General features: G+C 43.7%; 1 protein-coding gene and 1 long non-coding RNA gene across 2 annotated transcripts; one reads left to right on the forward strand and one right to left on the reverse strand.

The window, feature by feature from the left end:
- Window positions 1–12,376: 12,376 nt before the first annotated feature.
- LOC132393566 (E3 ubiquitin/ISG15 ligase TRIM25-like) lies at window positions 12,377–42,328 on the reverse strand. The gene is made up of 8 exons (XM_059968994.1): window positions 41,756–42,328; window positions 37,856–37,951; window positions 33,366–33,596; window positions 27,669–27,691; window positions 22,369–22,476; window positions 20,154–20,249; window positions 17,473–17,654; window positions 12,377–16,460 (listed from the first exon to the last, which is right to left on the reverse strand). Exons 1-7 carry the CDS (start codon window positions 42,326–42,328, stop codon window positions 17,504–17,506), a joined length of 1,278 nt encoding a protein of 425 aa, XP_059824977.1. The 3' UTR covers window positions 12,377–16,460; window positions 17,473–17,503.
- On the forward strand, window positions 42,271–57,409 carry LOC132393567 (uncharacterized). The gene is made up of 3 exons (XR_009511982.1): window positions 42,271–42,405; window positions 48,547–48,700; window positions 57,172–57,409. It is a non-coding gene; the product is annotated as an uncharacterized LOC132393567 (long non-coding RNA).
- Window positions 57,410–60,948: the final 3,539 nt, after the last annotated feature.

Raw genomic sequence — 60,948 nt, forward strand, 5'->3', positions numbered from 1 at the left:
TATGTTGCTGTAGGATTTCTATGTTGACAAACCTCTCTTCCCCCTCTCTGTACGCCAACTCATCATTGTTGCTGATAAGGCCAACCACATCATCAGCAAACTTGATGATACAGTTTGAGCTGGATCTGGCAGCATTTAACAACTCGGTAACAGGCAGCTTTAATGGAACCTCCAAGCGGTCACACAAAAATGTCAAATTGTTCTAGTATTTTAGTATTTACACGGCAGATATTAGCTTTTCATTGTTCACAATTACTGCAAAGTTAATGAAAAGCTCAAAAGTTGTGAACTCAGTCATCTCCATCATGGGCCTGAGCCTCCAGGACACCTTCAAGGAGAAATGCCTCAAAAAGTTGGCATCCATCATTAAGGACCCACATCACCCAGGGCATGCCCTCTTCTCATTGCTGCTATCAGGGAGGAGGGACAGAAGCCTGAAGGCACACACTCAAGGATTCAGGAACAGCTTCTTCCACTCTGCCATCAGATGTCCGAATGGACATTGGACCGATGAGCGCTACCTCACTACTCACAAAATGCTGGAGTAACTCAGCAGGCCTGACACCACCTATGGGAAAAAAGTACAGTCGACGTCTGTGGACCTACCTCACTACTTCTGTTTTTATTTTTGTACTACTCGTTTAACTTTGTAAAGATATACTTTGCAGTTGTTATTATATATTGCAATGTATTGCTGCAACAAAACAACAAAGTTCATGACATATGCCAGTGAATATGCTGATTCTGATCACCTGTCTACAATTCTCACTACGTTGGTAAAATATAGCCAAAGGCCCTACTCTCCCCGGTCATTCTCATTTCTCCCACTGCCCTCATCAAAAGATACAAAAACCTGAAAGCACATACCACCAGGCTGAAGGACAGCTTCCACTCGACTGTTGTCAGACAATTGACAGTCCCCTAGTCTGGTAAGGTGGAATCTAGACCTCACACAACCTGCACAAGAGATTCTGCAGATGCTGGAAATCTTGAGCCACAAACTCTAGTAACTACAGGATCTCAACAGGTCAGCCAGCATCTACAGATGGGAATAAACAGTCCTTCAACATTTAACTTCTCCTCATCTGCCCAGTACCCCTCTCCCTTCCCTTTCTTCCATGGTCCACTCCCCTCTCCAATCAGATTACTTCTTCCTCAGCCCTTTACGTCTTCCACCTGTCATCTCCCAGCTTCTCACTTCATTCCCCTCTCCCACACCCACCTTCCCCCTCACCTGGTCTCACCTATCACCTGCCAGCTTGTACTCCTTCCCCTCCCCTCCCTTTCCTCTTCTGTCTCCTGCCCCAATCCTTTCCAGTCCTGATGAAGGGTGTTTGCACTGCCCAAAATGTCAACTGTTTATGCTCCTCCATAGATGTTGCCCGACTTGCTGAGTTCCTCCAGCATTTTGTGTGTGACCTCACAATCTTCCTCACTGGGGTCCTTGCACTTTATTGTCTGTTTCTAACTGTAACAACTTTTCTCTGTTATTGCTTTTCCCTTGTACTACCTCCATGTACTGACGTGATTATTCACTGCCCCTTGGTACATGTCAGAATAAGAATTAACTAATACATTTGAATAAGAGGATTGGGTGGTTCTGGGTCTGTTCTCGCTGCAGTTTAGAAAAATGGTGGAGGGGGTGATCTTATTGAAACCTATCGAATATTGGAAGGCCTAGATAGAGGAAACACGGAGAGGATGTTTTCTAGCAGCCTGGAGTCCAGAGTCAGAGGGCACAAACTTAGAATAGGAGGACATCCCCTTAGAACAGAGATGAGGAGGAAATTCTTTAGCCAGAGGGTGATGAATCTGTTGAATTTATTGCCACAGACGGCTGTGGAAGCCAAGTCACTGGGTGTATTTAAAGCGGAGGTTGATAGGTTCTTGATTAGTAAGGTCATCAAAGGTTACGGGGAGAAGGCAGGAGTATGGGGTTGAAGGGGTTAATAAATCAGCCATAATGGAATGGAGGAGCAGACTTGATGGGCTGAATGGTTTAATCATCCTCCTAAGTGTTGTGTATTTAATATCCCAAAGGTTTTTTTTATCAATGTATACAACTCTGAAATTCTTCTTCTCCAGATAGCCAAGAAACCAAGAAAGAATGGGAGCATAATCATCAAACCCCAAATCCCTCCTCCCCGCACAAACAAACAGATTTGTAATATTGTAAATGTATTGTTTAATCACTTAATTAACTCATTACCATTTACATGTGTAAGTATGTGATTGGCATACAGTACATCGTCACACCACCAGGTCATAAGTGTGTGTCTCACCAAAAAGCAGAAATGAAACTAGTCATATTATCTCTGGGCTCCTGTCTTTTTCTTTCATTTCTGAAGTTACAAACCATATCAATGGTGACAAATAAGTTTTAAATGAACCCATGATAAATACCTAGCTGCTGAGGTGCAGCAAGACGTTCAAGTAAAACCAAAGCAGTGCAACGTGTGTGTCTTTGGGAAGAAACAGAAACTACTGAGTTCTTTTTAAAAAACAGGCAGAAAGTGGACTAAATTCAGAGGTTCAACACCAGCAAACACAGGGTAATAATAATCATCAGTTTTAAAAAGTCCAAAATGGCTGGCTAACTCAGAAAGATAGACACGTTCAATTGCATAACAGATAACTAGGGGATGTATTCTGAGAGAATTGAGCAGTGTTTTGAAACGAGTAAAATAGCCAATGAGAAGGGAGTGCCAGATCTGCTGAATGCATTTGGTGGAGGAGAATGAACTTTGCTTAGAAGTTTGACTGCTTCAACTAAACCAGCCAAATGAGTTTTACTGATATTGTGAAAAAAATGTTAGAACATTTAGAGTCGAAACTATTGCTGACTGCAGAATGCTTTAGGGTTTGTAAGAAGAATCAAAAGAAAGGGGAGTCCATTTTCATGTATGTGGCTGAATTGAAGAGATTGTCTGAGTATTGCCATTCAGTGATTAGCTTAGTGATGCAGTAAGAGATCGTTCAGTTTGTTGAATCTTACAAGAAAGCAGCCAAACATGGCTCCTAACAAAAGCACAACTTACAATGAAAAGAGCAGTTGAAATACTGTATATCAAAGGAAACAGCAGCCAGTAATACAAACAAGAAGAAATCTGCAGATGCTGGAAATTCAAGCAAGACACACAAAATGCTGGTAGAACACAGCAGGCCAGGCAGCATCAATAGGGAGAAGCACTGTCGACGTTTCCGGCCAAGACCTTTGTCAGGACTAACTGAAAGGCGAGATAGTAAGAGATTTGAAAGTAGGAGGGGGAGGGGAAAACGCAAAATGATAGGAGAGGACCAGAGGGGGTGGGGTGAAGCTGAGAGCCAGACAGGTGATTTGCAAAAGAGATACAGAGCTAGAGAAGGGAAAGGATCATGGGACAGGAGGCCTAGGGAGAAAGAAAGGGTGAGGGGGGGAGCACCAGAGGGAGTTGGAGAACAGGTGATGGGCAGGGAGAGAAAGAAAAAAAAAGGGAGGGGGAATAAAAACTAAGTATATCAGGGATGGGGTAAGAAGGAGAGGAGGGGCATTAACGGAAGTTAGAGAAGTCAATGTTCATGCCATCAGGTTGGAGGCTACCCAGCCAGTATATAAGGTGCTGTTCCTCCAACCTGAGTGTGGCTTCATCTTGACAGTAGGGGAGGCCATGGATAGACATATCAGAATGGGAATGGGACGTGGAATTAAAATGTGTGGCCACTGGGAGATCCTGCTTTCTCTGGCAGACAGAGCGTAGGTGTTCAGCGGAATGGTCTCCCAGTCTGCTTCGGGTCTCACCAATGTATAAAAGGCCACACCGGGAGCACCGGACACATAATACCACACCAGCCGACTCACAGGTGAAGTGTCGCCTCACCTGGAAGGACAATCTGGGGCCCTGAATGTTGGTGAGGGAGGAAGTGTAAAGGCAGGTGTAGCACTTGTTCCGCTTGCAAGGATAAGTGCCAGGAGAGAGATCGGTGAGGAGGATGAATGGACAAGGGAGTTGCGTAGGGAGCGATCCCTGAGGAAAGCAGAAAGAGGAGGGGAGGGAAAAATGTGTTTGGTGGTGGGATCCTGTAGGAGGTGGTGGAAGTTATGGAGAATTATACATTGGATCCAGAGGCTGGTGGGGTGGTAGGTGAGGATAAGGGGAATCCTATCCCGAGTGAGGTGGTGGGCGGATGGGGTGAGGGCAGATGTGTGGGAAATGGGAGAGATACGTTTGAGAGCAGAGTTGATAGTGGACGAAGGGAAGCCCCTTTGTTTAAAAAAGGAAGACATCTCCTTCCTCCTGGAATGAAAAGCCTCATCCTGAGAGCAGATGTAGCGAAGACAGAGGAATTGTGAGAAGGGGATAGCATTTTTGCAAGAGACAGGGTGGGAAGAGGAATAGTCCAGGTAGCTGTGAGAGTCTGTAGGCTTATAGTAGATATCAGTAGATAAGCCGTCTCCAGAGATGGAGACAGAAAGATCAAGAAAGGGGAGGGAGGTGTCAGAAATAGACCAGCTAAATTTGAGGGCAGGGTGAAAGTTGGAGGCAAAGTTAATGAAGTCAACGAGCTCAGCATGTGTGCAGGAGGCAGCGCCAATGCAGTCGTTGATGTAGTAAAGGAAAAGAGGGGTACGGATACCCGTATAGACTTGGAACATGGACTGTTCCACAAAGCCAACAAAAAGGCAGGCATAACTGGGACCCATGCAGGTGCCCATGGCTACACCATTGGTTTGGAGGAAGTGGGAGGAGCCAAAGGAGAAATTATTGAGTGTAAGAACTAACTCTGCTAGATGGAGGAGAGTGGTGGTAGAGGGGAATTGGTTAGTCTTGAATCCAAAAAGAAATGGAGAGCTTTGAGACCTTCCTAGTGGGGGATGGAGGTGTATAGGAACTGGACATCCATAGTGAAAATAAGGCGGTGGGGGCCAGGGAACTTAAAATCATTGAAAAAATTCAAAGTGTGAAAAACTCATTTATATTGTAACTATTGTTTATGTTTTTTTTCATATGTAATGGAATTTGTATGTTTGTAATTTCTTTATCAATATATCATTTGTATTCTGTCCATATTACTAATAATAATAAAAAGATTTAGAAAGTAAGAAAGAGAAATGTCATGAACATAGGTGGGAAGGGATTTAACAAGGGGGGATAAGACAGTGTCAAGGTATGTAGAAGTGAGTTCAGTGGGGCAGGAGCAAGCTGAGACAATGGGTCTACCTGGACAGGCAGGTTTGTGGATCTTGGGTAGGAGGTAGAAACGGGAAGTGCGGGGTGTGGGAACTATGAGGTTGGTCGCAGTGGATGAGAGATCCCCAGAGCTGATAAGGTTGGTGATGGTATAGGAGACAGTGGCCTGGTGCTCCTTAGTGGGAGTAATACAATTGAGTAATAGCCAGTAATACAATTGAGTTGCAGTCAGAAATATAAGTGAGCGTGAAGAGAATTGCAAAATCGACCTGGCTGAACAAGCTATGTTACCATTATAATAGGTGCTCACATACACCAGACCAATGCAAGTTTAAAGGCAAAACTTGCAGAAAATGCAACAAAGTAGGACATGTACAAAGATCATGATGGAAAAAACAATAAGAAGCTGCAGTTTCAAAAAGAACACAAATCTGCATGCTGTTGATAAAAAAATCTTAAAATGATGAGAGTGATACAGGACTGAGTAGCCTTAAGATTTAAAATGTGAAAACTAACAAGAGACCAGCAATATAGCTTACAGAAGTGAACAGCAAATTAATTAAAATGGAATTGGACACTGGCTCAGCTGTTTCAGTCATTCCACAAAATTTTAAAAGCATTTCAAAGATAATGAATTGAAGTCTACAGATATCCATGTAAGATTTATACGTTCTGGAGAATAGATAACTCCTGTGGGAATAACATTGGTAACTGTGAAATACAACAACCAAAAAGTTAACATTGAACTTGTGGGTAGTAAAAGCAGGAGGGTCAGCATTGTGGGGCCATGAGTGGCTGAGACAACTGCAACTTGATCAGAGATCCATCCACTATTTGCATGCCACATCTCCTGCAATAGAATCAGCTGAAAACAAATTAAGAAATGTACTGGATGATGCCACAGCAGTGTTCAAGATTGGCATTAGAAAACTCAAACATATCAAGGGTAATGTGGTGTGAAATGAAAATGCCACACCCAATTTTTCTACATCCCATTCCCATTCGGATATGTCAATCCATGGCCTCCTCTACTGTCAAGATGATGCCACATTCAGGTTGGAGGAACAACACCTTATATTCCGTCTGGGTAGCCTCCAACCTGATGGCATGAACATTGATTTCTCTAACTTCCGTTAATGCCCCTCCTCCCCTTCTTACCCCATACCTTATTTATTATTCCCTTTTTTTTTGCTTCTCTCTCTGCCCCTCTCACAATCACTCCTTGCCTGTTCTCCATCTCCCTCTGGTGCTCCCCTCCCCCTTTCTTTCTCCCTAGGCCTCCTGTCCTATGATCCTCTCCCTTCTCCAGCTCTGTGTGCCTTTTGCCAATGAACTTTCCAGCTCTTAGCTTCATCCCTATCCCGTCTTCTCCTATGATTTCGGATCTCTCCCTCCCCCTCGCACTTTCAAATCTCTTACTATCTCTTCTTTCAGTTGGTCCTGACGAAGGGTCTCGGCCCGAAACGTCGACTGTGCTTCTTCCTGTAGATGCCGCCTGGCCTGCTGCGTTCCACCAGCACTTTGTGTGAGTTGTTTCCAAAAGCCAGTCCGGTTCCATATACCATCTGTGATAAAGTATCCAGTGAGCTGGATTGCATGGAGGCTGAAGGAAGTCTTTCCATGGACAATGCCTGTGGTCCCAGTCGCCAAGCAGAATGGGTCCGTCAGGATCTGCGGGGATTTTTGGTCAACATCAACCCAGTACTGAAAGTAGATCAACACCCTCTGCCCAGAATAGAGGACATCTTTGCAAACCTTTCTGGAGGGAAATGCTTTAGCAAGGTGGACTTAGCTGAGGCCTACCTGCAGATAGAGATGGACCATAAACACTCACCGAGGGCTTTATCACTATAATAGGCTTATTTCTGGAAAAGCATCTGCACCTGCACTCTGGAGCAGGTGCTGCAAGGCTGTCCGGGAACTCTATTATCTGGATGACATCATTGTTACCAGTAAGGATGACAAGGATCATCTCCAAAATGTTAAGACAGTATTAAAAAGATGAGAAGATTATGGGCTCAGAGCATGACACAAGTAAAACGTACTGCGCCACACCATTGGCACACAAGCATTACACTAGTGTGCTGAGGAAATTCAAGCAATGGTGGATCCCCCGAGGCCAAAGGGCGTGGCACAGTTGTGGTCCTTTTCACATTTATCAATTACTACAACAGGTTCCTGCCAAACCTGGTTACTGTGCTCCACCCCTTGAACTCATTACTATAGATCAGGAGGAAATGATAAAGAACAAAGCAGTGTGAGGTGGCTTTCCAAAAGGCAAAGGAAGTGGTGATGTCAGACACTGTCATATTATGATCCACATAGTCCAGTGAAGCTTGCCTGTGACACCTGGCCTTATGGTAGAGGTGCAGTCATGTCACATGTTGTGAGTGACGGAAGTGAACACCCTACAGTCTCTGCACAGAAAAATTCTACACAGACTGACAGAAAGACCTTGAATCTGCAGCTTAATGTGAAAAAGACTAAGGAGCTGGTGGTGGACCTGAGGAGGGCTAAGGAAACGGTGACCCCTGTTTCCATCCAAGGGGTCAGTGTGGACATGGTGGAGGATTACAAATACCTGGGGATATGAATTGACAATAAACTGGACTGGTCAAAGAACACTGAGGCTGCCTACAAGAAGGGTCAGAGCTGTCTCTATTTCCTGAGGAGACTGAGGTCCTTTAACATCTGCTGGACGATGCTGAGGATGTTCTACGAGTCTGTGGTGGCCAGTGCTATCATGTTTGCTGTTGTGTGCTGGGGCAGCAGGCTGAGGGTAGCAGACACCAAAAAAATCAACAAACTCATTTGTAAGGCCAGTGATGTTGTGGGGGTGGAACTGCACTCTCTGACGCTGGTGTCTGAAAAGAGGATGCTGTCCAAGTTGCATGCCATCTTGGACAATGTCTCCCATCCACTCCGTAATGTACTGGTTAGGCACAGGAGTACATTCACCCAGAGACTCATTCCACTGAGATGTAACACTGAGCGTCATAGGAAGTCATTCCTGCCTGTGGCCATCAAACTTTACAACTCCTCCCTCGGAGTGTCAGACACCCTGAGCCAATAGGCTGATCCTGGATTAATTTCCACTTGGCATTATTTACTTTTTATTATTTAATTATTTGTGGTTTTATATTCGATATATTGCTATATTTCTACACTATTCTTGGTTAGTGCGACTGTAACGAAACCCAATTTCCATCGGGATCAATAAAGTATGTCTGTCTGTCTGGTTTGGAGGGCAAACACTTCAACCAGTACCAGTATAGGAGAGAGTTTACCCTCTTTACGGATCATCAACCACTAGTGCCCATTCTCAATGCACAGGTGTGTTCTGCTAACAGCAACAGCACGTGCAGAGGTGGGCTCTGTTTCTGGAGGGCACAATTACAAGATTGAATTCAAGAGTTCGACTAATCATGGAAATGCTGATGGATTGTTCTGTTTACCATTGGAAAAGGAAATTCTTGAAAAATTGACAAAAGAAGGCACTCCCCTTGACGTATTCTCCCTAATGCAAATTGAAAGCCTGCCTATTACGGCAGAGATAATCTAAAGGGAAACTCCACACTGTCTCAGGTCTCAATGGCAATCCAAAGTGGCTGGCATCTGCAGCAGAAACCCCATTTCCCCTATTTTTACCAACGCTGGGATGAACTTGCCCTTGACAAGGGTTGTTTTATTTGGGGATTGAGAGTTGATGTTCTCTCCAAGCTGACAGCTAACGTGTTGGAGGAGCTACATACCAGTCATCGAGGCATGGTCAAAGTGGAAGCACTGGCTCGAAGCTTTTTCTGGTGGCCTGAGATCGATCAGTAGATTGAGCAGCTTGCCATGCAGTGTTCAGGATGCCAACACACCCAGAAGAAACAAGAAAAAATCTCAGATGCTGGAAATCCAAGCAACAGACACAAAATGCTGGAAGCAGGTTAGGCAGCCTATGGAAAAGAGTACAGCTGATATTTTGGACAAAGATCCTTCAGCAGGACATGGGAGAAAAAGATAAGGAGTAGATTTAGAAGGTGGGGGTGGGGGACTGTGGAGAAACATAAGATGACACACAGAAGAAGGGAGCCCAGAGCTGTCAGAAGCACTTCCTGCAGTCCCAGAGTCAGCTCCTACAACCACCACGGAGGAGGCCCCAGAACCTGAGATTGTTTCACAGCCACAAGGCACACAGCCAAGCTGAGTAAGGCCCTTTGTCAGGAAAGATGTTATCCCACAGTGTAAGAAATCCAACACAGCAATTAAGTCTTCAGGCCCGAATGGGACAATTTAAAATTGAATAATCTGTGGCTGTCTATGTAGCAGGATGTATTATATTGCATATTGTATGTGTGTAAGATGCATTCCATATTGAGATGGAATTTATAGCAGAGCAGGGAGGTGTGTTGAGTATTTAATATTTCAGTAATATTTTAAATATATTGTTTGACGAAGCATTCTTGTTCATTTAAATAATTATGGTTTTATGTAAAAGTATATCATTGGCATATGGCATCATGCCACCACACCGTAAGACTGTGTCTCGCTAAAAAGTAAAACCATCTTTTCATGTAGATGTGCTCAGTGGTGGGGAGGGCTTTACCTGTGATGGACTGGGCCAAATGCACTACCTTTTGAAAGATTTTATGTTCGGGGGCTCTGATGCAGCCAGTTGATAATCTCTCCACCACACATCTATAGCAGTTTGTCTAAGTTCCAGATGTCATGCTGAATTTCTGCAAAGACCTAAGGAAGTAGAGATGCTGCTATGCTTTCTTTGTAATTGTACTTATGTTCTAGGCCCAGGAAAGGTCTTCTGAAAGAAAACACCTAGGAATTTAAAGTTCCTAACCTTCACCATCTCTGATCTTCCAGTGACAACTGGCTGATGGACCTCTGGTTTTCTTCTCAAGACTCCTAAGTGGAGGGTGCATTAATAGGAAAAACTCATGGAGGGATACCATCCAGATACAAACAAATGAGACTAGCTCATATGATTCAGCTGTGACTGAATGAAGAAGCAGACTTGATCGGTTAAATGACCTAATTCTGCTCCTATATCTTGTGGTCTTTATTCCATTGATAAATCTCTCTGCATCTTTCTCCTTTAAAATCAAACACTTCAAGCAAATTTCTGGTTGCCTGTTTAGAAACACATACCCTCCTCTGAGACACACTGGAACTTCTTGTTCTGTCCAAAAATAGCAGGAAACTGCAGGGTACAGTTTCAATCATTTGTGGGGCCACCTGGTGGATGAAGGAGGGATAATCACTGCATAACAATGGCCAATGTCACCAGAAAGAAATTGAAGCTGGTGGATTAGGTCATTTGGCCCATCAAGTCTCTCTCTCTCATTTCATCATTGCTGATCTAGTGACATCGGAAGAAAAGGGGAGGAGGTCCTGAAAAAAGAATATAGAGAGTTGGGAAGGAAGCTGAGAAGCAGGACCTCAAGGGTAGTATCTTGGGATTGCTGACTGTGCCACGTGACATTGAGGATAGAAATAGAATAAGGAGGCAGATAAATGCATGGCTGAGAATTGGAGTGGGGGCAGGGATTTAGATTTCTGGATAATTGTGACCTCTTCTGGTGCAGGTGGGACCTATACAAAAAGGACAGGTTGCACTTGAATCTGAGATGGACCAATATTCTTGCAGGCAGATTTACTAGAGCTGTTGGGAGTGGTTTAAACTAATGTGGCAAGAGGATGGAAAGTTGGGTTATAGAGCTGAGGATGAGCCAGCAGATTTACAAGTAGATTATGGGTGTAACATTAATGTAAAGAAGGACAAGACAATGATTGGGTGCAAATTCAGACAGCACAGAGTTATATTGTACCACAGAGGCAAAATTCAAACAGGCAAAGAATGCAGGGCTGAAGGTGCTGTATTTAAACACGTGTAGAATTCAGAATACAGTGGACAAACTCATGGTGCAATAAGAGATTGGTCGGTATGACATTGTGGGCATCACTGAGTCAAGGCTGAAAGGCCATCGTTGGGAGCTTAACATCAACGGATACACTTTGTATCAAAAGGACAAGCCAGAAGGCACTGGCAGTGGTGTGACTCTGTTGGTAAGAGATGGAATTACATCTTTAGAAAGAGGTGACATAAGATCAGAGAATGTTGAATCTTTGTGGTTGGAGTTAAGAAATTAGAAGGGTAAAAAATCCATTATGGGAATCCTAAATAGGCCTTCAAACAGTAGCCAAGATCTGCACAGGGAGCTGGAAAGGGCATGTAAAAAGGTTAATGGCATAATTGTAATGGGGGATGTCAAATTGCAAGAAGATGTGAAAATCAGGTTGGTGTTGGATTGCAAGAGAGGGAATTTGTTGAATGCCTACAAGATGGCTTTTTAGAGCAGCTTTTGCTTCAGCCTACTCGCAGAAAGGCCATCTTAGATTGGGTATTGTCTAGTAACCCAGATCTTGTTAGGGAACTTAATGTAAAGGAACCCTTAAGAGGTAGGATTGATTGGGAGAGGGAGATGGATCAGTATTGCAATGGAATAAAGGGAATCACAGAAGCATGAGAGATGGGCTTGCCCAGGTGGATTGGAGGATACTGTTGGGGACGACAGCAGAGCAGTGATGGCTGAAGTTTCTGGGAAAAGTTCAGAAGGGGCAGGATAGTTATGTCCCACAGAGGAAGAAGTTCTCAAATGGCAGAGGTAGGCAACTGGCTGACAAAGGAAGTTAAGGAATGCATAACAGCCAAGGAAAAGGTATGTAAGGTTGCCTTTTGTTGGATCTTAAAAGCATCCCAATCATCCAATTTACCACTCACTGTTGCTACCTTATATGCCTTGTAAAATCCAACAAAAGGCAACTAAAAGTCTACAAGAAGGAAAAGATTAAATATGACGGCAAACTAGCCAATAATATAAAGCAGGATACCAAACATTTTTTAAGTGATATAAAGAGCAAAGGGGAGGTGAGAGTAGACATTGGACCCCTGGAAAGTGAAGCTGGTGAAGTAGTAACGGTGGACAAAGAAATGGCAGATAAGCTTACTTTGTATCTGTGGAAGACACCAGCAGTGTGCCAGAGGTTCACGAGTGTCAGGAAGCAGGAGGGAGTACCATTACTAGAAAAAAAGGAAAAATTGCTGGGCAAACTCAAGGGTCTTAAGTTGGATTGGTCACTTGGACCAGATGGACGACATCCCAGAGTCCTGAGAGAGGTTGCTGAAGAGATAATGGATGCATTGGTCATGATCTTTCATTTTTAATCTTTATATAAAGACAAATACAAATCAGAGAAGTTATATCAAATACATATTCCAATAGAAGTATTAACAACAAACAAGGAGTGTACACTGTCAAAATCATATATAGTATAATACTGGCTCCTCAATATCCACAACTCCTCTTAACAATTCAAGAAAAAAATCAAAAATTGCCATTATTTAGAAAAAGAAAAAAAACACTAAACTAACCTAAAACAAAAAAAAGACTAGACATTCTATTTGAGGATATAATTACAAAAAAAAGGGGAAAAATCCTTCCGGTAAAATCTGAAAAGTCACGGAGAAGAAGAAAGAAGATTACCTAAAAAAGTGGAAAAAAAGGTAAAAAAAAAGAAAATTTAAATCATATGAAAATATTGAATGAAATGTTGCCAGATTTGCTCAAGTTCAAAAGGTGTATCAAATGTCCAACTTCTAATTTTCTCCAAGCTTAAACACCACATAATGGAGGAGAGCCAAAAAAAAAATAGTAGGTGGATGAGGATCTTTCCAATACAACAAAATAGCTCTCCTGGCCAATAAAGTTGAAAAAGCTATAATACATTGAGCAGAAGCAGAAACATTTCCTGCTTCCTTCGGTGTGATCCCAAAGATTGCCGTAAGTGAATTAGGTTGTAGGTCCAAACCTATGACTTTGGATAACGTTCTAAAAACATCTCTCCAAAAATTATTTAATTTTATACAAGACCAAAACATATGAGTTAAGGTAGCCACCTCAGCATTACATCTATCACAGGTGGGATTTATATTAGAAAAAATATGCGCTAGTTTATCTTTTGACATATGCACCCTGTGCACTACCTTGAACTGAATCAAGGAGTGATGGGTGCAAATGGATGAATGGTTGACTAAATGATAAATTTTATTCCATTGATCATCTGAAAGTGACTCCCGAAGTTCCAATTCCCAAACACGTTTAACCTTATCATTAGACATCATTTGTAAATCCATAAGCCGTTTATATATAATGGCTATCAATCCTTTTTGAGATTCTTTGTCCTGTTTATTATTTATTGTAATGCCTGCACTGTTTTTGTGCACTTTACACAGTCCTGTGTAGGTCTGTAGTCTAGTGTAGCTTTCTCTGTGTTGTTTTTTTAAACATAGTTCAGTCTAGTTTTTGTACTGTGTCATGTAACACCATGGTCCTGAAAAACGCTGTTTCATTTTAACTATGTACTGTACCAGCAGCTATGGTCAAAATGACAATAAAAGTGACTTGACTTGACTTAAGCTGAAAAATAACATCTATCATATTTGGTAAATGAGCAAATGGATAGTTCGGTAATAAATCTCATAAAAAATTCCTAACTTGTAAATATCTAAAAAATTGTGCGTTAGATATATCATATTTATCCACTAGCTTCGAAAAAGGCATTAAAGAGTTCTCTAAAAACAAATCTAAAAAAGTTTTTATTCCCTTAGTTTTCCATATTAAAAAGGCTTTATGCAGAATTGATGGCTTAAAAAAAGTTGAGATGGATATTACTAGAGAGAACAAAGTTATTCAAATCAAAAAATCTGTGAAACTGAAACCAAATTTTTAATGCATGTCTAACAATGGGACTAAAATCTTGTCTACCAATCCTAGAAAACAAAAAAGGAAGAGGAGCTGCCAGTAAGGAAGCCGAAGAAAACCCTAACCCTCACCGAGCTCTCCTCCAAGTCCAACCATGACGGACAGTCCTGATTATCTAAACCATAAATCCAAAAAGCAATATAACGAAAATTAATTACCCAGTAATAAAATCTAATGTTTGGTAATGCCAATCCTCCATCTTTTTTTGATTTTTGCAATAAAAATTTACCCAATCTGTAACTTATTATTCCAGATATATGACAGGATCATAGTATCTATTCTATCAAAGAACATTTTCGGGACAAAAGATGGAACAGCTTGAAACGTATATAGAAATTTTGGTAAAATTACCATTTTTATAGCATTTATTCGTTCAATTAATGACATCGTCATAGGCGACCACTTAGAAAGCATTTGTTTTGTAAATTCAATTAGAGGAAGAAAATTATACTTATATAAATCTTTAAAATTTTTAGTAATTTTAATACCAAGATATAGCAATATTAAAAGGTATTTGATCATAATAATCAGAATAATTATTAATAGGAAACAATTCACTTTTAAGTAAATTTATTTTATATCCAGAGAAAATACTGAATTCAGTAAATATGGATATCATAGAGGGAATAGATTTCCAAGGGTCTGAAATACAAACTAATGAATTATCTGCATATAACGAAACCTTATGTAATTTATTCCATCTCTTAATACCCTGAACAGAGTTAGAATCCCGAAGAGCAATAGCAAGCGGTTCTAAAACCAAATTAAATAATAAAGGGCTAAGAGGGCAACCCTGACAAGTTCCTCTATATAATTGTATCTATTATATAAATATATAGGATTGTCAAAGATTGCAGAGAGACATTCATAGGATGCAGAAGTGGGCTGAGAAGTGGAGTTCAACCCGGAGTAGTGTGAGGTGGTACACTTTGGAAGGAGGAACTCCAAGGCAGAGTACAAAGTAAATGGCAGGATACTTGGTAGTGTGGAGGAGCAGAGTAATCTGGGGGTACATGTCCACAGATCCCTGAAAGTTGCCTCACAGGTAGACAGGGTAGTTAAGAAATCTTATGGGGTGTTAGCTTTCATAAGTTGAGGGACAGAGTTTAAGAGACATGATGTAATGATGCAGCTCTGTAAAACTCTAGTTAGGCCACACTTGGAGTACTGTGTCCAGTTCTGGTCGCCTCACTATAGGAAGGATGTGGAAGCATTGGAAAGGGTACAGAGGAGACTTACCAGGATGCTGCCTGGGTTAGAAAGTAAGGATTATGATCAGAGTTTAAGGGAGCTAGGGCTTTACTCTTTGGAGAGAAGCAGGATGAGAGGAGACATCATATACAAGATATTAAGAGGAACACACAGAGTGGACAGCCAGTGCCTCTTCCCCAGGGCACCAGTACAAGAGGACATGGCTTTAAGGTAAGGGGAAGGAAGTTCAAGGGGGATATTAGAGGATGGTTTTTCACTCAGAGAGTGGTTGGTGCGAAGAATGCACTGCCTGGGTCAGTGGTAGAGGCAGATACACTAGTGAAGTTTAAGAGACTACTAGACAGGTATATGGAGGAATTTAAGGTGGGGGGTTATATGGGAAGCAGGGTTTGAGAGTCAGCACAACATTGTGGGCCGAAGGGCCTGTAATGTTCTGTACAATTCTATGTTCTACAATCTAAAATAAGGAGATTTTTGATTGTTCGTTATAACTGTAGCCACCGGGGCATGATAAATCAGTTTGATCCAGGAAATAAATCCCGGACCAAAGTTAAACCTCTCCAAAACCTGAAACAAATAAGGCCATTCCACCCTGTCAAAAGCTTTCTCTGCATCAAGAGAAACAACACATTCAGATTATTTGACTGAGGAATAATATTAAACAATCTTCAAATATTAAAATGTGAATACCTATTTTTAATAAATCCAGTTTGATCATTTGAGATAACAGCAGGTAAAGTACTCTCAAGTCTATTAGCTAAAATCTTAGAGAGAATTATAAAATCCACATTCAATAGGGAAATTGGTCTATAAGAGGCACATTCAGACAAATCTTTTCCTTTTTTAGGAATCAATGAAATTAATGTCTCATAAAAAGTTTTTGGAAGATTCCCAGAAGATATAGAATCAGTGAAAGTTTGACAAAGTTGTGATTTAAGCATTTCATTAAAGGTCTTATAAAATTCCAGATTCGTTCTGTATATTCAAATGTACAGTTAATGCGTGCATGCGTGTGTGTGTGCGCGCACGCGCTTTGTGTATATATATGTATGTATGTACTTGTGTCTATACTTTGTATTTTTTTTATTTTAGCAATACTGCCCATAACAGGCCTTTCCAACCCAGTGAGCCACACTGCCACTCACTTGATATTGCAACCCTGCAATCCACCCTGACAAAAGGCTTCAATAGTTCCATTTAATATCAGAGACATGTATCCAATATACATCCGGATATTCTTGTTCTTCGCAGACACCTATGAAAAAGAAGGGTGCCCCAAAGAGTGAGTGACAGTAAAACATGAGAACCCTAAAGATCCCGTACTCCCCCCCCCCCACACACACACACACACACAAGCAGCAGCAAAGCAACAGGCACCCTACCCCCCCCCCCCCTCACTTAATTCAGCCTAAAGCATCAGGACCTTCCACCCACCAAGCAAATAGCAAAGCCCCCAAGAAAGACCATGATCTGCAGTACAACATAAACTGATTGTTCACCTGGCAATTCAACATACCACAGGCTCTCTCAACTCCCAATACAGGGACAACAAGGCATCACCCTTTCACAGTGAGGGGGAAGACATAACAACACAAGTCACTAATTTGCGATGATAAAGTCTGCTGTGTCATCTTTTATGGAGTTCTCAAGAATCAGCAGCAAACTCTCCCCCATCAATGAGGGAGAGGAGGAGAGAGACAGACAGACAGAGGGGGGGGAGAAAAGAGGGGGAGGGGAAGAGGGTGGAGAAGGGGAGGGGGATGGGGAGAGAGGGTGAGGAGAAAGCAAGAGAGAGGGAGGAGAGGGAGGGAGGGATGGAGAGAGATGGGGAGTGTGGTAGAGGAAAGGGGGAAGACAGGAGAAGGGGAGAGAAGGGAGGGAGAGGATGGAGGAAGGGGAGGGAGGTGGTGTACAGGGGGAGGATGGGAGAGAGGCAGACAGGAGGAGAGGGCGGAGAGATGGTACCTGGGGCAAGGGGACGGGTGGACAGAGGGGGGCCGAGGGGGAGGGGAGAGATGGGGAGAGTGGGAGAGGAAGGGGGATAGGGCAGGGGAAGGGGAGGGGAGAGACAATGCTGAAAGGCGATAGTGAGGGATGGGAGAGGGGAGAGAGATGATTCACTGAGTACAGAAGCCCCCAACAGATGACGACTGTTCCGTGTGTTCTGTTTTCTCCTGTGATGCCCTCAGTCACCTCACACCATGCACAAAAACACAGTTCCAACACATCAAGGAGCTCCTACTCTTTAATTACATAGATATAGTTACCAAAATTCCAAGTCACAGTCATGGTGCTATTTTAGGTCCACAGAAAGCTTCTGAGCTGACCAGACACATTATATATAGCATTCACTATGATTGTCTGGAAGTTTTGATATTCATTCATTAGACTTGCGATCTCTCTAGTGAGTTCATCAAAGTTTAGAGTGATATCCTGAGATTGTGAGATCCTATAAAGATAGAGTGAACAATAGTTTTATTAATTTCCATTTGGAAACCTAAACATAACAAATAATTAACACAAGAACCTGCGTAATCTTAAGTTCTTCCCTGGGCCTCCACTTTCCTCCCACATCCCAAAGGTATGCTTGTTTCCAGGTGAATGGGCTGTTATAAATTGGCCCTAGTGTAAATGTGTGATCTTCCACAATCTGGGCCATGCCATCTTCTTACAGCTACCACCAGACAGGAGGTGAAGAAGTCAGCAGTCTCAGGCCACCAGGTTCAAGAACAACTACATTGAGCACATCTGCAAGGAGCGCTGTCATAACAACAACTATCATCAGACACATCCCCTATCACCCAAATCATGCTCTCTTCTCACTGCTGCCATCAGGAAGAAGGTACAGGAGCCTCGGGACTCACACCACCATGTTCAGGAACAGTTATTGCCCCTCAACCTTCAGGCTCTGAATTAGTGGGTCAACCACTCAACTTCGCCTACCCCATCACTGGGCTGTTCCCACAACCTATGGACTCACTTTCAAGGACTCTTCATCTCATGTTCTCAATTTTTATTGCTTATTTATTATTATCGTTCTCTTTTCTATTGGCACAGTTTGTCGTCTTGCACACTGGTTGCAAGCCTGGCGGTCTGTCATTGATTCTAATATGGTTCTTGGATTTACTGAGTATCACAAACAAGAGAAAATCTGCAGATGCAGGAAATCAAAGCAATCCCACAAAATGCTGAAGGAACTCAGCAGGCTAGGCAGCATCTACGGAAAAGAGCAAACATAGAAACATAGAAATCCAAAGCACATTACAGGCCCTTCGGCCCACAATGTTGTGCTGACCATGTAACCTACTCTAGAAACTGCCGAGAATTTCCCCACCGCATGGCTCTCTATTTTTCTGTTCTCAATGTACCAATCTGAGAGGCTCTTGAAAGACCCTATTGTATCCGCTTCCACCGCTACTGGCAGTGCACTCCACATATCCACCATTTTCTGTGTGGATAAAGTTACCCCTGACATCTCCTCGGTACCTATTTCCAAGTTGTTGGAGAACAAACTGAGAGGCAGGATTTATGAACATTTGCAGAGACATAATCAGATTAGGGATAGTCAGCATGGCTCTGTCAAGGAAAGGCCATGCCTTACAAACCTGATTGAATTCTTTGAGGATGTAACAAAATACATTGATAAAGGTAGAGCAGTGGATGTAGTGTATATGGATTTCAGTAAGGCATTTGATAATATTCCTCATGGAAGGCTCCTTCAGAAACTAAAGAGGCATTGGGTCCAAGGAGACCTTGCTTTGTGGATCCAGAATTGGCTTGCCCACAGAAGGCAAAATGTGGATCGTATTCTACATGAAATTCGGCTACCAGTGGCGTTCCACAGGGAGCTGTTCAGGGACCCACCTCTTTGTGATTTTTGTAAATGACTTGGATGAAGAAGTGGAGGGATGGGTTAGTAAGTTTGCTGATGACTCAAAGGCTGGGGGTGTTTTGGATAGTGTGGTGGGCTGTCGGAGATTACAGCAGGACATCAATAGGATGCAGAACTGGGCTGAAATGTGGCAGATGGACTTCAACTCAGATAAGTGTGAAGTGATTCATTTTGGGAGGTCAAATTTGAAGAAAGAATATTAATGGTAAGACTCTTGGCAGTGTGGAGGATCTGAGAGATCTTGGGGTCCATGTCCATAGGACACTCAAAGCTGCTGCGTAAGTTAACAGTGTTATTAAGAAAGTATATGGTGTGATGGCATCATCAACCGTGGGATCGAGTTCAAGAGCCGTGAGGTAATGTTAAAACTATACAAGAACTTAGTTAGGCCTCACTTGGAATATTGTGTTCAGTTCTAGTCATCTCAATACAGGAAGGATGTGGTTACTATAGAGAGAGTGCAGAGGAGATTTACAAGGATATTTTCTGGATTGGAGAGCATGCTTTATGAGAATAGGTTGAGTGAACTCCTCCTTTTCTCCTTGTAGTGACGGAGGATGAGAGGTGACCTGATAGAGGTGTATAAGATGATGAGAGGCACTGATCATGTGGATAGTCAGAGGCATTTTCCCAGGGCTGAAATGGCTTACATGAGGGGGCATAGTTTTAAGGTGCTTGGAAGGAGGTACAAATGGGATGTCAAAGGTCAGTTTTTCATGCAGAGAGTGGGGGGGGGGGCATGGAATGCACTGCCAGCAACTATAGTGGAGGTCAATGCAATAGGGTCTTTTAAGAGACTTTTAGATAGGTACATAGAACTTAGAAAAATAGAGGACTATGTGGTAGGGAAATTCTAGGCAGTTTCTAGAGTCGGTTACATGGTTGGCACAACATTGTGGGCCGAAGGGCCTGTAATGTGCTGTAGCTTTCCATGTTCTAACTCTCTTGACAGTGATACTTGTTGGCAGAGAAATACCTTGAGACTTTGCCATGTTTCACACAGTATCATGATCCCACGGAATCACTTGAGGCAAGACATGGGTTTCAGACTCATACCTGGGCCTCTGATTGAAGGATTGATTTGGATTCCTGTGGCTATTTTTTAAACCTCTAGTGGCATTGTATCCCATATTGTAAGCTGGCTCTTCGTACCTAAAATGAAAGCAATGATAAAACAGTTATTTAATAAGCAGTCATTTTACGCTGTTTGGTATTGCCAATGGTCGATACCAGAGGACTCACTTGAAGGTGAGTTTAGGAAGGTTTAGGGGAGATGTCAGAGGTAGGTGTTATTTATTTATTTATTTATTTATACACAGACTGTGATGGTGGCCTGTCAAGGGTGGTGGTAGAGGCCGATATGTTGGCCATGCTTAAGAGGCTCTCTGTCACTTGTATGAAAAATGGAGAGTTATGGGCTGTGTAGGAGGGAAGGGATGGAAGGTGTGAAGTAGATTTATAGAGGTTGGTACATCATCTTAGGCCAAAGGGCCCGTACTGTGCTGGACTGTACTATGTATCTCGAATTCAAGTTCAAGTTCTCGTTTATTGCTAAAAGAAACAACATTCCTCTAGACCAAGGTCCACAACACAGGGCATCATCATTTTATTTATAGAGGTACAGTATGGAACAGGCCCTCCTGGCCCTTCGAGCCAAGCCACACAGCAACCCACTGGTTTAATCCTTGCCTAATCACGGGACAATTTACAATAACTAATTAACATACTAATCGGGTACGTTTTTGGACTGTGGGAGGAAACAGGAGATGTAGTCATGGGGAGAATGTACTAACTCCTTACAGGCAGTGACGGGAATTGGACCCGAATTGCCTGCACTGCAAAGTGTTGTGCTGACCACTACACCACCACGTGCGCCGCGCACGCACGCACGCACACACACACAAAATCTAAAGTAACATTACTGCAAATAAATTTTAACAAATTAACAAGGTGCAATTATGACACAAGTTCAAAAGTGAACAGTGTATCACTGCCAGCGCTTCACATGTGATGTGACCTGGGTGTTGGCAGGTGTCTTCGGCCCATTGACTAAGCTGATTATCAAGTACCCATATACATTTATCTCATTTACCAGCATTTGATCCATCATCTCTGTGCCTTGGCATTCCAGTACTTGTCCAGATAGCTTTTAAATGCTGAGCGAGTATTGCCTCTGCTACCTGCAAATGCAGTGTGTTCCTTCAGATTCCCTTTAACCTCCATACTCCTCACCTGTTAGGGGGAGGTTTCACTGACCACCTGAACATTTCCTCTTATAATATGCCTCTCATAACATCATTCTCCCTTTCCGTCTAACAGTCAAAGTTCAAAATACATTTATTATCGAAGTATGTATAAATTATACAACCTTTGAGATTCGTCTGCTTACAGGCAGCCGCAAAGCAAGAAACCTGAAAGAACCCATTAAAAAAAAAGACCAACACCCAATGTGCAGGAGGAGGGAAAAAAACACAAATCATGCAAACGATAAAAGCAAGCAACAGCACTCAGGACAGAACAAAAGCGAGTCCGTAAATATAAAGCCCCGAGCAGCTGGAGCATGCCCACAGCCTCAGTTCATCACACAGTGGAGTAAAACGTCATGGAGTCTGAGACACAAAGCCCATAGCAGTCTCACTGCCTCAGAGAATGAGTAAATGTTGCAGACCAGTGTTATTTCATTATCTCATCCACACAATTTCTCCTGACTGCTAAACGTGTAACACTTCACCCACAGTCAGTCACAACATGGAAGTAGGCCATTCAGCCTATTTGGTCCAAACTAGCACTATGTGAAATCCAGTCATTCACCATTTGCTGATTCTCCCAAAGTTCTGCAAAGTCTGTATTATCCAAACCCCTTTGAATAGTAAATTTTAATTCTCGCCACCTCTAAGCCTGGATATGTATTCCAAATCCTAATCACTCTGTGTACAAAAATATTTATCTCCTATTCTGCCAATCAACATGAAACTCTATCTCCTTTTTGACCGCTCCACAAACATAACTGTCTATCTGCACTGTTTGAATTCTTCATGATTTTAAGTGCCTCTATCAAATCCCTTATTCAGCCTCGCGAGGAGAATAAATGGGGTTTCTCTAAATCAGGCGTTCCCACTCTGGAGTCCATAGACCCCGCGTTTAAAAGTATTGGTCCGTGCACCAAAAGGGTTGGGAACCCCTGCTCTAGATTTTCCCATCTTCCATAGTTTCAATGATTCTCAAGATCTCATGCATCATGTTAGGCAAGATGTGGGCTTCAATCTCATACCAGTAATTCCTCATGGAGGGCTGACTTGGATTCACATAGACATAGTTATTGGATCTATACTGTGTAGTTCCTCCCGAAGCTTTTACATCATTACCCAGTTGAGAACACCTGCAATGAGTCAGAATCAGACATACATGATGAAATTTGTTATCTTTGCAGTAGCAGTATAATGCAATATATAATAATAGAGAAAAAAACACAAATTACAGTAAATATATACACATATATTCCTGATGGTAGCAATAGAACAAGGCATGACCTGGGTGATGGGTGTCCTTAATGATGGATGCTGCCTTTTTGAGGCTTCACTCCTTGAAGATGTCCTGGATACTGTCAGAAACACACTGAGTCTCAGCAATTTGCAGAACGGTAAACTTTATTCCCGCACCCTTCTACTATAATAGTAGGCACTTACCCGGTGCGTCCTGGGGACTTCCAGTACCAGGTACTGTCCCCTTCTCCCCGTTTACCGCTCTGCGCTGTCCGGATATCACTCGCTCAAGCCGCGTCGGAGCAACGTGCAAGGAGTCAGGGACCGCCAAACTCGGCGGGGTGCACCGTCTCCGATGTCCTTCCTCGTGTCCACCGCGGCCGGAGTGTGGATCCCGGACGAGCCCCCACGTTGTCAGAAACACACTGAGTCTCAGCAATTTGCAGAACGGTAAACTTTATTTTTCGAGTCTGCAGAGTCGGACCCAACCAGCTCCTGCTAGATTGAGTGCCGAATTACACTTTGCACAGTTTTTTATACCCTACTTGTTTACGACTTTGTGAGTTGCACCCATGTGAGGTGCAGACATTCTTCCTTAATCTCATTACAAAATTACAAATGTGATTACCCTTTGGCCCACTTATCAGCCTCAGCGCATTTTGACCGTTATTGTTCAACCGTTAAGCATGTCTTCCCGTTACCCGTATCGCTTCTTTAATCAGCAAGCTATTGTTTCATCCTCATTTTGCAAATTGGTTTATACGTTGCCCTGCAAGTTGCTTTGCACGCTCTTTCTGTGTCAGCACATTCTAAATGGACTCCTTAAGTACAGTCTTTAATTTAATCATTTCTCTCACTATGGAGACTAGTGCCCCTGATGGAGCTAACTGTGTTTACAATGCTCTGCAGCTTATTTTGATCCCGTGCAGGAACACCCCCCCCCCATACTAAACTGTGATGCAGCCAGCCAAAATGCTCTCCACGGGATATCTGTAGAAATTTACGAGTGTCTTTGTGATATACCAAATTTCCCCAAACTCCTAATGAAATATAGCCGCTGTCATGTCTTCTTTGTAACTGCATCGACATGTTGGGTCCAGGATAGACCCTCAGAGATAGCAACACCCATGAACTTGAATTTGCTCACTCTTTCTATTTCTGATCCCTCTAGGAGGACTGGTGTGTGTTTTTGTTTTACACTTTCTGAAGTTCACAATCAGTTATTTGGTCTTACTGATGTTGAGTGCAAGGTTGTTGCTGCCACACCACTCAACTAGCTAATAAATCTCGCTCCTGTACGCTCTCTCCACACCATCTGAAATTCTGCCAACAATAGTGGTGTTGTCAGCAAATCTATAGATGGGGCTTGAAATGGCCAAAATAATGTAAACTGTTATTTAGAATAAAGAATGAAATGCCTTCCTGGCAGTGGATTCTAGAAATAATAAGCACAAGGGATTCTGCAGATTCTGGAAGTACGTAACGACACACAAAATGCAGCAGGTCAGGCAACATCTATGGAAATGAATAAACAGGCAATGTTTCACACCAAGCCACTTCATCAAGATCTGAAAGGAAGGAGGAAGATTCCAGAATAAGAAGGTGGGGGTGGGGATCTGAAAGGAAGGGGGAAGATTCCAGAATAAGAAGGTGGGGGTGGGGATCTGAAAGGAAGGGGGAAGATGCCAGAATAAGAAGGTGGGGGTAGAGATCTGAAAGGAAAAGGTGGGGGTGGGTATCTGAAAGGAAGGGGGAAGATGCCAGAATAAGAAGGTGGGGGTGGGTATCTGAAAGGAAGGGGGAAGATGCCAGAATAAGAAGGTGGGGGTGGGGATCTGAAAGGAAAAGGTGGGGATGGGGATCTGAAAGGAAAGCGGAAGATGCCAGAATAAGAAGGTGGGGGTGGGGATCTGAAAGGAAGGGGGAAGATGCCAGAATACAAAGGTGGGGGTGGGAGGGGGAGGAGTAGGAGGACAATCTAGAAGGTATTGGAGTATAAAAATATTATGGAGTATAAAAGTTGTATTATTTGCTGTGTAACCAAAACTATGTAGTCAGCTTGCTATGCATGTATCCAAAATGAAATCCTAGGAATGTAGTGTTAAAGGTAGCTAAAGAGATGTAGATTAGAACATTGGTCAGTTCTGAATTTGCTATTTGCTATGTATGTACCCAATTTAGCAGGAGAATAAAATATTAAGAATGTTAATGAAAGGTAGCTAAGAGATGTAGATTAGAACATGATTAAGTCAGGAAGTATTAAGAATGTAAACTTGCTATTTGCTAGAGAATGAAATCTTAGGAATGTAAAAGACAATGGTGTGTTAATGAGAGGTAGCTAAAGAGATGTAGATTAGAACATGATTAAATCAATGGGTAAAAACAATAGGGGCAAAAGATGTATAGATCGATTACATATGCTAATGCAACTGGACCAGGAGATTGCTATAAAAAATGCTGTGTCCAAAAGATCGGTGGGCAATCAGCGAATAGCTCAATGATTGTCTCAGCTTTGATTTGCAAATTAAAGTTTAACCCTTCTTGAAGAATCTTCTGCGTCTCTTGGTCATCTCTGGGGCACAAAAAACCACGACAAAGGTGATAGGTGGGTAACTGTCTCCAGAGTTTACAGAGAATGGTGTGAAAAACAAAAAACATCTCGTGAGTGGAAGTTCTATGGTTGAAAACACCTTGTTAGTGAGAGAGATCAGAGGAGAATGGCCTGATTACTTCAAACTGACAGGAAGGCAGAAGTAGCTCAAATAACTATGTGTTACAGCAGTGGTGTACAGAAGATCATCTCTGAATACACAACATGTTGAATCTTGAAGCCAGGTGGGTGGGGGAGTGGGGATGAAGTAAGAAGCTGAGAGGTGATATGAGGAAAAGGTAAAGGGCTTAAGAAGAAGGAACCTGATAGGAGAGGAGAGTGCACCATGGGAGAAAGGAAAAGAGGAGGGGCACCAGAGAGAGGTTATAGGCAGATGAGGAAAAAAGGTAAGAGGTCAGAGTGGGGAATAGAAGAGTGAAGGAGTGTTTTCTAACACTCCTTTTACTCTTAACTAATTAATTTCAAGATTAGCTTTATGTATCGCATATACATCAAACCATACAGTGAAATGCCTTGTTTGTGTCAACGCCCAACACAGTCTGAGGTTGTGCTGGGGGCAGCCCACAAGTGCAGCCATGCTTCTGGTGCTAACACAGCATACCCATAATTTAAAATCACAATCCCCTCATTACCAACCATTCTTCTAAAGGTAAATGGTGAAACCTATTTCACTCTTGTCAGGTAAGCTCTTAAATTTACCTACCATTACTAAATCTCTCCTGAGATTCCTTCCTTCAGAATTAGGACCAGTTTTATTATCACTGATCTGCACTCAGTGCTCTCCTGATTGGGCACACCTGCTCATTAATGCAAATATCTAATCAGGCAATCATGTGGCAGAAACTCAATGCAGAAAACCATGAAAATATGGTCAAGAGGTTCAGTTGTTCAGACCAAACATCAGAATGGGGAAAGAAATGTGATCTAAGTGACTTTGACTGTGGAATGACTGCTGATGCCAGACAGGTCGGTTTGAGTATCTCAGAAACTGCTGATCTCCTGGGATTTTCATGCATAACTGTCTCCAGAGTTTACAGAGAATGGTGTGAAAAACAAAAAACATCTCGTGAGTGGAAGTTCTATGGTTGACACCTCGTTAGTGAGAGAGATCAGAGGAGAATGGCCTGATTACTTCAAACTGACAGGAAGGCAAAAGTAGCTCAAATAACTATGTGTTACAACAGTGGTGTACAGAAGATCATCTCTGAATGCACAACATGTTGAATCTTGAAATGGATGGTTTACAGCAGAATACCAGGAACATACACTCAATTGCCACTTTGTAAAGTACAGGAGATATCTAGTAAGGTGGTCACTGAATGTATATTGTCAAATATGTTGCGTTGTGACAACAGTACAGTGCAATACATAAAAATTACTATAAATTACGACAAGAATATTCGAAGACGGTGAGTAGTTTCATGTTTCTCGGTATACACATCACTGAGGACCTCAACTGGTCTGTACATACTGGGTGAAAAAAGTACAATAGCGCCTCTTTCACCTCAGGTGGTTGAAGGAGTTCGGCATAAATCCCCAAATCCTCAGGACCTTCTCAGGGGCACCATCGACAGCATCCTGGCTGGCTGTGTCGCCGCCTGGTATGGGAACTGTACTACCCTCAATCGCAGGGCACTGCAGAGAGTGATGCAGATAGCCCAGCAAAACTGTGGACGTGAACTTTCCTCTGTTCAGGACATTTACAGCAGCAGGTGTGTAAGAAGGCCCTGAAGGATCATCAGGGACTCCAGCCACCCCAACCACAAACTGTTTTAGCTGCTTCCATCTGGCAAATGGTATGGCATCATTAAGGCTTAGACTGACAGGTTCCAAAACAGTGTCTTTCACCAGGCCATCAGATGCATCAATACACATTGATTTGATTGTATATCTGACTGTACATACAGGTACACAAAACAATTATGTAAACAATTTTGGTGTATGGGCAATATCCTCCCATGTTTCCCTTCCTCATTGCTTGTACATTGCGACAGAGATGCAACGTAAAGATTTTTACTCCCTCATGTTGTGAGATGGATGCAAGAGATAACATAAATTCTAATTCTAAAAAAAATGGATAAGTAGTGAAAAAATGAGCGAAATAGTGCGGGAGTGTTTATGGGCAATGTTTAGAAATCTGATGTAGAGGGAAAGAAGCTGTTCCTAAAACATTGAGAGTTGAGTGAGGAACACATCAGGTTGGGCAGCACCTGTGGAAGGGAATAAATAGTTGACTTTTCAGGCTCAGACCCTTCATCAGGCCAGAAGAGAAGTGGTGATGACGACATAAGGAGGAATATAAAACTCATGCCTTGTTCAGTCTAGAAGTGGTGTGGTGGGCCCTCACTGTGTGTCTCTATCCAGGAGATTAGCAATGTCACTAACTGGATTTCTTGTCCCAACCGATGTCTCCCTGAACTCCTCTCCCACGTAATGAAGTGCCCAGTTGGAAACAGAGCCTGTGTATCTGAGACTCACCTTAAAAGAAGCTGTTTCACATCCTGTTAAATAAAAGAGAAGAAATCAATCAACACAAATTCAAATAAATGGGCAGCAGGATAGAGTTCCTCCAGCATTTTGTGAGTGTTCCCTTCTGCCATTTAGTTCTTGAATGAATTGGCAAACCCTAATCACAACATCAATTTAGTAACACTATAACCACTCTCCTCCAACCTTATCATAGGGTTTAAAGGCTTGCGTGCCTCAATGATCCTGAGAGCTTGTTGGCTGCTTTCAGGACTTTATGCTTTGGCTCTTGGTAGGATCACCCATGCCAGACAGGTCAAAGGGTAGAGGCCACCCTTTGACCTCTACCTCAGCTCAAGAATAACAACCCTGATTGGTAGTAAAATAAAACTGCAATAGGAGCGGCAATGAAGAACCCTTGTATTTCTGAATGTAACTGTATTCCTGCATCTCCACCCCAAACTTGCATGACTGACAGTGGTGAAAACCAAGCTACTAACATGATGGAGGGAGCCCTGAATACTGCCACAGACAAAGGACCTTCATTGCTGCAGTAAATGCCAGAAGTGTATTGGGTAGTAGTAGCATAACAGCTCTGATCACTACACAAAAATGGATTTTGGTTTTTTTTTGTTCTATTTGTGTATTTTTCTTGTAAAAAATGTATAATTTTTGCTTAATTTATGATATTCATGTGAAAGATCCTAATGCTGTAAGTAAGTTTTTTATTGCATCTTTGCATAAAGTGACAATCAGAATCAGATTTAATATCACCAGCATAATTCACGACATTTGTTTTGCAGCAGGAGTACATTGGAATGGATACTAATGAAACATATATAAAGTACAAGATATATATCTATAGATCGATATCTAGGTAGGTCAGTCGATATCTAGGTCAATCGGTCGATAGATCGATCGAGATATATATATATATTGGCAAGCAAAAGTTTGGGCACCCTGCATGATCAGTACTTAGTAACACCCCCTTTGGCAGGTATCACAGCTTGTAAGTGCTTTCTGTAGCCAGCTGGAGTCTTTCAATTCTTGTTTGGGGGATTTTCGCCCATTCTTCCTTGCAAAAGGCTTCTAGTTCTGTGAGATTCTTGGACCGTCTTACGTGCACTACTCTTTTGAGGACTATCCACAGATTTTCGATGACATTTAGGTCAGGGGACAGTGAGGGCCATGGCAAAACCTTCAGCTTGCACCTCTTGAGGTAGTCCATTGTGGATTTTGAGGTGTGTTTAGGATCATTATCTTGTAGAAGCCATTCTCTTTTCATCTTCAACTTTTTACAGACGGTGTGATGTTTGCTTCCAGAATTCGCTGGCATTTAATTGAATTTATTCTTCCCTCTACCAGTGAAATGTTTCCCGTGCTTAACAGTTGGAGAGGTATTCTTTTTATGAAATTCTGCACCTTTTTTTCTCCAAACATACCTTTGCTTATTGTGGCCAAAAAGTTCTATTTTAACTTCATCAGTCCACAGGACTTGTTTCCAAAATGCATCAGGCTTATTTAGATGTTCCTTTGCAAACTTCTGATGTAGAATTTTGTGGTGAGGACACAGGAAAGGTTTTCCTCTGATGACTCTTCTATGAAGGTCATATTTGTGCAGGTGTCGCTGCACAGTGGAACAGTGCACCACCACTCCAGAGTCTGCTAAATCTTTCTGAAGGCCTTTTGCAGTCAAATGGGGGTTTTGATTTGCTTTTCTAGCAATGCTACAAGCGGCTCTCTTGGAAAGTTTTCTTGGTCTTCCAGACCTCAACTTGACCTCCACCATTCCTGTTAACTGCCATTCCTTAATTACATTACGAACTGAGGAAACGGCTACGTGAAAACATCATTTATTTTAATATTCAGAGTACTAGGCAGCTGCTTAGAGGAGCCCATGGCTGCTGATTGTTGGGAAAAGGTTTGAGGAGTCAGGGTATTTATAAAGCTTTGAAATTTGCATCACCTGGCCTTTCCTAACGATGACTGTGAACAAGCCATAGCCCTAACACACAAATTAAGGCCTGAGACCTTGGTAAAAGTTATCTAAGAGCTCAAATCTCTTGGGGTGCCCAAACTTTTGCATGGCGCTCCTTTCCTTTGTTTCACTCTAAAATTGTACAAAACAAAAATTATACACTAATCTTGCTTAAAATGTTGAAAATAATGTTTCATCTTTAACTTTATGACCTTTGGAGATCCGTTCATCTTCTACTCGCTTAACTATTCACAGTAATACAAATTTTGACCGGGGTGCCCAAACTTCTGCATGCCAATTAAATCAAGTAATTAGCCCATTCAGAAATCTGATGGCAGAGGGAAAGAAGCTGATCGTGAAACACTCGGTTTGTGTCTTCAGGCTCCTGTACTTCCCTCTTGATGGTAGCAAAGAGAAGAGGGCATGTCATGAGTGCTGGGGGTCCTTAACGATAAATCTGCCTTTTCTGAGGCATCACCTTTTGAAGGTATCCTGGATGTCGAGGAGGCTAGTGACCATGATGAGATTGACACAAATCCTTCTTTACTCTTCTTTAATCCTTCTTATCAAGTGGCCCAGTAAAGCCCTCCCAACCACTGAGCACATCTAAATGAAACAGCGTTGTAGGAAAACAGCATCCATATTCAGAGATGTGCACCATCCAGGTCATACTCTCTTCTCACTGCTGTCATCAGGTAGAGGATACAAGAACCTCAAGACTCACACCACCAGGTTCAGGAACAGTTACTAGCCTTCAACCATCAGACTCCAGAATAAAAGGGCATAACTATACTCATTTGCCCATCCACTGAGATATTCCCACAACCAATAATCTCACTTTAAGGACTCTTTATCTTGTTATTTCATGTTCTCGTTATTTATTGATATTTATTTACATTTGCATTTGTAGTTTGCTGTCTTCTGCACTCCGGTTGATCTTTCATTGATCATGTTATACTTACAATTCTATAGATTTGCCCGCAAGCAAAGGAATCTTAGGGTTTTATGTGGTGACATGTATATACTCTGATAATAAAATTTTATATTGAACTTTGATCTCTCACTCACAGATAAGAGGCAATGCAGGGCGGCCATTTTACTTCCTTACTTGGGAGGTGGAATGGAATACAAGCATCTGGAGAAGATGTGCTTGGTCACAGCGGCGGGGGGGGGGGGGGGGGGGGGGAAGGGAGGGTGGGTGTAAACTCCGTACAGACAGTAGCCGAGTTCAGAATTGGACCCAGTTCCTACTAGGTGTGAGGTTGCATTTCTAACTGGTGTGCTGTCGTGTCACTGCTGACAAAAGCCATAAGACAAGGGAGCAGAATTACGCCATTTGGCCCATCAGGACTACTCTGCCATTTCATCATGGCTGATCCATTTCCCTCTTAGCCCCAATCTCCTGCCTTTCCCCCGTATCTCTTCACACCCTGACCAGTCAGGAATCTATCAACCTTTCCCTTAAATATACAGAAAGACATGGCTTCCACCGCTGCCTGTGGCAAAGAATTCCACAGATTCAAAATACTGACATCTGCTAAATGAGCTTCAACCTTCAGTATAGTCTGAATCAGATCAGAGGCCACCTCAAAGCTGTTTTGTTAAAAAAACAAATAAAGTACGATAGCAATAAACTCTTGACACCACACTCTACCACATTTTGGCCTTTACACGTTATAATTTGTCTGCACTGCACTCTCCCTTTAACTGGAGCAATCTTCACACACCCTCAGGGAAGTTGTTCAGGAGCCACACTCCCTGATTCAGAAACGGCTTCTTCCTCTTTACCATTGGATTCTGAACAAAGTTCAAAGTACATTTTATCATCAAAGTACATACATGCCGCCACATACAACCCTGAGATTCAGTTTCTTATTGGTATACTTAATAAATCGACAGAATAATAACCATAACAGATTTAATGAAAGACTGATCAACTGGGGCATTCAAGCAGAGTGCAGAAGACAACAAAACTGTACAAATACAAAAAGAAGAAATAATAAATATATGTATGTGTGTGTGTGTGTGTGTGTGTGTGTGTGTGTGTGTGTGTGTGTGTATGTGTGTGAGTGTGTGTGGTGTGTGTGAGTGTGTGTGTGTGTGTGTGTGTGTGTGTGTGTGTGTGTGGTGTGTGTGTGTGTGTGTATGTGTGTGGTGTGTGTGTGTGTGTATGTGTGTGAGTGTGTGTGTGTGTGTGTGAGTGTGTGTGGTGTGTGTGTGGTGTGTATGTGTGTGGTGTGTGTGTGTGTGTGTGTGTGTGTGTGTTGCATTGTATCTCATTGTATATATGGGAAGGGTGTGTGTGTGGTGTGTGTGTGGTGTGTCTGTGTGTGTGTGTGTGTGTGTGTGTGTGTGTGGTGTGTGTGTGTGTGTGTGTGTGTGTGTGTGTGTGTGTGTGTGTGTGTGTGTGTGTGTGTGTGTATGTATATAAGAACATGAGCTGAAGAGGAAGGCAAATGCCATGTTAGAATTCATTTCAGGAGGTCTAGAATACAAGAACAGGAATGTGATGCTGATGCTTTATAAGGTACTGGTGAGGCCTCAATTTGAATATTGTGAATTGTTTTGGGCCCCTCATCTTATAAAAGATGTGCTGGCATTGGAGAGGGTCCAGAGGAGGTTCACAAGGATGATTCCAGGAATGAAAGGGTTATCATACGTTTGATGGCTCTGGGCCTGTACTCGCTGGAATTCTGAAGGATGGGGAGGGGCATCTCACTGAAACCTTTCGAATGTTGAAAGGCCTAGACAGAGTAGATGTGGAAAGGATGTTTCCCATGGTGGGAGAATCTAAGACAAGAGGGCAAAGCCTCAGAATAGAGGGGCGCCCTTTCAAAACAGAGATGCAGAGAAATTTCTTTAGCTAAAGGGTGGTGAATCTGTGGAACTTGTTGCTCCATGAAGCTAGGGAGGCCAGGTCATTTGGTGTATTTAAGGCAGAGATTGATAGGTTCTTGATTGGACTTGGCATTAAAGGTAACGGGGAGAAGGCCAAGAACTGGGGTTGAGGAGGAGATAGAAAAAAGGATCAGCCATAATTGAATGGCGAAGTAGACTCAATGGGCTAGATGGCCTAATTCTGCTCCTATGTTTTGTGGTCCAAGAATCCTTGAAAGTGAGTCTATTAGTTGTGGGAACATTTCCATAATGGGGCAAGCGAAACTGAGTAAAGTTATCCCCTCTGGGTCATGACTCTGATGGTTGAGAGGTAATAACTGTTCTTGAACCTGGTGGTTTAGGTTCTGAGGCTCCTGAATCTTCCTCCTAGTGGCAGCAATGAGAATGTCTGACCACTGACTTATTATTCTTCTATTGCCCTACCTATCTATACACCCATCTGCCCTCTTATCTATCTAGTGTACAAGATATTAAGAGGCAAAGATCAAGTAGGCAGCCAGAGACTTTCTTGCAGGGTGGAAACAGCTAATACGAGGGGCCATAATTATAAGTTGATAGGAGGAAAATATACAGTGGACATCAGAGATAGATTTTTTTTTACACAGAGAGTGTCGCGTGCATGGGGTGGTGGTAGACACAGATACATTAGAGGCATTTAAGAAGGTCTTAGGCACATGGATGATTAAAAAATGAAGGGTTATGTAGGAAGGAAGGGGCAGATTGATGTTAGTGATCAGCACAATACTGTGGGCTGTGAAGCCTGTACTGTGCTGTAATGTTCTAAATACTGGGAGGGTTTGTCTGGGAGAATCAAAATGAACCACATTGAGTACCTGAATGAAGGAAAGAGGGTCCTTGTGCTCTTGAGACTTCACTTCTTTGTCTAGTATTTGAACTTCTTTAATCTTTTCCCTCAGTGAATCTGAGCAGATCTTGATCTGGGAGATCACTCGGTCCTTCTCTGCATCGATCTTCTTCAGTGCTGACTCTTCATCCTCTTCCAATTTCTTCCTCCATTTGGAATACTCATTCGACAATGTTCTCTTCAGCTCCTCAATGTGTTTCTGAAAATTCACCAGAGCAAGAACAGAAACTTTAACTTAAAGCTTTCCTCTCTGACCTTAACCTTCAGATTTCTGGTCGCCCTATCCTTAGAAAAAGTCTGCGTCTATCGATCTAGATAAATATGCCACGGTAACATAGCTGTTAATGCAACACCATTACAGCCTAGGGTGTCAGAGTTCCAAGTTCATTTCCGGCATCCTCTGAAAGAAGGTTTGTACTTTCACCCTGTGACCATGTGGGGGTGCTCTGGTTTCCACACACATTCCAAAAGTCTACCAGTTAGTAGGTTAATTGGTCATTGTAAATTGTCTTGTGAGTAGATTAGGGATAGATAGGCAGGTTGCTGGGAAGTGTGGCTCCTTGAGCCAGGAAAGCCTGTTCTGTGCTGTATCTCTAAATAAATAAAACTAGGCCCCTCGTGAACCAGCGTACCAATCATGTGTTGGAGAGCTATGACAGAGGAGGCAGCGCAAAGGTCTGGGAGTGAAGTTTAAAAGGGAAAGCTTCGCGGGGAACTCAGCTATAACCGATGCACCGATCTTGTGTGTTGGAGAGCAGGGAAGTTTCCAGTATAAAAGGGAAACACAGCCTGGTGGAGCGGTCATCGACGGAGTGGTCTGAATCAGAATGGTAGGGCTTTGGCTCATTCGGGCTTCAGCAAGGTAAGTGGGTAAGTGGGCTTTGCTTTTCTCTTGCATTTTTTGAGGAACAGAGAACATGTCTACAGGGTTAGTACTTTGCTCTGGCTATCGTATGTGGGAATCCTGGGAATCTTTCAGTCTCCCTGATGGCCACATCTGTGCCAGGTGCACCGAGATGCAGCTCCTGAGGGACTGTGTTAAAGATCTAGAGCTGCGGCTTGATGACCTGCAGCTTATTAGGGAGAGTGAGCAGGAGATAGGTAGGAGCTACAAGGAGTTAGTCACCCCGAGGCTGCAGGAGTTAGACAAGTGGGTGAGTGTCAGGGAAAGGAAGGGAAGAGCTCAGATAGTAGAGAGCACCCCTGTGGCCATCCCCCTCAGTAATCGTTATCTCTCGCTGTTGAGTGGAGTAGCACGACAGAAGATGACCACGGCGATCAGGTCTCTGACACTGAGCCTGATTCTGTGGTGCAGAGGGTGAGAAGTAGATGAGGAATGCGGTAGTCGTAGGGGATTCCATAGTGAGGGGAACAGACGGAAGGTTCTCTCAGCCTGATAGAGATACCCACATGGTGTGTTGCCTCCCAGGTGCCAGGGTACGGGATGTCTCAGATACGGTGCAGAATATTCTGAAGGGAGAAGGTGAACAGCCAGAAGTACAAATGACATAGGTAGAAAAAGGGAGGAGGTTCTGAAGAGAGAATACAGGGAGTTGGGTAGGAAGCTGAAAAGCAGGACCTCCAGGGTGGTAATCTCAGGATTGCTGCCTGTGCCACGTGCTAACGAGCACAAGAAGAGCGTGATCAGGCATATTAATGTGTGGCTGAGAGACTGGTGTAGGGGGCAGGGTTTCGGGTTCCTTGGTCACTGGGGCCTCTTCTGGGGGAGGTACGACCTGTACATAAAGGACGGGTTACACCTGAAACTAAAAGGGTCCAATATCCTAGCAGGCAGGTTTAATAGAGCTGTTAGGGAGGGTTTAAACTAATTTGGCAAGGGGATGGGAACTGGAGTGATAGGTCTGAAGAAGGGACAAACAGAAATAAATCAAAGATAGCGTGCAACAGAGATGATAGAAAGGGCAGGCATGATGAGTTACAGGGCAATAGAGGCATTGTGTAGTTAAAACTGAAAGCAACAAATACTGGACTGAGAGTGTTGGATTTGAAAGCATGCAGCACAAGAAGGAAAATGGACGATCTTGAAATTCAGCTACAGACTGGCAAGTATGACATTGTGACTACCCCTAAAACTTGGCTAAAGGAAGATCTGAAGGTGATAGGAGAGCTTAAGGTTAAGGAACCCTTGTGGAACAGTGATCACAATATGATCGAGTTCACATTGAAATTTGAGAGAGAGAAACTGAATTCCAAAGTGTCGGTATTTCGGTGGAATAAAGGAAATTACAATGGCATGAGAGGGGAACTGGCTAAGATTGACCGGAAATGGACACTAGCAGAAAAGATAGCAGAGCAGTAATGGCTGGTGTTTCTTCAAGAAAAATGAGGGAAGTGCAAGACCGATATATTCCTAATAAAAAGAAATTTTCAAATGGAAGAAGGACACTACGGTGGCTCACAAGTAAAAAGCAAAAGAGAGGGCATACAAGAAAGCCAAAGCAAGTGGGAAGATAGAGGATTAGGAAGCTTTTAAAAACTTGCAGAAGGAAACTAAGAAGGTCATTCGGAAGGAAAAGATGAATTATGAAAGGAAGCTGGCAACTAATATCAAAGAAGATACTAAAAGCTTTTTTAAGTGTATAAAGGATAAAAGAGAGTCGAGGGTAGATATAGGACCAATAGAAAATGACAGAGATATTGTAATGAGAGACGCAGAGATGGCAGAGGAACTGAATGCATATTTTGCATTGGTCTTCACAGTGGAAGACGTCTGCAGTATACCGGACATTCTAGAGTGTCAAGGAAGTGAAGTACATGCAGTGAAAATTACGACTGAGAAGGTGCTCAGGAAGGTTAATGATCTGCAGGTGGATAAATCTCCTGGACCTGAAGAAATGCACCCTCGGGTTCTGGAGGGAGCAGATGGAGAGATTGCATTGGCATTAACAACGATCTTTCAAGAATCGATAGATTCTGGCATTATACCTGATTTCTGGAAAATTGCAAATGTTACTCCACTATTTAAGAAGGGTGGGAGGCAGCAGAAAGTAAACTATAGACCTGTTAGCCTGACTTCAGTGGTTGGGAAGTTGTTGGAATCGATTGTTAAGGAAGAGATTACAGAGTACCTGGAGGCCCATGACAAGATAAGCTAAAGCCAGCAATGGTTTCCTAAAAGTAAAATGTTGCGGAACAGACTGCTCTGAAAGAACTGCTAAATGAAATACCTACGGCATTAGAGTAAAGATGTGAACCAGGGCATTTGATAAGGTTAAACAATTACAGAGAAAATTTACAAGGCTGTGGCCAGGTCTGGAGGACCTGAGTTATAAGGAAAGATTGATAGGTTAGGACTTTATTCCTTGGAACGTAGAAGATTGAAAGGAGATATAATAGAGGTATGCAAAATACAGACTCAGTGTCCACTTTATTAGGTATACCGGTATACTGGTTTGTTATTGCAAATATCTAATTGTTCAGCCATGTGGCCGAAACTCAATGCATACATGCATCCAGAAGTGATCAAGAGGTTCAGTTATTGTTCAGACCAAACATCAGAATGGGGAACAAATGCGATGTAAGTGACTCTGACAGTGGAATGATTGTTGGTTGCCAGACAGGGTGGTTTCAGTAGCGGACACTGCTTGTACTTAAAGCAAAAATTAATAGGTTCTTGATTAGTGAGGGCATCAAAGGTTAACAAGTCAAGTGTATTGTTATTTAACTACATACATGTATATAACATATATAACCGTATATATAGAAAGACGTTTCTCCAAACCAGAATATAAAACACAGTAGCACACATTAAACAATAACTTATGAAGGTAAGGATAACATCCACAGATGAATCACACAAAATAACCAAATAAAGTGTATAAATTTATCACTGTAAAGAACAGATTAGCCAGTGACACTTCAAAGGCGATGAGGCAGGGAGTTCACAAGCCTAATGGTCTGGGGGAAGAAACTGTTTCTCATCCTGACCATTCTTGCTGTTATGTATGGGAGTCTCCTGCCTGATGGTAGAAAGTCAGAGGATGCTGGATGGATTGGTGGGACCCTTAACAACACTAAGAGCCTTGCGTATGCGGCGCTCCTGACGAATGTTTTCGGTGGATGATTGGGAGACCCCTATGATCCTCTCAGCTGTTCCCACATTCTTTTGCAGGGACGCCTTGTCCAATGTTCAGCTGCTCCCATACCAGCTGGAGATGCAGCTTGTCAGGCACTCTCAATGGTGCTCCTGTCAAATGGGGGTGGGGAGGGGGGGAGCCTCAATCTCCTTAGGAAGCTGAAGCCCTGTAGTGACTTCTTGTTCAGGGAGGTCATATGGGACCAGGAGAGGACCTAGGAAGAAAGCAGGAGATGGAGCTGACTGGATGGGTCAAATTCCCTACTGATGCTTGTATGTCTTATGGATTTATAGTTTTATGGGATATTTCCCAGCTCGTAAGCACATCATCTCCGTATACAATTGCTTGCAGCCATCCTTACCTCTATTTCCTTTTCATATTCCTGCAGATTCTGCTCCTCACTTGTCCAATCGCTCTGATACGTAACAAGGTTCTGCATCTCTCTCTTTAGATTCCCCTAGAACAGTAATAACGTAAAGGCTTCAGAAAGTGCACTGCCATAAAGAATTCAGAAAAAATAAAGGGCGTCGCCAGAATTTGCCTCAGATGGGAAGTGGCAGGGTGATCTTGAACGAAGAGATACAACTACAAGGTTAGGGGAGTATGGTAGTATAGTGGTTAGCACCACTCTTTACAGTACAATTCCCACCGCTGCCTATAAAGAGTCAGAATATCCTCCCCATGATTGCATGGGCTTTTCTCGGGGTGCTCCAGCTTCCTCCCACAGAAACACAGAAACCCCACAACACAACACAGGCCCTTCAGCCCACAATGCTGTGCCGAACACATACTTACTTTAGAAATTACTTAGCCCTGTATTTTTCTAAGCTCCATGTACCTATCCAGGAGACTCTTAAAAGACCCTATTGTATCCGCCTCCACCACCATCACTGGTGTCATCTCCTCTGTACCTATTTCCACCCCCTTTCACTTTAAATGCCTGTGCTCTAGAAACTGACATTTCTACACCGGGCAAATAAATCTGACAATCTGCCCTATCTCTGCCTCTCCTAATTTTATCCCTCCAACACTCGAGAGAAAACACCCTGTGTTTGTCCAACCTCTTCTTGTAGCTCATATCTTCCAATTCAGGCTGCATCCTGGTAAACCTCTCCTGCACCCTTCCCAATGACTCTGCACCCTTTCTGTAATGGGGTGACCAGAATTTATTAAGTTATTTCAAGATACAGTGCAGAACAGGGTTTTCCAGCCCAATGAGCTGCCTACCTCTGACATCCACCCTATACTTTTCTGCAATCACCTTACAGTTGTGGTCGTCACGTTGGGTTGGCACGGTAACGTAGTGATTAGTGATACACTTTACTGTAACAGTGACCCGGCTTCAATTCCCGCTGCTGCCTGTAAGAGTTCGTACCTTCTTCCCCTAACCCATGTGGGTTTCCTCCGGGTTCTCCGGTTTCCACCCACAGTCCAAAGGCCTACTGGTTGGTAGGTTAACTGGTTATTGTAAATTGATCTGTGAATATGCTAAGATTTATCAGGGGATTGCTGGGCAGTGGGGCTTAAAGAGCCGGAAAGGTCTGTTCTGTGCTGTATCTCAATAAAGAAAAAAAATATATATATATAATTAATAATTGCAGGAAATATGTGACAGCAAAAGAGCATGTAGAAGAGATTTTCCATGATGTTATAAAACATAGAACACTCCAGCACAGTACAGGCCCTTTGGCCCACGATGTTCTAACGAACTTTTAACCTACTCTAAAATCATTGTAATTCTCCCCTCCTACATTGCCTTCAATTTTTCCATTAATTTTTTAATGACATCTTGTGTTTTTTTATGATTTGTTGACTTGTGTCAGCAATTCTAGTCCTAAGGAGGGCACCTTCTTCCTAGACCCAACAATGTCTCAGCACATCCCTGCTGCGTTCCAACAGCATTTTGTGTGTGTTGCTTGAATTTCCAGCATCTGCACATTTTCTTGTATTAAGGTTCCTTGGGAGTAAGAGGGACAACATTTTTTTCTCTAACCTCGGGTAACATCAATTTTTCCAATTTCTAGTAATTTCCCTTCCTTCCTCTTCACTCTTTTCCATTCCGGCTTCCCTGATAGCCTTTCTCTTCTCACCTGCCTATTACTTCCTCTGGAAACTTCTCCTCTTTCCTCTTCTCTCATGGTCCGCTCACCTATCCTATGATTCCTTTTTCTACACCATCTCTATCACTTCCCAGCTTCTCACTTCATCCCACCCACCTTGCTTCACCAATTAACTTCCAGTTTGTCCTCTTTCACCTCCTCAACCTCCCCCCCCCCACCACCTTCTTAGTCTGGTTTCTTCCCCCTTCCTTTCCAGGCCTGAAGAAGAGTGTCGGCCCAACATCTTCCAAAGATGTTGCCTGATCTGCTGAGTTTCTCCAGCATTTGTGTGTGTTACACTAGATTTCCAGCATCTGCAGAATATCCTGCTGCGCGGCACGTTGTAACAGGCGGTGCCGGGGGGATCGGCGTGGGAGCACCAGATGGTCTCAGCCCGGAATTCGAGGAGACGCGTGTGTGTGTAGAAGAGAATCCCGCGCCATATTTATGGACTGTCTCCCTTTCGCCGGTCTCCCAGTGATAGCCCCTTTCGCATCATCGCTGTTCGCCTCTGCTCGTTACTCAGTCACCCCTGCTCCCCACCTTCCCATTCCGACAGAATTCCGCTAACGTTGGACCCTCCGGGGCTGTGCGAAGAGCTTTTCGCTTGATAATTGTTTACCTAGTTTTTTTAAAAAAATCTTCTGCCCTGACCCGCCGTGTGCTAACTCTTGCACAGTGTTAACACCCTGACGGTGTACCGTGCTGGGAGGGGCGCGTCACTGCTTGTGCGAAGGCCGGGACGGCGGTCGATAGATGGGCAGGGAAGGGCGGGCGGCTAATGACAGCGGGTGGGCAGGTGCTCTCTGCGGCGTTTCACTCCCTCCTCTCCATGGGGAGGAGAAATGGGGGGGGGGGGGTTGAAGAACTCCCCACCATTGGGCAGGCTCGTGGTGTCCCCCTTTCTCCCCAGTGATGGGGAGGTGTGTGTCTGAGCCGTGGGGAGGGCGTGTGAGTTTTCTGCAGGGGAGGAGATGATCTCTGCTCGTCCAGCGCCGTTTCTGGAGGACTGGGGTGGTGCCCTGTGGCATGTGCGGGCAGACGAGTGCGTGTGTGTGGGGAACAGATTTCCTTCAGGGCGCTCGTGCACATCGTGAAGGCGTGCACGCGTCTACCGGGGCGCGCGAGTAAGTCTGTTCCCGCACAAGACTGAGAAAGCGAGCGAGTGGCCGTGCGTTAATGTGGGATCTGCTCTGTGAAAACCCCATTGCCCCAGGGCTGAGGGGCACTTGGGGTGGTTTTGGGGGGGGGGGGTGCATTAGTGCTTGGCCTAGGTAGCAGCTCCCATCCCCTACCTCTCCCCTCCCCGCTGGCTCCCCTGGGCCGGGGAGGTTAGAGCACCTTGCCTGGGCCCAGCTGTGTTCTTCCTGAAAGATGTACAGATATTTGTCATGGTGTTTTTAATAATGCCACTGTTTTATAGAGGGGGGGGGGGGTGTGGAGTGAGTAATGTCACAGGAGTGGTTCAACGGGACAGAGTTTGAACACTGTTTGTCCACTTCGCCATCTCAGCTGGAGGCGTAGTGTACTTAACTCCAATAATGTTCTCTGTCGCTCTGCACTTTTCGTTTGCTTTGCCCAGTGGCCTGAAAGCCCTTCCCCCTTTTACCCCACCCCCACTTCCTCACCCCTCCCGTGGGGCTGGGAGCTTTCTCTGTGGGCTTCTCCTGGGTCCTAGTGCTCGCCCTCGTTCCAGGTAAACCCCCCCCCCCCGAGAGTTCTATCCTGCTGTCTACTTCATTTTAAAGCCTTCTCTTGTAACTATGTAAACAGTGGGGGAGAGAATAAGGGACTCCACGACTTTTAAAACCTGAAATTATAATTAAAATATTTCCAACTCCAATTTCGTACAGTTTTTGTCTTTTTCTTTTGGATGAGCAAGAGGCTAATTGGTCCACTCAGTTCAGCATTCTCCCCCCCCCCCCCAACCCTCCCCAAGCTTCTGAGAGGGTCGATTCACAGCGGGCAATTAACCTGTTGACTTTTATTTACACTTTTCGATCATCAGACTTGAAGTCAGAGTAGTTAGTTTGACTAGGTTGAGAGTAAGCGTTCGGCACGGACTAGAAGGGCCGAGATGGCCTGTTTCCATGCTGTAATCGTTATATGGTTTATGTTCAAGTAATTACTCTTGTTTCCCGTTTCTCCAAAACTGGACTCACCTTGAGTTTGTCCTTTCCCTGCTCCAGACTGAGCAGACTGTGGGACTTGTGATTCTCGACGATGGTGCAGGACACGCACACACACACCTCGTCTTGCTCACAGTAGAACTCGAGGATATTCCCATGACTTGGGCACTGTCTCCGTGCGAGGTCGGCTGTGGGTTTGATCAGGTTGTGATTTTTGTAAATCTGCTTCGTCAAGTGCGGCTGCAGGTGGCGGGAGCAGAAGGAGGTTTCACATTTGAGACAGGTCTTCACGGCCTGGGTCGGAGTGTCGATACAGTACTCACACATCACGGGGACCGTCTGGGCAGAAGTGGCAGCGACGGGCGGGTGCCGGTTGTATTTCTCCACGATGTTCTGCAGAGTGTGGTTTTTCACCAATTTGGGTCTGGGTTTGAAGGTCTGACGGCATTGAGGGCAGCTGACTCCACTCGGAGTCTTTGAAGTCTTCCAGGCATCGTTGATACATTTTGCACAGAAACTGTGCTGGCAGGGCAATGCCACGGGGTCCTGGAACAACCCCAGACACACACTACAGGTCAGCTCTTCTGCCAACACCCCTGTCTCCATTCTTCCTACTCGGAGAGAGAAGCGTCAAAGAACCCGGAAGAATGGCCGTTCGCCACAGGCGATTACTTTCAGTTTCGGTATGCAAAGTTCAAAGTAAATTCATGCAACTCTCACAAAATGTTGGAGGAACTCAGCAGGCTAGGCAGCATCTGTGGAAAAGAGTGCCATCGACGTCTCGGGCTGGAGACAGAAAGATGAGGAGTCAGAGTTAGAAGGGAGGGGAGGAAGAAGTACGTTGATTAGTGAAACTTCCCAACTCTTTATTTCACCCCGCTCCCCCAAGTTTAAACAATCACCTTGCGTTTCTTCCGCCCTTCCCTTCTAACTGTTCTGTCATCTTTTTTCCTGCAGTCCCGTTGAATGGTTTCTGCCCGAAACGTCGATTGTTTATTGTAGATGCTGCCTGGCCCGCTGAGTTCCTCCAGCACTCTGAGCGCGTTGCTTGGATTTCCAGCAATCGCTTGTTTGTGGAAGTAAATTTATTACGAAATCAGAATCTCTGGGACGGTACTTCTATTGTCTGTATGATGTTTCTGCGATTGCATATGAATCTATAACATAAGAAAGTCTGCAGACACACGCACAAAATGCTGGAAAAACTCAGCAGGTCGGGCATTATTGATGGAAAAGAGTAAAGAGTCGATGTTTCGGGCCGAGACCCTTCATCAGGACTTTAATGATGCTCGAATTCGACAATTATACCATGACTGTACACACTGAATTACAGTAGGAATTGTGTATTTAATATTTCAACCATATTTGAGTAATTGTGTACAGAATTGATCGAGAATTCTTGTTCGTTAAAAAATAATTTGGGTTACGTGTAAAAATACATTCATTGCAGACGTCATCACACTACCACGTGATATGCGCGCGGCTTGCTTGAAGTAAACTTTAATGGTTTGAAGTTGCAAAACATAACATTGATGACGAAGGATTTTTAAAACGAACTCGACTCGGCTAGCGACCTGTTAAAGTGCAAACAAAAAAAATCACTGCGTGGAAGGTCAAACTTAAAACAGCCCAGCATGAACTGAATTGTCCATTAATGGAAGAATTCATGGGTACATAAAGAATGAGTGATAATAATTGTTAACAAAATGAGAATAGCCGGCTACATCAGAACGATTATAAACAAATGAAAATCTGCAGATGCTGGATACCAGAGCAACACACACAAAATGCTGGCCAGGCAGCCTCTATGGAAATGAGTACAGTGGAGGAAGACATGGATTGACATATCAGAATGGGAAAGGAAAGTGGAATTAAAATGGGTACCCACCGGGAGATCCTGCTTTTTCTGGCGTAAGGAGTGTAAGTGCTCGGCGAAACGGTCTTACAGTCTACATCGGATCTCACCAATGTACAGGAGGCCACACCCAGAGCACCGGAATCAGTAAATGACCCCAACAAACTCATGGGTGAAGTGTCACTTCACCTGAAAGGACTGTTGAGGGCCTTGGATAGTATTGAGAGAGGAGGTGTAGGGGTAGGTGTAGTACCTGTTCTGCTTGCAAGGATACGTGCCAGGAGGGAGATCAGTGGGGAGGGACGAATGGACAAAGGAGTCGAGTAGAAAGCGAACCCCGCAGAAAGCAGAAAATGGGGTGGGGGGGGGGAAAGATGTGCTTGGAGATCGGATCCCATTGGATTTGGCAGAAGTTTCGGAGAATTATGTGCTGGACGCGGAGGCTGGTGGGGTGGTAGGTGAGGGCAAGAGGAACCCTATCCCTGGTAGGATGGCAGGAGGATGGGATAAGAGCAGATGTGTGTGAAATGGGAGCGATGCAGTGGGGGGGGGGGTAGCATTGATGGTGGAGGAAAGGAAGCCGCTTTCTTTGAAAACCTTCGCTCTAGATTGAAAAGCTTCATCCTGAGAGCAGATGCAGCAGAGATGGAGGAATTAAGAGAAGGGGATGGCGTTTTTACAAGTAGCAGGGTGGGACGAGGTATAGTTCAAGAGGCTGTGAGAGTCGTGGGTTTATAATAGACAACAGTATATAAGCTGTCTCCAGAGACAGAGAGGTCAAGAAAGGGGATGGAGGTGTTAGAAATGGACCGGGTAAATTTGAGGGCAGAGTGGAAGTTGGAGGAAAAGTTGATGAAGTCACCAAGCTCGGCATGGGTGCAGGAAGCAGCACCAATGCAGTCGTCGATGAAGCGCAGGAAAAGTCGGGGAGTGATACCAGTGTAGGCTTGGAAAATGAGATGTTCCACGTAGCCGACAAAAAGGCAGGCATAGCTGGGACCCATGCAAGTGCCCATGGCTACTTCTTTTGTTTGAAGGAAGTGGGAGGAGCCAAAGGAGAAATTATTGAGAGAGAACAAGTTCTGCTAGGCGTAGGAGACTGGTGGTGAGGGGAACTGGTTGGGTCTGGTGTCCAGAAAGACATGGAGAGTTTTGAGACATTCCTGGTGGAGGATGGATGTGTATAGGGACCAGACATCTAGATTTAGATTATGAGGACACTCAGTCCTCGTTTATTGTCATTTCGAAATACATGCATGCATTAAGAAATGATACAATGTTCCTCCGGAGTGATATCACAAAATAAAAAAAAGGACAAACCAAGACTCACACTGACAAAACCACATAATTATAGCAGATAGTTACAGCAGTGCAAAACAATACCGTAATTCGATAACGCAGACCATGGTCGCGGTTGAAAAACAAGTCTCAAGTCCCCATGGACTCCAATAGTCCCGATATCAGGCAGCAAAAGGGAGAAACTCTCCCTGCCATAAACTTCCAGGCACCGACAGCTAATGACTTGGAAAGTACCCAACGACAGCAGGCTCTGAGTCCGTGCGAAAACTTCGAGCCTCCGACCAGCTCCTCCGATACAGCCTCCCGAGCGCCTTCGACCTCGTCCCGGCCACCGAAACAAGCAAAGCCGAGGTCTCAGAGGCCTTCTCCTCCGGAGTTTCCGGACCGCACGGTCGCAGCGGCAGTGAAGCGGGCATTTCAGGAGTTTCTTCAGCTGTTCCTCCGTGCTTCTCTCCTCCGTCCCCATCAAATCAGGATTGTGCACTGATCCCTACTTAACACGTAACAGATATCCATTCTCCAGAGACCATCGCACCGCCATCTTCTCCTCCTCCCATCCATAGTGAAAATAAGACGACGGGGTGCGCAAACTTGAAATCATTGAAAAGATCCAGAGTGCGCGAAGTGTCATGGATGTAGGAAGGAATGGACTGAACTGGGTGGGGGGGGGGGGGGATTAGACAGAGTCAAAGTTCAGTGGTACTGGAACAAGCCGAAATAATGTGTCTACCTGGGGCAGGCGGGTTTGTGGATCTTCGGTAGGATGTAGAAACTGGAGGTGTGGGTTGCGGGAACTATGAGGTTGGTAGCAGTGGATGGGAGATCCCCAGAGCTTGTAAGGTCAGTGATGGTGCGGGAGGCAATGGCTTGGTACTCCTTAGTGAGGTCCTGTACGAAGGGTAAGTAAGAGGAGGTGTCTGAAAGTTGTCACTGGGATTTAGCAAGGTAGAAGTCCACCAAACTACTACAGCACACCACTTATCTGCGGGATTGATGGTGAGGTTAGGATTGATGTGGAGGGAGTGGAGAGCAGAGCGTGCTGAAGGGCTGGAATTGGAGAGAGGAGTGTTGAAGTCGAGACAGTTGATGTCTGGTCAGCAGTTGGCAATAAAAAGGTCCAGAGCTGATGACACGAAAGTTGGAGGTGTTGTGGATAGTGTGGAGGGCTGTCAGAGGTTACAATGGGACATTGATAGGATGCAAAACTGGGCTGAGAAGTGGCAGATGGAGTTCAACCCAGATAAGCGTGAAGTGGTTCATTTTGGTAGGTAAATATAGGATTAATGGCAAGACTCTTGGCAGTGTGGAAGATCAGAGGGAGCTTGGGGCTCGAGTCCATAGGACACTCAAAGCTGCTACGCAGGTTGACTCTGTGGTTAAGAAAGCATATGGTGCATTGGCCTTCATCAATCGTGGGATTGAGTTTAAGAGTAGATAGGTAATGTCGCAGCTATGTAGGACCCTGGTCAGACCCCACTTGGAGTACTGTGCTCAATTCTGGTCGCCTCACTACAGGAAGGATGTGGAAACCATAGAAAGGATGCAGAGGTGATTTACAAGGATGTTGCCTGGATTGGGGAGCATGCCTTATGAGAATAGGTTGAACTTGGCCTTTTCTCCTCGGAGCGACGAAGGATGAGAGGTGTACAAGAATATGAGAGGCATTGATCGTGTGGATAGTCAGAGGCTTTTTCCCAGGGCTGAAAGGGATAGAACGAGAGGGCATAGTTTTAAAGTGCTTGAAAGTAGGCACAGAGGAGATGTCAAGGGTAAGTTTTTTACACAGAGAGTTGTGAGTGTGTGGAATGGGCTGCCAGTGGCAGTGGTGGAGGCGAAACGTTAGAGTCTTTTAAGAGACTCTTGGATGGATACATGGAGATGAGAAAAATAGAGGGGTATGGGTAAGACTAGGTAGTTTGAAGGTAAAGACAGGTTCAGCACAGCTTTGTTTGCTGAAGGGCATGTATTGTGCTATAGATTTTCTATGTTTCTATGTTCACTGCTTGTTAATGCAAATATCTAGTCAACCAATCATATGTCAGAAACTCTCAAGATCACGACAAAGGAGCAGAAATAGGCCATTCGGCCCAACGAGTCTGCCCCACCACTCCACCATGAGCTAAACTATTCTCCCATCTAGTTCCAATTTCCAACTTTTCCCCCATATCCCTTGATACCCTGACTAATTAGATACCTAATGAAGGTATCCAGAAGTTGTCAAGAGGTTCAGTTGTTGCTCAGACCAAACGTCAGAATGGGGAACAAATGTGATGTAAGTGACTCTGACGGTGGAATGATTGTTGGTAACCAGGCAGTAGCAACCACTGAGGCTATTTAAAGCAAAGTTTGTTAGTTTCTTGATTAGAGAGGGCATCAAAGGTTATCAAGTCAAGTTTATTGTCATTTAACTACATATAAGTATATAACATAATCTAACCATATAATGTATATAGGAATGAGATGAGACAACGAGACAATGAAATGAGAAATGAGACAACGTTTCTCTGAACCAGGACTTGAAGCACAGCTGTACATGTAACACACATAAGACATGATAACTTGTGAAGGTAAGGATAAAATCTACAGATGAATCACACATAAATAACCAAATAAAGTGTTTAAATTAAATATTGTAAGGAACAGATTAACCAGTGACACTTCATAGGCGATGTGGCAGGGAGTTCAGAAATGTAATGATCTGAGGGAAGAAACTATTTCCCATTCTGACCTCTTTTGTTATGTATGTGAGTCTCCTGCCTGATGGTAGAAAGTCAAAGAGGATGCTGGATGGATGGGTGGAACCCTTAATAACACTTAATAACCCTTGTGTACGCAGCACTCCAGATAAATGTTTCCGATGGATGATAGGGAGACCCCTATGATCCTCTCAGCTGTTCCCACATTCCTTTGCAGGGACACCCTGTCCAATGTTCAGCCGCTCCCATACCAGATGGAGATGCAGCTTGTCAGGCACTCTCAATGGTGCTCCTGTAAAATGGGGGTGGGGTGGGGAGCCTCAATCTCCTTAGGAAGCAGAAGCCCTGTTGTGACTTCTTGTTCAGGGAGGTGATATGGGACCAGGTGAGGTCCTAGGAAGAAAACAGGAGATGGAGCAGACTGGATGGGTCAAATTCCCTACTGATGCTTGTATGTCTTATGGATTTATAGTTTTATGGGATATTTCCCAGCTTGGAAGCACATCATCTCCGTGTATAATTGCATACAATGATTGACTTTCATATTTCTGCAGACTCTTCTGTTCACTTGTCCAATCGCTCTGATAGGTACCAAGGTTCTGCAGCTTTCTCTTTAGTTTCCCCTAGAACAATAATAACGTAAAGGTTTCAGAAAGTGCACTGCCATAAAGTATTCAGAAAAAAATAAAGGTCATTGCCAGAATTTGCCTCAGATGGGAAGTGGGAGGGTGATCTTGAACAAAGGGATGACTCTGAGCCCATTATCGTGGATGTGAAATCCCCGATGGATGTAGAGATTCGGAATGAAAATACGGGGAACACATGGCCACCAAAGACTCCTTTTAACTGGTATTACCTTTTCTATTCTCTGACTGTCAGGAATACTTAGTGGATGTATACACAGGTAGCTGGTTGTGTGTGTTCACGTATTCTTTTTTTTTTGAGATAATAAAGGTACTTGTTTGTAATTACAGATTGTCTCTGTGTCCCTCTGATCATTATTACTCAGGGGTTGATCCTTGTAACAGGAACATCAGGACTAGGACTACAAGCCTGGGTAACAGCTTCTTCCCTCGGCTGTGAAACTATTGAATACCCTGACACCGCCAAGGTCTTATAACTATGACAGTGAGCCTTTTTCTGTTTACTGTTTACTATTTTGATCACTGTTGAACTGTGCCGTACACTACATGGATTTTGAATTATATTTTATTTTATTAAATTATTATAGTAATATTTCATTTTATGTGCTGTGTGTTGCATACAGTATGTTTTCTGGGTGCAGCATAGTCTGGAGGAATATTGCTTCGTTTAGTTGTATATATGTTCAGTCAAATGACAATGAACTTGAAACTGAACTTGAACTTGATTATGTTATTGAAGATCAGGGATTTGAGTTCTCTGGGAACTGGATCAGTAGAGGAGATGAGATCTTGAGCAGATCAATTATGATCATACTAAATGGTGGGGCAGGTTTTGGGGGGGCCATATGACTTACCATACATCCCAGATAGAACATCACAGGACCAGCCGCACAACATCTGCATTGAACACGACGCTGAACTAATCTAAGTTTCTTTTGCCTACCCATGGTATATAGAGCAGTCTTTACTGCGCCACAGTAACATTAGCACAACACTGTTAGAGCTCCGGGTGTCAGAGTTCAGAGTTCAATTCTGATGTCATCTTCAAGGAGTTTGTACGTTCTTCCCAAGGAATGCATGGGTTTACTCCAGATGTTCCAGCTTCTTCCCACAGTCCAAAGGCAATTCAGTTAATAGGTTAATTGCTTATTGTAAACTGTCTCATGATTAGGCTATAGTTAATTCAGGAGGTTTCTGGGGGCACAGGTTGAAGGGCAGGAAGAGCTTGTTTCATGCTGAATCTCAATAAAATAAAAAATAAAATTCAAAGATTCAAAGGACATTTATTATCACAGTATGGTTACGGAGTACATCTCTGAGATTTGTCTTCCCACAGATAGGCAAGAAACAAATATACACCATGGAACCCATTCAAAGTAAAAATCCAACCCCCATTCCGTGCAGAAAAGAACAAATTGTACCAAGAAAAGCAAAAAGCGCGTGAACCACAGATAGAATATCAAGCATCAAACCAGGAGTGATCATCGTGCTTGTTCTCTCCCACCCCACCTAAGGGGCCTCCTCTCATGGGTGGAGGGAAACTTTAAATTACACTGCTTCCACTTAAACACCATTGGGTGTCCCAGAAGGGTAGCACATCTGGTGAGGGGCTTGTTGTGTCCATTTTGGGGCAACTCACTCACCTTTGGTCCCCATCGGACACTCAGCTCTCACCTGTGGTTCTGAGTAGCTGTTTGCATGTAACAGCAGCCACACCCTGGTACATGGCTTCAACAGGCGAGCTAAACCAGGGAGCGTAGCTGAGAGGCTCTTACCCAGGTATGCCTGTCCTAGCATGTGAAGTAGCTTCAGCAAACTCCAGATCTAGTGTGAGAGACAATGGGTAGGACAATGGCTCTTCCACTTTAAAAACTCTCTCACACAAATCTCCTGTCATTATCGGACATGACGGACATCTACGAATAACTTATCAGTTTCCACCACTTCCCTGGGCAATGCATTGCAGAACTCTTACCACTTGCTGAATAAACAAAAGCTTGCTTTGTACACCTATCAGTTTTCCCCATCTCACTTTAAATCCATTTCTACAACAGGAAATAAATTCTGACAATCAGCTGATTCTCTGCCTCTCCTCATTTTATAAAATTCTACAAGCAAACACGAGGAAATCTGCAGATGCTGGAAATTCAAACAACACACACAAAAAGCTGGTGGAACACAGCAGGCCAGTCAGCATCTATAGGGAGAAGCGCTGTCGATGTTTTGGGCCGAGACCCTTCGTCAGGACTAACTGAAAGGAAAGATAGTAAGAGATTTGAAAGTAGGAGGGAGAGGGGAAAATGTGAAATGATAGGAAAACACCGGAGGGGGTGGGATGAAGCTGGGAGCCGGAAAGGTGATTGGCAAAAAGGGATACAGTGCTGGAGAAGGGAAAGGATCATGGGATGAGAGGCCTAGGGAGAAAGAAAGAGGGAGGGGAGCACCAGAGGGAGATGGAGAACAGGCAGAGTGATGGGCAGAAAGAGAGAAAAAAAAGGAGGGGGAAAAAACTAAATATATCAGGGATGGGGTAAGAAGGGGAGGAGGGGCATTAACGGAAGTTAGAGAAGTCAATGTTGAATCTCTCCCATTTCTCCCATTTCCTGCACATCTGCCCTCACCCCATTCGCCCACCACCCCACTCGGGATAGGGTTCCCCTTATCCTCACCTACCACCCCACCAGCATCCAGGTCCAACATATAATTCTCCGTAACTTCCACCACCTCCAACAGGATCCCACCACCAAGAACATCTTTCCTTCCCCCCCTCTTTCTGCTTTTCGCAGGGATCGCTCCCTACATGACTCCCTTGTCCATTTGTACCCCCCATCCCTTCCCACCGATCTCCCTCCTGGCACTTATCCTTGTAAGCGGAACAAGTGCTACACCTGCCCTTACACTTCCTCTCTCACCACCATTCAGGGCCCCAGACAGTCCTTCCAGGTGAGGCGACACTTCACCTGTGAGTTGGCTGGTGTGGTATACTGCGTCCAGTGTTTCGCTGAACACCTACGCTCTGTCCGCCAGATAAAGCAGGATCTCCCAGTGGCCACACATTTTAATTCCACATCCCATTCCCATTCTGATATGTCTATCCATGGCCTCCTCTACTGTCAAGATGAAGCCACACTCAGGTTGGAGGAACAACACCTTTTATACCGGCTGGGTAGCCTCCAACCTGATGGCATGAACATTGATTTCTCTAACTTCTGTTAATGCCCCTCCTCCCCTCCTTATCCCATCCCTGATATATTTAGTTTTTTCCCCCTCCTTTTTTTTCTCTCTTTCTGCCCAACACTCTGCCTGTTCTCCATCTCCCTGTGGTGCTCTCCACCCCACTTTTCTTTCTCCCGAGGCCTCCCGTCCCATGATCCTTTCCCTTCTCCAGCTCTGTATCACTTTTGTCAATCACCTTTCCAGCTCTTGGCTTCATTCCACCCCCTCCAGTCTTCTATCATTTCACATTTCCCCCTACCCCACTACTTTCAAATCTCTTACTATCTTTCCTTTCAGTAAATCCTGATGAAGGGTCTCGGCCCGAAACGTCAACAGTGCTTCTCCCTATAGATGCTCCCTGGCCTGCTGCATTCCATCAGCATTTTGTGTGTGTTGTTTATAAAATTCTATCAGGGCTCCCCTCAGCCTCCAAAGCTCCGGAGAAAACAACTTGTGTTTGTCCAACCACTCCTTTTAGCTTGTAATTCAGGCTGCATCCTGCTAAAGTTCTCCTGCATCCTTTCCAATGCCCCCACACCCTTCCTGTACTGGGGTGACCAGAATTTATTTAGTTATTAAGAGGTACAGTGCAGGACAGACAATCCACTTAATTAACCCTAGCCTAATCGCAGGAAAATCTACAATGACAAAGTAACCTATGAATCAGTATGTCTATGGTCTGCACGAGGATACCAAAGCACCCAGAGGAAAGCCATGCAGTTCACGGGTGGTGGGGGGGGAGGTGGGGCATGTAGAAACTCTTTGTAGAAGGCACCAGTGTTGACCTCTGAACCCGGAGGCCCGAGCTCTGACCGTGTCGCACTGACTACTACACTACTATGGAGCTCATTACATTTATGTTCAGTTCAAAGGACGCTTATTATCAAAGTCTGTGTATACCATCATATAATATCTTGTGATTCATTTTTTGCAGATTTACAGAAAAATACAGAAATAGAATAGACTATAAAAAAAATGAAGACTCTCAAACAACCAAGGTGCAAAATAAAAAAACGAGTGAATAAACAAAAATTTTAAAATTTCAAAATGCAAATAAATAAATAGATAGATGGGTCGTGAATAAACAAGTGTAAAAATTGTAAAACGAGCCGTGGATGTAGTGCATATGGATTTTAGCAAGGCATTTGATAAGGTATCCTATGCAAGGCTTATTGAGAAAGTAAGGAGGGATGGGATCATTGCTTTGTGGATCCAGAAATGGCTCACCCACAGAAGGCAAAAAGTTGTAGAGGGGTCATATTCTGCATGGAGATCGGTCACCTCAGGGATCTGTTCTGGGGCCCCTCCTGTTTGTGATTTTTATAAATGACCTGGATGAGGAAGTGGAGGGATGGGTTAGTAAGTTTGCTGATGATACAAAGGTTGGAGGTGTTGTGGATAGTGTGGAAGGCTGTCAGAGGTTACAGCGGGACATTGGTAGGATGCAAAACTGGGCTGAGAAGTAGCAGATGGAGTTCAAGTGGTTCATTTTGGTAGGTCAATATAGGATTAATGGCAAGACTCTTGGCAGTGTGGAGGATCAGATGGACCTTGGGCTCTGAGTCCATAGGACACTCAAAGCTGCTACGCAGGTTGACTCTGTGGTTAAGAAAGCATACGGTGTATTGGCCTTCATTAATCGTTGGATTGAGTTTAAGAGCAGAGAGGTACTGTTGCAGCTATATAGGACCCTGGTCAGACCCCACTTGTAGTACTTTGCTCTGTTCTGGTTGCCTCACTACAGGAAGGATGTGGAAACCATAGAAAGGGTGCAGAGGAGACTTACAAGTCTTGCATGGATTGGGGAGCATGTGTTATGAGAATAGGTTGAACTCGGCCATTTCTCCTCGGAGCAACGGAGGATGAGAGGTGACCTGATAGAGGTGTACAAGAATATGAGAGGCATTGATCGTGTGGATAGTCAGAGGCTTTTTCCCAAGGCTGAAATGGGTAGCACGAGAGGGCATAGTTTTAAAGTGCTTGAAAGTAGGTACAGAGGAGATGTCAGGGGTAAGTTTTTTTTTACGCAGAAGGTGGTGAGTACATGGAATGAACTAGCGGTGGTGGAGGCGGAAACGAGAGAGTCTTTTAAGAGACTCCTGGATGGATACATGGAACTTAGAACAATAGAGGGGTATGAGTAAGCTTAGGTATTTCTAAGATAAGGACATGTGCAGCACAGCTTTGTTTGCAGAAGGGCCTGTATTGTGCTGTAGATTTTCTATGTTTCTTCATTTCTATGACTGCATATATGAGTAGTTGGATGGACAAGACTGATCAAAGATAGTCAGCATGGCTTCATGCATGGTAGGTCATGCCAACCAATCATAAAAAGGTTTTTGAAGAAGTTACCAGGAAAGTTGATAAAGACAAGGTAGTGGATATTGTCTGCCTGGACTTTAGCAAGGCACTTGGCAAAGTCCCACATGGGAGGTTAGTCAAGAAGGTTCAGTCGTTCAGCATTAAGATGAGGTAGTAAATTGGATTCAACATTGTCTATGTGAGAAAAGGCAGTTGGAATTTAATGTGGTGTCGCACTTTGGCAGGGCCAATCAGGGCAGGTCTTAGACAATGAATGGTAGGGCACTGAGGAGTGTGGTAGAACAAAGGGATCTGGGAATATAGGTCCATAATTTGTTGAAAGTGACATCACAGGTAGATAGGGTTGTAAAGAAAGCTTTTGGCACATTGGCCTTCATAAATCATTGAGTACAGGAGATGGGATGTTGAAGTTGTATAAGACATTGGTGAGGCCTAAATTGGAGTATTGTGTGCAGTTTTGGTCACCTAGCTACAGGAAAGATGTAAACCAGATTGAAAAAATACAGAGAAAATTTACAAGGATGTTGCTCGGTCTGGAGGACCAGATCTATAAGGAAAGCTTGAATAGGTTAGGACTATATTTCTTAGAACATAGAAGATTAAGAGGAGATTTGATAGAGATATACAGAATTATGAGGACTATAGATAGAGTAAATGCAAGTAAGCTTTTTCCACTGAGTTTGCGTGGGACTGCAACCAGAGAGCATAGGTTAAGGATGAAAGGTGAAAAATTTAAGAGAAACATGAGGGGAAACTTCTTCATTCAGAGGGTTGTGAGAGTGTGGAATGAACTACCAGCACAAGTGGGGTATGTGAAATCGATTTCAACATTCAAGAGAAGTTTGGTTAGTGCATCAATGGTAGGGGTACAGAGGGCTATGGTCCCAGTGCAGGTTGATGGGAGTAGATGGTTTGAAGGGTATCAGCATTAATTAAATGTTTAAAAATGAATTAAATTAATTAACTCTTTCTGTGCTGTATAACTCTAAATCATAGTGAAATCATCAGTCCTTGAAAGTGAGTCTATATTTTCTGGAATCAGTTCAGACCTACTGCATTTTTATTTTATTTTGGAGGTACAGCACAGCGACAGGCACTTCCCACCCACAATATTATGGCAAGCTTATAACCTTCTCCAAGATCAATCAAACCCTTCCCTCTCACATAGCCCTCCATTTCTCTATTGTCCATTAGCCTATCACAGAGTTTCTTAAATGCCCTTAATCTATCTGCCTCTACTACCACCCCCACCACACATTCCAGGCACCCACCACTCTCTGTGTACAAACCCCACCTCTGACAACCACCCTATACTTTTCTACAATCACCTTACAGTTGTGGTTGCCACATTGGGTTGGCATGGTAACGTAGTGATACGTTTTACTGTACCAGTGACCTGAGTTCAATTCCCACTGCTGCCTGTAAGGAGTTCGTACCTTCTTCCCGAGACCGCGTGGGTTTCCTCCGGGTGCTCCGGTTTCCACCCACAGTCCAAAGGCTTACCGGTTGGTAGGTTAATTGGCCATTGTAAATTGATCCATGAATATGCTAAGATTTATTGGGGGATGCTGGGCGGTGAGGCTTAAAGGGCTGGAAGGGTCTGTTCTGCACTGTATCTCAATAAAGAAAAAAAATATCATTAGTAATTGCAGGAAATATGTGGCAGCAATCTAGAGAATGTAGAAAAGATTTTCCATGATGTTATAAAACATGGAACACTCCAGCACAGTACAGGCCCTTTGGCCCACGATGTTGTGCCGACCTGTTAACCTACTCTAAAATCATTTTAAGTCTCCCCTCCTATAGTGCCCTCCATTTTCCATTAATTTTTCCATGATGTGAAATTTGTTGTCTTGTGTCAGCAATTCTAACCGTAACGAGGGAACATTCTTGAGTGGTGAGTGCGTGGAATGGGCCGCCAGTGATGGTGGTGGAGATGGATACCATAGGGTCTTTTAAGAGACTCCTGGACAGGTACATGGAGCTTAGAAAAATACAGGGCTATGGGTAACCCTAGGTAATTTCTAAGATAAGGACATGTTTGGCACAGCATTGTGGGCCGAGGGCCTGTATTATGCTGTAGGGTTTCTATGTTCCTATTCTTCCCAAACCTAAGACTGTCTCAGGAAGTCAGTCAACCAAATGGTTATTCTAAAATCTTTATAAAGGTTCCTCGGGATTAAGAGGGCCAACAAATTACTTCTCTTACCTCCAGTTACTTCGATTTCTCTAACTTCCAGTAATTTCTCCTGCTTCCTCTTCCGTCATCTTCCATTCTCCACTCTGGCTTTCCTCTTACCTCTTCTCTTTTCTTCTCACATGTCCTTTACTTCCTCCTTCCCTTTCTCTCATGGTCCTATCAGATTTCTCTTCTCCAGCCATCACCTTCCAGCTTCTCACTTTATCCCCCCGCCCCCACCCACCTAGCTTCTCCTACCAACTTCTAGCTTGTCCTCCTTCACCTCCCCCCTTCCTCATATTCTGTCGCCTTTCGCCTTACTTTCCAGTCCCGATGAACGGTTTCCACCTGAAATGTCAACTGCTTTCTCTTTTCCAGAGATGCTGTCTGACCTGCTGAGTTGCTCCAGCATTTTGTGAGAGTTACTCTGGCTTTTCTGCATCTGTAGAATCTTTTGTTAGTTACTGCTTGTTGCCCTTCACCACCCCCTTACCCTGTCGCCTTTTGCTTTACTTTCCAGTCCTGATTAAGAGTTTCGGCTCAAAACATTGACTGACTACTCTTTCCCACAGATGCTGCCTGCTGAGTTCCTTTGTAAATCTGCTTTGTCAAGTGTGGTTGCAGGTGAAAGGAACAGAACGAGGTTTCACATTTGAGGCAGGTCTTCCCAGCCGGTGTTGGTTTGTTGATACAGTCCTCACACATCACGGAGGCTGTGGCTGAGGAGGGTAAAAAAAAAGATCGGCCATGATTGAATGGTGGAGCAGACCCGATGGGTCAGATGACTAAATTCTGCTCCTATGTCTTATGGGCCAGCTGGACAGTGGTGATGTGCCGGCACTGGTTGTACTTCTCCACAATATTCTGAAGTAAGTGGTTTTTCACCAGTTTGGGTGTCCAGTGAAGATCTGACAGAACTTGCGGGCAACTGACTGAACGTTGGTTCGTTGAATGGTCCCAGGTATCATTGATGCAGTTTGCTGGTAAGGCAATGCCAGGGGGTGCTGGAACAACCCCAGACACACACTACAGGTCAGCTCTTTCGACTACACCCCGTCTCGATTCTGCCAGCACAGAGAGAGAAGCAGTAAAGAACCAGAGAGAATGTGTGATCACAGAAAGTGATTCATTTCAGTTTCAGGAGTCAAAGTTCAAAGTAAATTTATCATTGAATCAGAATCTCTGAGACAGTAATTCTGTGGTAATTTATGACTGGTATAATGTTTCTGTGATTTCAGGGCTATTTCATGAGTCTGTAACATGAGAAATTCTGCAGATGCTGGAAATCCAAAGCAACACACACAAAATGCTGGAGGAACTCAGCAGGTCAGACTGCATCTATGGAAATGAATAAAGAGTCGACGTTTCAGGCCGAAACCCTTCATTGGGACTTTAATGATGCTCTAATTTTACAATTCTACAATTATACCATGATTGCACAACTGTGATTTCATGAATCAATTATTCAGAATCAGAATGTGAAATTTGTTGCTTTGTGCCAGTTGTTCAATGCAATTCATAATCATACAAACTGTGAATTACAGTAAGTGTTGTGTATTTAATATTTCAATAATATTTGAGAAGTTTTGTATATACAGAATATATATATAGTTCAATTAAGCATTTGTGGTCTTTGTAAATAATTAATTATGGGTTATGTGTAAAATTATTTTAAATGCATATGTTATCACACTATCACATGATACACATATGCCTCACTTTTCCACATTCCTAGATCCCCTACCCTCCATATCTTCCTTTGAATTAGTTCAATGGTTTAAAGGTACAAAACATAACATCGATGACAAAGTATTTTTAAAACTTAGAGGGCTATGGGTAACCCTAGGTAATTTCTAAAGTAAGTACATTTTCGGCACAGCATTGTGGGGCGAAGGGCCTGTATTGTGCTGTAGGTTTCTATGTTTCTAAAATGAACCCAACACAACCTGTGAAAATGCCGTGAGACTCTCAAACTAAAAAAAAACATTGTGATGAAAGTCAAATTTAAAAGAAACAGCCAAGTACATGCAGGATCATCAAGTTTTGTTTTTAAAAAGGGTCATTAATGGAAGAATTCATGGGTACCTAAAGAATGACTAATAATAATTGTTTAGAAATTAAAATGGCTGGCTACATCAGAAAAATTGATGAGTTTGATTAAACAATAGATAATTGGGTCATGTATACTGAAATATTGGAACAGTATTTTGAAGCAAATGAAATAGCCAATGAAAAGCGGCTGCCAATTTTTCTGAGTGCATTGGGTTTAAAGGCATACAGTTTGCTTCATAGTTTGACTGCTCTAGCGAAACAGGCAGAAACTAGCTTTAGTGATATTGTCAAAATGATGCAGGGACACTGAGAACCAAAGCCATTGTTGATCGCAGAATGCTTTACAATGCTTTAATGAAGCCATGTTGACTACGTCCTATTTTGTCATGTGTCCCCAAGTACCCTGAAATCACATCATTAACAATCGACTCCAACATCTTCCCAAGCACAGGTGAGACTAACTGGCCTACCTTTTCCATTCTTCTGCTCCCTCCCTTCTTGAAGAGTGGAATCACGTGCAATTCTCCAGTTTTCCAGAAGCATACCAGAATCAATCGATTCATGAAAGATCATTAACAATGCTTCCACAATCTCTTCGGCCACCTCTTTCAGAACCCTGGGGTGTAGACTATCTGGTCCAGGTGACTGTATATACCTTCTAACTTCACAGTTTCCCATGATCCTTCTCCCTAGTTGTGTTGTCTTTACGACAGTTATTTAGTTTATAATATTTTCGCTTAGTAATTCATTTGTTAGTATTTTCTAGTTAGAATTAGAAGTGTTTAAAGTATATTCATTGCATGTAAAATATATCGGCATGTGATGACGTCACATCCGGTCTCGCCGTGTCTTGTGGGAAAATACCGGTTTGAGATCGACACGAGGGTGGGGGCTCACCACGAGGCACACCTGAGCAGAAGTTGTTTTGCAAGCATTAGAAATCACAGTGAGAGCAACGCTGTAAGTTAATAGATAATCGATATATTGAACTAAGATGTTAATGCCGATCCTGTTAAAAGTAACGGTGGTCGATAATGTTTATGTTTTCGGTAGTTAAAGAGTTGTGGATAGTTTGCATTGAAGTGTATTTAAAGTAGTCAATGGAGCAGGTAAACTCTGCCTGTATACTGCACCTTAGTGTAATGTAGTTATAGTCACCTTTACAAGTATTTACAATGGAAATGTGATATTAAGAAAGGAACAAATACTGTATCAATCTTGTATTGTTTTATCAACAGTTTTCACCATATGTTAATGTGAAGAGTGAACAGTAAATGGTTAATCTTACTGCTATCTGGTTTTCATTGACTGTGGTTTATCTCGACGTTATTAGTTATACCCGAAGGAGAACGTTACAGTGAAAAAGCGTTGCTCTCACTGTGATTTCTAATGCTTGCAAAACAACTTCTGCTCAGGTGTGCCTCGTGGTGCAATGTCAGCTCGATCCAGCATCAAGTCGATGCCGCCCAGCGACAAGGGCAGTAGAGCGACATCAAGTAAGTCCACACAGGCATTATCAGGTGTTTCAAGTGCTGCAATATCAGCTCGATCCAGCATCAAGTCGATGCCGCCCAGCGACAAGGGCAGTAGAGCGACATCAAGTAAGTCCACCCAGGCAAGAGCCAAGGCAGAAGCCGCCAGGGTGCGACTACGCTACGCCAGACAAGAAGCAGTTTTGAAAATGGAACAGGCCACCAGAGAAGCAGAAATCCAGAAGGAAAAGGCCGCCAGAGAAGCCGAAATCCAGAAAGAAAGGGCCGCCAGAGAAGCCGAAATCCAGAAGGAAATGGCAAAGATATCGACAAAGTTGCAAGTGCTGCAGCTAGAAAGAGAAGAAGAAGCTGCCAAGGCGGAAGCAGAGTACATAGAAGAAGCTAAAGGAATGTATGATCCGACCGAAGTAAGATCTACTTCAGAATGGGCCAGATCGGAACGCACAAGCGACTATGTCCGATCTCAAGTAGACAGGCAGGCTCGTCCCTCCTCTCCATACGTATTCGATAACTTCCCAAGATACAAGGAAGACAACTTACCCTCGCGACTCCGTGATGAAGTCAAGAATGAAAGAGCTGACAACCAATACTTCTCGACACCAAACTTACAAGATTTGGTGCAAAGAGATGCAGAGGTCGAATCCAGGACGGCAAATTCCATAAGAAACGTGCGCTCTCAGTCATATAGGCGCCAATGTATTTCTCCAGCCCACTTCCCGCTTACAGTTGATCCCACGATGCAGTATTTAGCACGACGGGATCTCGTAACTTCGGGACTGTACCAGTTTGACGATAAACCTGAAAATTACCGTGCTTGGTACTCCACATTCGCCAACGCTATCGACGGAGTCCAGCTCAGAGCAACCCAAGAGTTGGACCTTATGGCGAAATGGCTGGGAAAAGAATCACGCGAACAGGTGAGAAGCATACGTTCAGTGTACATCAACAAACCCGAGCTAGCTTTAAGCGAAGCGTGGGAGAGACTTCAGGAGAGCTATGGGGCCCCCGAAATTATTGAAGCGGCGCTATATCGATGTCTGGAAAACTTTCCTAAGGTGTCAGCCAAAGATCACATTAAGTTAAGAGAATTCGGAGATTTACTCATGGAGATCCAAGGCGCCAAAGAAGATGGCTACTCAGCTGGTCTAGTATACCTAGATACTCCATCTGGGATTAGACAAATCGTGGACAAACTTCCATTTGGGCTGCAGGACAGGTGGCTGTCTGTTGCCTCAGAGTACAAGGAAGACCACGATGGTCGATTTCCTCCCTTTAAGCACCTCACTGAGTTTGTGCGCAAGGAGGCGAAGATGCGAAACGACCCTAGCCTCGTGGGTCCAGGAAGCAGTTCGATTTACACCAAGCCAGGTAGATCCTCTTCGAATGTTTTCAACATTGATAAACCCGCCTCAGTGCTCAAGACTGAAGCCCTTACAACTAACAACGACCCTAGCAAGCATTGTCCATTGC

This window comes from Hypanus sabinus, chromosome 4 (assembly GCF_030144855.1).
Source record: "Hypanus sabinus isolate sHypSab1 chromosome 4, sHypSab1.hap1, whole genome shotgun sequence".
In the NCBI taxonomy this organism is placed as follows: Eukaryota; Metazoa; Chordata; class Chondrichthyes; order Myliobatiformes; family Dasyatidae; genus Hypanus; species Hypanus sabinus.

What these genes read in the sequence shown, in the direction of transcription:
- LOC132393566 (XM_059968994.1), bottom strand. Translation starts at nt 42,328, where the DNA reads ATGGAGACAGGGGTGTTGGCAGAAGAGCTGACCTGTAGTGTGTGTCTG. An exon ending in AATATGAAAAGGAAATAGAG is followed by an intron (nt 33,597 to 37,855) that starts GTAAGGATGGCT and finishes GTGAATTTTCAG; the next exon opens with AAACACATTGAGGAGCTGAA. An exon ending in GTGAAACAGCTTCTTTTAAG is followed by an intron (nt 22,477 to 27,668) that starts GTGAGTCTCAGA and finishes GACTCATTGCAG; the next exon opens with GTGTTCTCAACTGGGTAATG.